Consider the following 72,089-nt stretch of genomic DNA (forward strand, 5'->3'; position numbering starts at 1 on the left):
GTTGGTCTTCAGAAAACAACTATACCATCACACACTACTCGCAATTCCATCTTTGCAGTAGTTATGAAATTGTACACAGAAACAAAAGTGATCATGAGCTGCAAGGTGTCACAATAAATGTTTGTTTTGATCACTTTCAGATAAAAACCAAATGAGAAGACAGTAATCTAACATCAATGCACAATAATATTATCCAATGGAACAGGAACTTTATCTCAAAATTATCACAGCTGAAGTAAGAAAAGTTCATAATGAAGAAGCTAGAAAGCATGAGAATATTGATGACTGGTTGCAGGATTGGGATATTTTTCTAGGCAACAGTTTGAGCATTTTATCCGAAAAGCATGGGGATAATTGTCCGTCCAGCAAGAATGATACAGATAATTTTCTAGGTCAGAGAATTAAATATTGTATTGGAAGACACTAGAATTGCTAAAGAAATCTTGCACATTTACACATAACTTCCAGGTTAAACAAGAAAAACTGCACTCCTATCAGGTATTAAAGGAAATAAAATGTACCCATTATAAAATTGCATGGATGAATCTTATTGGGGCCCTTAAATCAAATCAATCCAATAGATTCTGGATTTTGGTTAGAAAAGGAATGGATGTTTACATGCCTGCAAATGATTATATTACTCCCTTTGAGCAATGGGAAGCACATATCATAACTCTCTATGCAGGTAACTTCACACAATCATTGTATATACATTCATATCTCACTACAACTTTACATAGAACACAAGACGAAATCGCTTCACTGATAGCAAAAAGCTGGTCCTCTTCTGGGCCAAACACGAACCTACTCTGCGCTTTATGATGTACATACTGAATTGAAGTTTTATGAAAGATGACTTTGAATGTATTTCAGAATCAGAGAACATATACTCTCAAAAACAGTAGGCGTCAGTTCCCAGCACCGTGACCATTCAGAATGGCAATTACCAGTGTCTGTCTTCTCTCTTACCCCTATCCAAGTCTACAGTTAACCAACACGTTGCTTTTGTTTTTGGCTGTGGATAAGGAGAAGTGCCGAAACATTCATTGCTCCTGTTGGATCCAAACTACAAGGTTATTGTTTGATGACATTAATGACAGTAAATTTGCATTAATAATCCGGAATGTTAATGCCGATTCATAGAGGATACTTCATTCATATTTTTGGGATCAGATGAGAAAGGTGAAACAATGTTTAGCTCTCTGAATGTCCTGTAGGGTGACTTCTGCCTATTCAATTTTATACCACTGGCTGTTTTCAAAACCTCTAACAAACTAATTTTTGACTGCACCAATTCCAGACTGCAAAGTCCAAGTGCATTACTTTAATTTACCCACAAATAACTTCTCCACTCCCTTCCAATCTTTGGTGCTCTTATACACTGATGTTAGCAAGAACTTTCTTAGGGGGTCTTCTAAAAATGACTGTTCCTCAGTTGAAGAACAGCCTCCGTTCTAATGATTTGGCTCAGTATTGAAATTAACTGCTACATGGACATCTTGAGATGCGTTCCTTTATTGAGGATGGCTGTTACGATCTAGAAAGTCTTCCTCTGAAAGCAAAACTTATACCTCATGCAGAGTCTCCCATCGCAATCCATGACAAGACAATCCCTTCTGTTGAGATTCCAATAGCTTAGAAAATTAAAGCAAGGTTTCCACTTTATCCCAAGACTTTCCTCCTGAAAAGCGCACAAATCATTCCTCTTAATCGATCTAGTGGCTGCATAAATGTTATGCGTCCTACAATACACCCAGCTGTTTTGCATACAACGTAACCACAGTCATCCATACTATGTTAATTAGTATAAATCACTCACAAGTTCTCGTAGTCCTGGGCCCCCCATCACCCATGAGTGACCAGTCCATTTTTTTGTGCCATGTTTGTTCATGACCATTTGTAAATGACAACAATAGCTGGACAATCATACATCATCATTTATGTTTCGAGTGCTTTGTGTATAAAAGAAAACTGGACATCAAACAATACCAAAAAACATATACATTTCCTGGGCAATGTATAACATACAATAAAGATATTACATCAATAATGCACCACATAGAAAAAAAATTACATATAAAGAAAACACCTTACAATACATTTAAAAAATCCTAAACAGAGCCAGCTGCTGCTATAGAGATAGTCTGTAGTCCGAGTAACATGTTCCAACTTTGGTTTCATTCTTTGACAGAGCCCTGTTCTCACCTCTTCAAAGAAGTCCTCCACCAGGGCCACTGATAATTCCACCAACTTGGCATACTAGAAACGAGTCCCATTTTCCTTTCCGTGTGTCACAATCCAATAGGCCTTCGGCTACTAGCCTCAGTCTGAGCAGCCATAGGCTTCTGCATGCAGATCTGGCATCAGGTGCCGACTTGGCCTTTTCTTCCACTTTGAATATTGCACAAGAAGCTGCCTGAGTTATGTTGCAGTTGCATTCATCTCTGGACAGCTAATAAAAATTCAGAGGTCCAGTTCTGCAGTTGCCAGTTACTGAAAATTGCACATTTCTGGACCTCGCTCATCAACGGAGGGACGAGTCTTAGTGACAAGATTTCCAAACTAAAAAGTGTCAGTCTCTACTGGCATACAGACAGCTTAACACTTTTCTTATACATGTAAGACAAAAAAAAAACATTCCTCGTTACCCTTTATCTATAGTGCTTGGAGTTTTTTTTAAAAGAGAAATGTGCCAAAACAATTCAAAACAAATCCTGCTACTTTTAGAATATTAAAAGACAACAAACGTCACATTTAAAACAGTATTCTTAATATTGGTATGTGTTCAATACGCACAATCGTAGGCTGGAAAAACTCTCTGAGCAGTTGGAGTCATACTAGACATATCTCTGGAAACTGAGTTACCTGGACAAGACGACTGGCCATGAAAAAAGAAATCACAGATCTCGTCTCGCAATAAAAGAGTAAAGTGCTTATATTTCTCAATAACACAATTTCAGAACATCGAACATTAGGAGGTATTTCCACAATATGTAAGCTTCACAGAGGTTGGCAATTAAAATGTGCTCACTTGAATACTAGTGCCACTTCTCAAAGGTCCTGCAAACCTTTACATATAGTGTGTCTCTTATCTGATGCAAAAAGTGCTTCTGAAGGAATGTATTCCAATAAAGAGGTCAGAAGTCAAAGGCATCTAAGTTCTCTATAATGCTTTTGAACTCATCACATTCAGATCTTTGCCAGAGCAGAGGTTGTTCACTCTTTGATGCTCAATGGACTTAAAGTGTCTGAAGAAGTTAACTGCCATCACAGAACCCCATCATACTACAATATCCAACTTCAAGCATGGAAACTGGTCCCAGTCTAATTCGGTGTAGATTACTTAAGCCAAAGTAGAACCTCGCCTGTCTAAACTATGCAAACACACTTACTAACTTACATAGCAAGTCCTGTGCAGTCAAATTAAGTGTGGACCTTAGAAGCCCAACCGTTCCAGAAGTGCAAATATCTTCATCCTCCACAGAAACACACAGAAATGTTAGAAAGAAAGGTTCCTAGTTTAGCAAGCGAACTACAGCCCAGGTTTATACAACATGTGTAATTAGCAGCAAATTCCATACTATTATTGCAAGGACCACTTTAGGTGAACTTCGCAAAAGAGCTTTGCTCCACAATTTCCAAATGAGCAACAAGTAGTGGTGAGCTGCTGCAGGAAAGATCAAGTTTACACTGATCAAAGACAGCAGAAATTATATCCTTACACTAAGACATGGTCTGCTCTGATGTCACAAGATTAGTGTTACCAAATGTGGGAAACCCTGGCAGGTCAGACAATATGTTCTAACACCAATATCTGCAAGTAAGCAAAGTGCATTTACATGTTGTTTAATTTGTTGCATCTGTTTTGTTGCAGGTCTTAGTACATTAAAGTGTTTTCTATTACTTCCATTTCATTTTTCTTTATTCACATTTGGTCTTCTCTTGTGCACTGTGACCCATTAACCCAGACAGATAGCTCACTTTGGGGTTGTGAATTGCTGGCTGAGAGCCACTTGTCTAAATTATTTTTGGTGTGTATTTTGTATTTACTGGGGGTAGTTACTAATAAGTCAGTTATTTTTGTTATTCCCAAATAAATTGTATATATTTTCTAAGCTGTGTAAAATTGGTGGGCTTATATTCAAAGGTGATCAACCGAAATTGTAATTTCTTGGTCTCTGATTACAAATTGAGGCATTATTTATTGCACTTGATAAACAACCATACCACGGGGGACATTATTTATCGCGTGCGATAAATTAGACCTGTCACGAGTTTGTGGGTCAAAACATGCGTATTTTGGTGTTTAACGCACCACAATCTGCATGGTTCTGTAAATACCGTATAATTTCCCCTGTTAAATTTCGACAGGTTTATCCTTCTGAAGTTTAAAAACAGCTGAGGTATTTAACGCATCCGGTAATTCTCGGATACTTTAAATACAGCCACACTCGTAATTCTAACCCGTGCGTAAGCAGGGGTATACGAACAGGCTGGAATTTACTGGCCCACTCGTAATCATGGCCTTGGTCTTAGCGATATGTTTGGAATGCAGAAACGACTATCCATGTGCCAAAACTCTCCCTCTTTTAGGCACTGTAATCTTTAGGTTCAACTGAGAAAGAAGTAAGATTAACACAAAGTACTCTCCAAGATTAAAACGTTAGGTTACTATGGGACCATACCTATACTCCAGTCAAATATACTGCTCTTTAAACCAACATAAGAATTTGTTGAATTATTTTTTATACATTGAACAGAATAAATAATGCTTTGCTATTTGGTCTCACGTTCTTGTACATGGTCTTAAAGCTTCGGATTAGCATGCTAAGCCTCGTCTTTGCCAAAGCAACAGCCTTTGTCCAGACATGATTCCAATTAGAGGGTCTAAAGATGTCTGCAAAAACAAGGGCACCGCGCTTGTTTTTGACAGGGAGAGGTCAGGCATGCTGGTGATCATGCTATTCACAATAATCGTTGCGACGAGTGCCTGTGAGGAGCACCCAATGTTCACTCCAGTTGTCTGAAGAGTGACTGTGTTTTTGTTTCTACCGTTTCTTTAACCTCATACTCCCTCCCGTGTCTTTCTTGTACCAGGGATAAGATGAACCATTAAGAAGTTCAGGAACCGTATGAACTCAATCAGAATGAAACTGAGCACACAGGAACTGAATGGAGGCATGGAGTAAGTACACAATAATGAGTTATCTGTGCAACGCCATCTATGCTTTCCTGATACTATCAAGAGTCCAATGGGAGAAGAAATACAAAAAAAGTTCTACGCCATAGCAAATTTGAGATTTGTATTCAAATCTGCAAATCATTGAATAGAACAATAATTGTGTCAGCTGTATGTTGATTTTCGCTAAATGAGCGTATCTCTGTCAGAACCACTCTGATGGATCTCCGGTTTGTCATCGGAATCATCTTCATTGGCATCATTGTCATCATCGTCGTCGTCATCATCATCGTCACCAGACTCAACGTAGATGGGCCAGTCACTGTCCAACTCCTCCTTGTCCTGGCCCTCCGAGTTGGCCTCCATCTGGCTTAGGTTTATGGGCATGGAATCGTCATGTGTGGTGGTCACACAAGTGCAACTGTCACACAGGCCAAATCGCCGCAGTCCTTGGGATAAGCTGCTTGTAAATGTCCTTCTGCAGCCCTTGCAAATAATCGGCCGATTTGCTCGATGTACCTACGAGACATAGAATTTATTAGTAGATGACTACGCTCTATAATTTACTAACCCTCTAAACACAAATGGCCAAATATTTTTCATCCACTCTGGCCCGAGGACAAAACCTAGCAAATGTTGCAAAGCTGGCTGCTGCACTTGAGGAAGGCCACTGACCTCAGCACTTCTCCAAGGTTGGCCGCGCATATGAAATGTCTATCCTTTTTGGTATCACAAACAATTCAAGCACAAAAGGGGTATAAGTATTGTGCCATCATCCATAGTGCTCCAAAACCTTACCGTTTAATAACTGAGATCCCAGGAGAGAACAGCTTGTTATGTTATGAGAACTGAAGTCAAAGCGTTCCAACAGCACACTCAAAGCTTCAACTAAGACTGGCCATGCTCCATTAATTCATTTTCAATTAATGACAAACCTGACCAGCACACAAATTGTTTTACACTGGTCAATTATTTCAAAGCTATGGTGCCTTTATGTGGTTAGATCTAAGACAAGAAGGCTTTAAATGATTAAGGCCTGCATGCTCGAAATCAGTTAGGGAAGGCTCACTCATCTGATTCTTAGGACAGTGTAGGAATTCTTTCTCTTCAATGTCGTTGCTCAAGTCCCTTTTAGTTTTCAAGATGATAAGAAGCATCCCAAAATAGTTTGGAAACAGCAACAAAGTTAAGTCTGTCTTGCCAGCCACACCTAGAATCTTGGTGAAAGTCACAAAGCAGTTTGGCATCATCTCTATCACAGAGGATTCTATGACACCTGCAATGCCTATAATTGTGCCTTATGTTCAGAAAAATCTAGTCAATTGATGGAGCAAAACGTGCTAAATTATCATTTGGTTTACTCCTTCCCTCAATTGATACCATCCAGCACAGACCGAGTGTGGAATAACTTTGGATTTTGACAGAGCCATTACTTCTTCATCACTATAAAGCCCTTAATGATGGAGCAGCACAAAAGCAGTACAGCACTGAAACCTTTATTCGAAGGAGCAAGAAATAGCATAATTGTATTTCACAAGTAAAACAGTCCCCTGAACCTTTCTTCTAGAATCCTATTTTTACTCTGCACGCTTCACTAGGCTTTCAAACTCTACTCCATGTTACCATACAACATTCCAAAAGTGTCAAAGCAAGGGTAGGTGTAGATATCAAGTTGGATTTTACTTCATCAGTTTCCAAGACCTACTGCAGTGCCAAAGCTCACCTTGAAAACCAGAAAAAGATTGAGAAAAAGTTTTGCTATGATGCACTAGGGCTTCACAACTATCAAAAGAGCTGATCTTTAACTCTTCTATGGATTTTGCCTACATGTTTCTACATTCAGACAAAGTCTGTCTGATGAGATGTGCACAAATTAAGTTCAGCATCTTTATTCATGAGCTAAAGTGCTGGCTGGCTAAGCAGAGAGCAGCAGAAAGCAGATATTACCACAGTGACAACTGGCTTGTACCGGGGGTGGAGGGGCACAAAAAAAATCATTTACCTCTGTAGCGTGAGGTCCTCCTCCCTCGTGTGTCTCCCAGGAAGCTCCCGATGAAGGAAACTGCACTACCCAATCCTGGCACTGCTCTCACAGCTTGACAGCAGAGCCAGGATTGGATAGAGCAGGCTCTCCAGCACCCCTAATAGCACTGGAGGCCTGCACTTTCTCTCACCCAGCTGTCTAAGACAGATAGGTTAGAGAACTTTAAAATGTGCATGTCTGGCTGACCGTCCCAAGAAGGCCGGCCAAACAGACATGCGCATTTTAAAGTGCACAGCTCCCTGCTGCTGCCACTCAGCAGCACTGGCCACTCCCCGTCCTAAAACTTATTTCGGGACAGGTTGCTGAAAAATAAAACGGTCATAAATAAACGTAATTATCATTTTATTTGCTAGCTCTGGGGCTTGTGGGACAATGCTCCTCCATTCAAATGGAGGAGCAGCCCCTGTTTTAACATCTCTCCATTAACCATCAGAGCATCACTAAATAAATATTATTGCTCTACCCCTGTGCACAGACCAAAGATTCCAAAGTTATGCATGTGTTAAGGAAATGATAAAACAGATCTTCAGAAAAAACTGGACCTTCACCCCAAACACTTCATTTCTAAGAATCCAATGACTGCACATGATGAAATCCTGGCAACTACATGCATTGCTTCCCACAAAACCTTCGGGATCACAAAGGGCGGGCTTCCTTTCTGCCAGGCATTATGACAGCAGGGACTGCACACTCCAGTGACTTCCTTTGGGTGGAAAAGTCCTGGGACATACTACTAACTGGAACTGCTTGTGCAACAAATACCTGATGCACCAAGAATGCCACGTGTTACTCACTGAAACACTTTCTACCAGAACTGCTTCTGAAATCTCATTTAATTTCTTGCCGATCCTTCTGGCTTTTGCGTTTACCAGAACACATTTCCTGCAATTGTTCAGCTTTGCTGCAGGGTCTGCCACCCTTCTCCTGGTAATGTTCAGTCCTTTCCTCAAGGCCTTCAGTTAATCTTTTTGCTCCTTGTGCTGTAACCCAGCTGAGACCTGGGTGGATAATATGTGTAGCAAACAACACTGTCTCAAAAAGTATTATTTAGAGGACAATTTCACTTTCAAAGAAGCATGCACATAAGGGTTGCAAGGGGAGGGAAACAGGGAGACAAAAAACACTTATAACCAATAAATGTAACACTTGGTGTGTATTAAACAGAAATGAGGTAGGACGAAATAGCAGCACTCATTTACATTAAATGTACGTGTAACCTGTAAAGAGTTCTGCACATTAGTGCTCAAGAAAAATAACGTGAATGGTGCAAGTGACAAGTGAAAAGTTATATACAGCGATTAAACGATGCAGAAAAAAGACAGATATACATACACACAGGACTCTTGGTGGTTCCCATACATCAATACATTTTTTAAAGGATTATAATTAATTATTTTAGAGAGAACCATGAAGGTAGCGCCAAGAATTGCGCTTAAGGGTCGACGGCGTTTTGACCTGTTCAGAATAATCCTTTAAAAAATGTATTCATGTATGAGAACCACCAAGAGTGCTTTGTATATATCCATGTCTTTTTTCGGCACTGTTTAATTGCAGTATAAAACGTTTCACTTGTCATTTGCTCCGTTCACTTAATTTTTCATGAGCACCGATGTCCACAAGTCTGTACAGGTTACATGTACATTTAATGTAACTGAGTGCTGCTATTTCGAACTACCTTATTTATGTAATTTCTGTTTAATACACACCAAGGGTTACATTTTTTGCATATAAGTGTTTTTTGTCTCACTGTTTCTATCCCCTTGCAACTCTTATGTGCATGCCTGTCCTCTCGATAATACCTGTTGAGACAGTTTTGTTTCCATTGCTCCCTGATCCAGTGGTCTCTGGTATTACCCTGCACTCTTCAGTCTGTGATTTCTTTTTGTATTGGGCTTCTTTCTGTGTTTCTTGTCATGTCCCTTTTTCTAGTCTATGCCCATCAGAAGTGCTTTGTTAGAGCCTGCTATCTTAGGTTCTCTCTGGACCCTTGCTCCATATTGTCTACAATATGCCCTTATAAAGCCTCTTGCTCCAGTATGTTCTGCTCTAGGTACCAGCTGCAACAGTAATTATTCCGACTCCACCTCTATTTCTTCTGCCCTTGCTAAATGTCACAAGACCTATGCACATCAATACATAATACATTCCTTTTAAACAATTTTTTTCATCTCAATTGATTAAATATTGATTGATTAAATATCTTGTTATAAAATTTAATTGACAACATTAATTTATCATATTATGTCCGGAGCCCCAAATTACACTCATTCAATACACTGATTTCTCGAAATAAAAACAATCGATCCCAATTAGCATCAATAATCCCCAAGAAACACTGTACATCATATTTCTGTATATAACATTTCTTGAGTTCTTCGCACACTGCTTGTCAGCGTCCGGTGAACCTAAAATCACAACAGACTACACACGTTCAGATGGCTCCTGTTCCCACGCGACCAACATACAATTAGAGTACTTTCCACTACATACGATTCAGGGATGCCTTTATCTTCAATATACGGAAACCAATATTGTAATACTATTCTTGTCACAAATCATTAACATTACATAATAAATTGTTTTAAAATGAGCCCCCTACCTGGCTACAAGTGATCCCCAAAACATCAAAAAGTTGTGCTACTCCTGCTACGCTGAAAACAAGAGTACGTTTAAACAGAGAAAATGGAACAGGAAACATTCCATGCCATTTACTAGAAGCAATACAGTTTTATTTATTTACTTCCAGAGCTAACACGCTACATATCTACAATACGCATTGATTCAAAAAGTGATCTACACCTCAATAGTTTTCATTCACTCTTATAGTGTGACTCTCATGTGTCAAAGTCAAACACCTATCAGAGACACAGCACTTAAAGAAATAGCACTAGGTGCTGTTTATAAAGGCAGAACCCATATTTGTGCGGTTGTTTCATTCCTTCCAGAATTTGCTTTCATCATGGAAACCTCTAGACCACATCTTTGCTGCAGATATGACTAAAAGAACTCAAGTGACGACCCAGTTCCTTTAGGGGGTCCAGATAGAGATCAGCCGGATTAGATAGACTGTGGGGTCTGTTCTACATTGAAAGAGAGTAACAATAGAGAATGTGACTGAGGGATCAGAGAGGTACAACACCATACTGCCAGTCAGCTTAAGTCCAAAACCAACTTCAAATTCCTGTTTAATTACCTTCCAAACTCTAACTTCCCGACAGGAAGTGGTTCTAATAAATATCTACCTGAGCTGTATAAACACATAGGGCTCTTTTTCATATTTCTAAGCAGCCACCTTGTTATAAGAGCAAGAATTAAACAAAATTCAAGTTCAGATAGCTCGGTAGGCCGTAAAAGACCACCCGTTTTACTAATGACCAGTTTACTTACCCACGTTCTCCACATTTTGTTCTCTCCATTCGGCACTAGGGCTGTGCAAGAGAACTCGATGGCCCCTCTCTTCTTCCTTAAATATCTTTGACACTGTCAGTCTTTAAACTCGATGGTAACGCATTCCGATCTCTGTTAACTAATTTTTACTTGGTGAGTACAGGACAACAATCTGCTTGGTAAAGGGTAAGAGATACATCAGTAGGTTGGGCTGTAGTACTATTTATCAATGGCAGCTGAACAAAACGTGGAGAATGTAAGTATGTAAATTGACTGTGCAATGCGGGCTGTATGTTTCTAATTTCTGTACTAATAACAAAGTGGCTGCTTAAAGATCTAAGAGAGAGTCTGTTTATTTTGTACAAGTAGATTTTTGCAAAGCCACTTCCTGCTGGGGCGTTTGATTTTGGAAGGGAATTAAAAGTGAAGATAATTTTGGATTTAGGCTGACCGTATGGTTTTGTACCTCTCTGAGCCAACATACACCCTGTATTCCTGCTCTGTTTCCACGTAAGATGGACTGCACAGTCTATCGAAGTTAGGTACTCTCCAACTGAACCCCTAAAGGAACTGGTGGGTGACACTTGATAGTGTGTATGTGTACCAGCAGCAAGGGTTTAGCCTAGCTGTTTTGAGGATGACAGCAAGTTCTAAAACGAATAAAACAGCAAGCTGGGAAAACATGTTTCCACCTGTCCAGCCAGTATCTATTGTTGTTCGGTACGTGTTTTACTTTGGCACATTAGATACACCCTATTAGTGCAAATGACACCTCCTGAGGTGCAGATAATTTTATGAATCAATGCAAAGTACACAGGGGCATGGTTGCTCTGGCACCCACTGAAAGCATGGGTGAATTGTATGAAATCTTTCCTTTTTAGGTCTCGCATAGGGCAGCGCATGCGCTGCCTCTACGAGTAATTAAGTAATTAGTATTAAGGGTGAAACTCCACCCATTGCGTTTTTTTTGTTTTGTCCCTTGCCATTGGTTTAAATGTGGCATTGCTGTTTTAACCTCTCTCATTATTGGATGGTGGGCCGGTGCGTCACTTCCGTTTTCTTCCGTTTTCGGAGGAAGCAGCATCGACCAACTACAGTGCCCTGACACTGCAGGGCAGTATCTTTCAATTGTAAGGACTACATTGTTGTTGCCTGGTGCCTCCTCTCACGCCCAGACAGGACCAGGACGCACTTGTTTTAATACATTTCATAACGATCACTTTCTACAATTCTCTGCGCACTTCCATACAGGAAACACAAGTGGGGCATTCAACTCGCATGAGGGCAGTGCCGCGGTCCCACGCCTTGGTATCCGCAAACCAACATGCCCGCATCCGGTCCTTCTCAACTCGCGAGGTTTTCACATATTTTTAGCTCTCTGATGTTTTCCGCCCCATTACTATCGAACCGTAATGTAAGCAAGTCTACCCCCCCCTCCCGACATAAACACTTAGGATCGCAGGAGCGCGTCTAGATAATCAGAAACAGGCATTTGTCCTCAATCGTATGTTTCTGCTGTCAGTGTTGGGCGCAGTGCTGGGGGGTCCCACTGATGGGCTATTTCACAAAGCCGCTTTAAGAGATGCGTGGAATTGCGTCAGTATGTGGGCAACGAGGGCGGCGTTCTCATAATGCTTTGTTCTGTTTACCACGGAAAAAACCACAAGCTTGTAATAAAAGCAAGTGTAGCCCCCCCGACATAAACACGCATGACACCTTTAGGAACAGTTGACACGTTCTGTAGTGTGCACACCATGCACACACTTGTTCAGGCTGATATCTTCACACGTTCATGCCATCTGTCAATGCCTTTACAACACCCAGCGCCGGAAATGAAAGGTGATATCTCGATTCTCTCTCACTGCAGTTTTCTTTTTTTCACGTTTTAACCTAAGCGATACTGTTGTCTTCTGAATCTAGTTTCTTAGGGGGGTGGTCCGTCGGCTGTGTTGCCGCCTCTGGTGCAGGAAACCAGGGTTCGAGCCTCGAGGTCGCGTCCACATCCTGTGATTCTGGGCAGATCACTTAATCTCCTCGTGCCTGAATGTGTAATGTAAATACGGTGCTATGTAAAGCGCTCCAATACCTTCGGGTCGAGTTCGCGCTATATAAATATGCAAAATCAGTCGAGTGCGCTTCACAAATGGTACCAGCTCGCCCCGACTTATGTTTTGTGTTTTTTGTTTGAACCCCAAAGACAGCACAGCAGCCTGGTTTGCAAAGATATCTTGGGGATATTATAAAAGCTTCCCCGGAAATAGTCATTTGTTTACCATTGGCTTTGTGGTTTGGAACACATTTACTTGCTATCTATTTGCTGGCTTTTAAAAAAAATAATATATGGAGTGTCCAGCATGTCTTTGTTCCTCCCATGGTTCTTGTATTCTCCCAGGAGTGTTCGCTTTCTGTAAACAGGCCTTCGCATTTTGTTCTTATCTTATTTTGTATGTGTGGGTGGGAGACATTCTTCAAGCTGTTGCCCTTTATCAGTGCAGAGCACTGCGCTGACACCAGATCTGAAATATTTTTTTGTGTAGATTAATTGGCTGCAGTTAACGAACACAGGGCCAGGAAGGATTTAGAAAGGAGTGGTTGGGCTGTGATGAGGCGTCGGTGTTGGATTTTGTGACAATATCATACGTGTTTGACGTTACTGTGCGAGACACTGTGCAAATATAGTCAGCTTCCCATGTAAGACCAAGTACATCGAGTTTGGGTCAGCAGGGGTTAAGTGCAGTCATGCTTGTGTCTACTGCTAGGTGATCCCTTCAGTCAGTGCTTTAAGTGGCGAGAACAAGCATTTGCAATGTAATAGGTCTCGCATTTGCGAGAGTTTGAGCTATTGGCATTGTAAATGACAATGCCTTTTATTTATGCGTTTGAAAACCTGCAAGCTGTGCATAAACAAGCACGTTGTACTTATAGTGCTTGCTTACTGCCAGCATTGCTTCTTGTAAGCAAGGACTATACGTACAAAGTGCGTGTTTATGCACCGCTTGTAGGTTTTCGAAACAAATGAATAAAAGGCATTGCCATTTACAATGCAAATAGCTTAAACTCTCGCAAATGCGAGACCTATTGCATTGTAAATGCTTGTTTATAATGCTTTTAAAGTTTGCATGTTTTCATAAGGATGACCATGAAAACGTGCTGTTGAGGAGGCATATACACCAGTTTTGTTTTTAAAGAAATAATGTAATAACTAAATGTAGTCAGTCACATAACCAAGAATCCGTCAGCAGATCACCTGGATGCCAAGTCGGTCCGCCATGGGAATTGAGGAACTTGACACTCACCTATAGAGAGAAGAATAACTGAGCATCTCAACAATGTAATGAAAAGTCCAAAGGGTATCAGTGCTCCAAGGTGTAAGGCATCAGAGGCTCCTCTGCTTCAAAGCATATCAAAAGGCATACAGAAAACAAGCATTGGCATAGCCAATAGGTATCGCCTTTGGGACCTTATATGTGTTTAGCCATGCAACAGTTGATGTCGTTGCACCAAGGATATTGTGCTGCATAACTAAATACTTATAAGGTCCTAAATGCGAGACCTATTGGCTATGCCAATGCTTGTTCTTTTCCTGTTTAAATTTACGAATGTTTTTGGTGTGGAGTGAGTAGCACAACGTTTTAGTACTTTTGTTTTTGGCAATCACTTGTAGCCTTGTTAGAGCCTTTTTTAAAAATATTTGATTATAATATATTAATGAGCTACGACAAGAGCAATGTTAAATTATTGGTTTCGATGTATTGGGCAAAAAGACAGCCCGGAACCCTGTGGAGCGCAAAATACTTTTAGTTGGATGTTCGTCTTGAAGAAGGTGGCTGCATGGCAACAGCAAACACCAAAACATGCAGCAACTTTTTTTTAAATTAATTTTGTTTATTTTTAGTTTTATCAGACATTGACCAGCAATAAGCAAGAATTCAAGTAATATGATGTACACTGTGTCTTGGAGACTGTTGAAGATCTTTGGGACCCATTGCTTTTATTTAGAGACATTAGTAAGTATAAATGTGTGAATGAGTGGAAAATACTTATTTTTGATATTAAGTAAAAAAAAATATTTATTGAACTGAGATGTGAATAAAATGTTGAAAAGGGATGTGACAAAGTATAAATAACCAGTATGAAAGGATGTGTCCTAGATCCTAGATCTTGTGACGTTATTCAAAGACAGAAGTAATTAAGGCTGAGTGGGGGTGATTATTGTTCGATGTTACATAATCCCTCTCCCAACTTTTAAGTATTATTTGTGGTACCTTTTTCATAGAGGCAGGTAGCAGCTGTCACAGCTGAAGGATCTAGTTCTCTGCCTGCCTCTAGAGAATAGAATTATGTTACATGTCAATTGTTTGCCCTAATTTCTCACTGCACAACTGAACCTTTAATATGGCAGCACTGCCACTTCAATTAATGGATTTTTACCCTTGAAAGAAAGTACTGACTCTTGAAAAGGCATAGAATCTGACCTCACCTTTTACACACCTGACCAGATTTGGTGCACACTTGTATGACACACCTTTCGTCATTTATCATGATTACCATGATTAACCCTGACTCGGCCATGCCAGCTTGTCAAAAATATCATGTATGGGGAGGGTGGCTTTGTTGAATGCTTAGAATATAGCAAACAAAAGAGAGTCAACCTGGATGATGTGAAGGGAGCCCACTCATTCTGGGAAAAAATATTTTTATTAAAAGAAACTCCTGTGAGGATCAGGTTGTGTGACGACCTTTTGCCTTGCAAGGGAGCACATTTTAAGGAAAAACGGTGTGGGATCTATATGAAGTGATGGATAAAATTGCCTAGGCTTTGGCCATATCAGTGTTTATTCCTGGGTTCGTCTGGTTAAGATTAAATACTGGGGAAGAAGGATTACTATCACTGCTTGGCCTTAAATATGATCAACTCGTTTCTGCCACGTACCCCAAATACAGAACCCATGCTTTCAACAACGACAAGGGCAGTCTTTTTAGGGCGAGGCTGAGGACCACAGAGAATGAGATGCAAGACAGGTGGAAAAGTCGAATGGGAAGAAGACCAGAACCCTCAGAGTGACCACCTGCAGTATGTCAAGGGACCTAACCCTGGGGACAAGCAACCAAATTTCGCATTCAATCTGACAAACTGTGAGATTTCACCTAAACAACAGGTGTCTCAAAGAAGGGGCACAGCTTTGCCCCTACACCCCGTTTCAGAAGTTTAAACTGTAAAGCGAAGTGTTGGAGTTCATGCGTAAGATAAAGCTACATGCTTCTTCATGAACACCGACAGACATGATGGAAACAGAGGAGACAGTGGACTGCGCAATAAGTCTGTATGACTCCCCTAATTTAACAACCCCAGTAGAGATCCTAACATTTGCGAAGGCTATACTGAAGGACATGGATAACCTTGACATGAAAGACAAAAGGATCTTCCAAAACATGTCCAGACAGGAGTGACAAACTCTTAATGAGCTCAAACAGAACAAAACTATAACTATCAAGCCCGCTGACAAAGGGTGAGGAATTGTGCTCCAGATTACAAGACAGAGTGCTTACTATTACTGGTGACACACGGAATTATCAAATACTTTAATCTGATCCTACCGCCCGTCTGATTAGGATTAAATAAAGGTGGGGGAAGCCAGTGGTAACCAATAGGTGTCCAAGAAGGAGGCAGATTTCTTGGTCAACACCAACCCAGTAACACCATACCTATACACCTGCCCCCCCCCCCCCCAAAGTGCATAAGAATGTTACACCGCCTCCAGGATAACCAATTGTGTCGGGTATAAGTTCTGCATTAGAGCTCCTATCAAAGTTTTGTGACTCGTTTCTGCGCTCCCTCATACAAAAAACACCTACCTACCTTAAGGATACCAATGATGTCCTCTTACTGTTAAGAAACTTAGCTATCAATCCAGAAAAAGACCTGCTTATCAACTTGGATATTAAAAGCCGCTTGAGGAACTGGAAGAAATCTTATTTCAGAATGCTGGTTGGTACATCCCCCCCCCACGAACCTTTGTGCTGTCTTGCGTGGTTAGCCCTGACCAAAAACTACTTAAACTTAGAGGACACCCTATACCTCCAGACACATGGGGCCAGCATCAGTAGTACCTTTGTACCAAGTGTAGCTGGCCTATACGTACACAATTTGGAAACCAGATAACCCCTTTGTCATCCATATTAAGGCCTTAAACCATTATATAGATGACGTCTTTATCATCTAGGAAAGGGCGAACCATCAAAACCAATACCTAAAATTCACCCATTCTATTTCCACTAACAGCATGGTATTCCTGGATCTCAACATCTATGCAGATCAAGGAGAGCTGTGTACTACTACGCACTTTCAACCCACGGCTAAAAACAACCTGCTATATTTTAATTGTTTCCTCTTGCACACTATAAGGAAAACCTCCCATTCTGCTAGCTTCTGGGTCTGTGTGGAAACTGTAGGAACATCACAGATTATAAGGTACAGGCTGAGGCACTATCTATGAAACTGAGACACAGATACTGCCCACAGCCTGTAATTTCTAAAGCAAATAAGAGGGCTCATAATAACAACAGGGATGCCCTCCTAGAGCCACCTGTGAGGAACAAGGAAGACCCTACCTTATCTACGTTACAATTTACAATATAGCCACTGACGCAGTTAGAAAAATAGTCAATAAACATTGTGGTATGCTGAGTACAGGCATACTGAAGTTTGAGAAGCCACTTTTTTTCTAATAAAAGGCGACAAGCCGCAGAGACTTTCTTGTTCACAGACACCCACAGATACGACCAGGAGTAAGCCAGCAGACCCTATTAGGTTTGCCAAGCTAATGGGGCACTAGCCCGTGGGTCATGCAGCAACTGTAACATAACAAAGACAACTAAAGACCTAGACCTAGACTTACCCTCCGATTGGGAATTGCGTAGCCTCAGAAAATGCAACTTAGAAAGAGTAGTCTACTTGGTGGCGTGCTCATGTGCCCCCCCCCCCTCTACGTGGGCATGACTTGTAGGAAGGTGAAAAACAAAATCTGCAAACATCACAGCAACATAAAATGTAAAAGAGAAACTACCAGATTGGCTGTACGTTTTATCAGTCATCCACACACAATCAATGATTTGAACTGGGTTGTACTGGAACAACTTGAGGACAGCAGCAACTTACAGACTATATACTCTTTGAAGAACAACGTTGGGTGTATCGACTACAGCCACGTAAGACAGGCCTTAATGAGCATGCCCACAGAGCACTGACGGCAGCATCGTACCCGAGGGCTCCACCTAGAGCGCTGACACCCTGCATGTTTAACTATTGGGATCGAGACATATTACTACAACATATGTGTAACCACAGCCCTCTGAGGTACGAGGACAAACAGATACAGATTTTCCCTGAGTAAACAAGGAGTGTGCAGGACCTCCTGAACACTTTTTTGTCTGTCAAGAGACAACTGTGGGAGTACGATATAAAGTACAGCCTGATGTATTTGACTAGTCTGCGTATCCAACATGATGGAAGGGTACAAATCTATGACACACGGGCGGCGGCAGTCCAGTGGATGGAGTCACTGGGCTTGGGTTGCGAAAAGAACTCAACAGCATGGCAGGAGCTGAAGGGCCAATGGTTGCTTCGATCCCAGCGCAATAAGCCTCCAACCAGGATGCGACGTGTCTCTCCTATGTTGAGAGAGAGTGAACATATCCTGGTCGATACAGATGGCACACTGAGGGCTACACTGGTGTCCTTAGAGACGCTAACCTCTTCTCACAGCAGACACATATCCTGGAGACGCAAAGTGATCGGACTGAGTTGGGGTGAACGGATAAAAGATGGTCGAACATTGCTGGTGGGCACCGGAGGGACGGTAACTACATTGACTTTGTGCTAAGTTGTGTTCGCGAACTTACTGGGATTCTGAAAAGTTATTGGTGACTGAAAGCATATGCACTACTATCTCCTTTTTGCTATATACCGTGTAAGTGTAACCTCTTGGCTAGGTGAGACCAGGGGTGAGGCAGACGCGGATTGCTGAGCACCACTTAGGGGCTCGTGATTCGTGGACCTCTTGGCCACCTTGATAGAATCTGCATTGAGTGCCGCTGGGCACATAAGTTGACAGGGGTACGGTGGGCGACTGGGGAGGGGTTTGAGGTCACCTGTGGCCGTTTGTTGAGTCAGTGGGGGGCCCACAGATTCTGCTTATGGGTGATATACAGGAGGGGTATTTGGTGGTGCAGTTACAGTTTGAGTTTTATATGGGGATTGTTTCCAACGCTGTACGCTTTTTTTGAAATGTGTTATGGGTCCTGGTATATAACTCTATCCTAAATGTTGTACTGAAGAGATGGGGCCTAACTATAAAATGTTAACCTGGAATGTGAGCGGTCTCCATAATCTAGTGAAGTGCAATAGAGTGTATGCCTACCTACGATGGTACGGAATATGGGTGACATTCCTGCAGGAGGCTCATTCAAGGGGGATTGTATTAAATGTTTGAGGAAACGCTGGAGGGGACAGGTGTATGCCACGTCATACTCCGGATATGCCAGGGGAGTTTTGATATGGATTGCACTGAGAGTCCCGTTTAGACTTACCCGCACACAGAATGACAGGGATGGGCGGTACGTTTTACTGGAGGGAATGTTGGATGCCTATGAGGTTTGCCTTATTAATGTGTACGCACCAAAAGATTTTGGAGAGGTGCCAGCGGCCGAGCAGGGTTCACTAACGGTAGAGGTAATTATGGCAGGGGATTTTAATTGCGTCTTGGAATGCATGGTGGCAGAACACCCCCGCCTCAAGGAACTAAACCGCGTATGACAGCAGCATTGATGCAGGCGCAGACAAGTGTGGATCCAGTTGATATTTGGCAAACTCACCATTCACAAGCCCTAGAGTAGTCCTGGTAGACCCCAGCGGTGGACACATACAATAGACTGGATTACTTTGTGCTCCGTACGAACGCCACAAGTAGAGTATTGGAGGCACATTACGCAGTCCGTTATATCTCTGATCATTCCCCGCTCATGATCACTTATGCTTTGGAGCGACCTCTACACGGGTGCCACTGTGGAGGTTTAATGCGGAGGCATTATCGGATCAGGTTTTCCAGAGGCAGTGTCACAGGTCATAGCGCAATATTTTTAACTTAATTGGAATAGCAAAGAGCATAGGGCGACTGAATGGGATGCCATAAAGGTGGTACTAAGGTTATTATTCTTGGCAACCTCGGCAGGCATATGTCGTACATTAGAGGGGGACTTAACGTGCCAGGAAGCTAGATTGGAAAGACTGGAGAGACTTTCCGATGATCCGGCCATACTAAGTGTGTGTGATAGACAGCGTCATAAGGTGTGTGAATTAGGGGAACAGCGGCAGAAGCATGTTTGCCATACTGGACAGAGGCGCTGGTATATGGGGGGGGACAAATCAGGTAATCTACTGGTGCGTCTGATTCGGTTGGAGACAGCTATTCACCCGTTATGGCGCTTAGGGCACAGGGGGAAATATGGTATTTATCCCGAAGACAATAAATTATGTTTTCCCGGCACATTTTATACTCCAACACCCTGCGAGGAGGGTTTTGCCCAACTACCGGAGTACTCAGAGGGCCTGCTGTTGCAGCGTCTTTCACGGGGGGTGCTCCCAGATTTGATGAATTAAGCGTTCATTGTCCTAATACCGATACAGGGAAAGGAAGCGCTAGAGGCAAGTTCATATCGGCCTCCATCCATGCTGAATGTGGACCTAAAGATCCTAAGTCATGCTTTGGCAGCTAGATTGCTTCCGCACCTCCCCCAGTTGGTCTACACAGTCAAATCAGGTTTCATACCACACCGGAATACACTGCGAAACCTTCGCCACCTGATGCATGTTATGCATGCCCAGGCATTAGAAGAGGACCAGTAACCTCTGACCTTCTTAGATATAGAACAAACTTTTGAGTCAGTGAGGTGGGACTATATCTGGCAGGTCCTGGATTGGATGGGGCTGGGGCACAACTATATTTGTTGGATAAAACTTTTGTATGGTTGCCTGCGGGTGAGAGTAGGAACAGGTAGATATGTTTCTGCTGAAATCCTTTAACAAAGGGGCACCAGGCAGGGATGCCGCCTGTCCCCTTTAATATTTGCATTGGCGATGGCACCTCTGTCATGTCTCTTTCGACTAACACATTTATGGGGCATACTTGTTGGCAACTTGGATCATGTGGTGTCATTATACGCAGATGACGCTGTGGTATACTTGTGCAGGCCTGATATATCTGGTCCCATATTACTTAACATAATGCGTGAATTCTGGTACATCTCAGGACTCCATGTCAACAGAGGAAAGTTGGCCCTCTTACCCCTGCGGCAACTGCAGGGTATGTCACTTCCCCGGTTGTCAGAGGCTGGGATACCATGGCAGGTAGATAGCGTTAAATATTTGGGCATTTATATCACCCATGGAGAACAACACATGTATGATTTAAATTTGGGGTGGGTGATTGCAAATTGGCACCTCTCTATAACATTCTGGAATACGCTGAAGTTGTCCCTGATGGGTAAAATCTCTCTCATAAAGATGGTGGTCCTTCCCCGATGTTTGTATGTGCTGCAGGGAACTATGTAAGAGATGCCGAAGAATGTGTTCTGGTAGCTTGACTGCTTGCTGGTGGAGTTCCTTTGGACTGGTAAACATATCAGAGGAAGCCATAGAACTTTCCAGAGAGAATGGAATAAGGGTGGAATGGAGGTATCCGACCAGGAATTTTATTACTTAGCAGAGCATTTATAACACGCTATCCATTGGCTGAAAGAGGAACAGAATTGGTAGAGGGCCGTGTTGGATGGCACTAACAATAGTTACCAGCTGGAGGTGTTGTTGATGCGTTGAGGTGTCATGCCTGATGGATTTCCACATCTTATCCATCAGATGGGCGGTTGTGGGAGAGAGCTGTGGGTAATAGGTAGAGCACCATATGCGTCGGAACTAGATATATGGATAGTGTGCCCTTTTGAGCAGATGTTCCAAATGATGGCAGTAGACTGGTGGCAGGAGCATGGTTGTATTATGCTGTCGGATTAGTATCCAATGGATCGCTTTGTAACCCTGATGGATGCGATGGAGACATTTGATCTGGAGAGAGGTCAATTACTCCAATAAGCCAAAATAGCAGCCACGGCCAAGACAGCTCTGGCTGTCATTCCCTGAGGCCCCTAAGCCTGCGCAGACTTTGGTGACACTTCTTTCGATAATGGGGGGACCCAGGCTCATGATGCATATCTACTGCGCACTCCGCGCTGATAGGTGTTTGCCTCCACTTCGTGTGCAGGCGGTACGGCAGTGCGAAAGTGTAGAGACCTTTGAGTCTAAAGATTGGTTAAAGATACGTGCAGCAGTACTAAGGGTCTCAGTTGGAGCACGGTTAAAACAAATTCAATTTAATATAGTGCACAAGACATACTTCTCCCCTAAGAGGCTGCACACAATCTACCCCTGCATATCACAGGGCTATCCTAGATGCGGGGCCAGGTTGATTTTCTGCATAATGTGTGGTTGTAATGTTATACTGGGCTGGGATACTACGCCGTCTTTGATGGGTTACGGGATGGAAGGTGACGCACAAGCTACTTACTTGTGTAACAATATATCTGTAAGAGACATTAGTTAGTGATAGATTCCTTATCTTAGCATATTCCCAGGCATCAGACTGGATCCGCAAAGTTTTCGTCAGCAGTATCCCTGCGCGTCGGTAGGCGTCGTCGTGCGGCTCCGCGTACGTTGCTGGCGTCGTATTCGTCAAGATGACGTCACCTCGGAGTGAGGCAACCACGCCCAACCACTCCGCCGGCCACACGCTCGACCCCCATCTTCTCCTCAAGTCTGCACGTCTCCTTCAACCACACCACCAAACTCCCCTGGACCGACCACCACTGCATCCACTTCACCTTCCAGAAACCCACCACACACCACCGCACCCAACAGATCCCCCGCCGCTGCTGGAGCAAAATCACCGAAGATCAACATCATGCAAACCTCACTCTCAGCCCACCCACCGAACCCTCCAACGCCGACGACGCTGCCCTCAGCCTCAGATGCTGGATCGAGGACTGTGCCAACACCCTCGCCCGCTGAAGAAACCCCCCCACAGAGACACCAGCAAGAGGGCCAGCTGGTTCACCCCAGAACTCCTAGCCTGCAAGCAAGCCTGTCGGAAGCTAGAGAAGAAACAGCACAGCGAACAGACCCCGGACAGCCTCGCAGCACACAAGGACGCCATCCGCAACCACCACCACCCCATCAAGGCTGCCAAGAGGACCTCCTTCAAAGACCGCCTCGAAACCAACGCACACAACAGCAAGGAGCTTTTCAACATCGTGAAGGAACTCTCCAACCCCAGCTCCAACACCAACGACATCCCGCCGTCACAAGCCCTGTGCGACTCCCTCGCCACTTTCTTCCACCGAAAGATAGCAGACATCCACGACAGCTTCAACACCCAGACTTCCCCAACCTACAGCAACACAACAAACTCTCCTCACATCATCGACTACGACCCCTTGCTAGCCTGGGCCAGCGTGAGCATCGATGACACCATCAAGACCATGAGTACAATCCACTCCAGCTCTTCGTCAGTCCCATTCCTGCACCACGTCTTCAACAAAGCAAGCAGCTCCATCGCACCCCACCTACGCAACGTCATCAACCTCTCCCTCGAGACCGCGACCTTCCCAGAAAGCTGGAAACAAGCCGAGATCAACGCTCTTCTCAAAAAACCCAAGGCAGACCCAAGAGACCGCAAGAAATTCCGTCCCATCTCTCTGCTCCCGTTCCCGGCCAAGGTCATCGAGAAGATCATCAACAAACAGCTGACCCAATACCTCGAAGAAAACAGAATCCTGGACCCTTCTCAGTCAGGGTTCCGCAGCAACCACAGCACCGAGACTGCCCTCATCGCTGCCACCGACGACATCAGGACCCTGCTGGACAACGGTGAGACCACAGCACTCATCCTCCTAGACCTCTCCGCCACCTTCGACACCGTCTGCCACCGCACACTACGCGCACGACTCCACGCCACAGGGATCCGAGACAAGGCTCTGGAATGGACCACATCCTTCCTCTCAGGCAGAGCCCAGAGCGTCTGCCTCCCCTATTCCGATCCGAAGCCTCCGAGATCATCTGCGGCGTACCCCAGGGCTCCACCCTCAGCCCGACACTGTTCAACATCTACATGGCCCCGCTTGCACACGTCGCCCGACAGGACGACCTCAGCATAATCTCTTACGCCGGCGGCACCCAGCTGATCCTCTCCCTCACCAAGGACCCCACCACCGCCAAAGCCAACCTCCACGAAGGAATGAGGGCCGTCGCCGACTGGATGAGGGCCAGCCACCTGAAGCTGAACTCGGACAAGACGGAGGTCCTCATCCTCGACTCCAACCCCTCAGCCTGGGACGACTCCTGGTGGCTGACAGCACTAGGGACAGCCCCGACACCCACAGACCACGCACGCAACCTGGGAATCATCCTCGACTCAATGCTCACAATGACCAAGCAAGTCAACGCCGTCTCCTCCTCCTGCTTCAACACCCTCCTCATGCTCCGCAAAATCTACAAATGGATCCCAACGGACACAAGAAAGACAGTCACCCAAGCCCTCGTCAGCAGCAGACTCGACTACGGAAACGCCCTCTACGCGGGAGCCCCGACCAAACTCATCAAACAACTACAACACATCCAAAACGCCTCAGCACGACTGATACTCGACATACCACGCCACAGCCACATCACCCCCCACCTGAGAAACCTGCACTGGCTCCCCGTCAACAAGAGGATATCCTTCAAGCTCCTCATCCACGCACACAAGGCACTCCACAAGACCGGCCCCGCCTACCTCAACAGTCGACTCTCCTTCTACATCCCCAACCGCTACAATCCGCCGACCTCGCACTTGCCACCGTTCCGCACATCCGAAGAACTACCACCGGCGGGAGATCCTTCTCCCACCTCGCCGCCAAAACATGGAACACCCTACCGCTGAGCCTACAACAGACCCGAGACCTGCTGACCTTCAGGAGAACACTCAAGACCTGGCTCTTCGATCAGTAGTAGACCCCCCCCCCCCCCCACCCCCCCAGCGCCTTGAGACCCTCGCGGGTATGTAGTGCGCTTTACAAATGTTTGATTGGTTGATTGATTGATTGAATCAAGCTATCCTGGCTGAAGAGGGGTGAAACCCCGAAACTGGTCCTAGGATGCTTGTTTCCAGTCCAGGGAGGACCTGGCTTGGCAGTTAGGCTGGACTGTTCTCATGAGGCACAGGGTCAAGACTGATTTGCAGATGGCTGGGTTCAAACTGGAATGGCATGGTGAGCAAATAACGATGGATTTAAGCCCAGAGCTCTGTACTGGGGTGAAAGTATGACATTGTTCTGCATTCTGTCCATCAACTGTTGTTTTTGCATTTGTCACCCCGAGTGGGACAGGTATGCTCAGACGTGAGTCCTGTGTTCTCCATGCCACTGGAATCAAGCTATCCTGGCTGAAGAGGGGTGAAACCCCGAAACCGGTCCTAGGATGCTTGTTTCCAGTCCAGGAAGGACCTGGCTTGGCAGTTCAGGCTGGACTGTTCCCATGAGGCACAGGGTCAAGACTGATTTGCATATGGCTGGGTTCAAACTGGAATGGCATGGTGAGCAAAAAAACGATGGATATAGGCCCAGATCTCTGTACTGGGGTGAATGTATGACATTGTTCTGCATTATGTCCATCAACTGTTGTTTTTGCCCATTTCAAGAGGAGCCAGCAACTGCACTGCATAGCTTAGGCACGAGGGGCAACCACCACCAGGCCTTGGTGTACAGGGAGCCACGAGCTACACTGAGAGGCCGTGCGCAGGGGAAACCCCCCCAGGCCTACCTTCACGAGGAGCCACCCTCTGCACGTGGCCAGCTCGGCACGCACATCGGCGTGCACCATCCACACCACCTGCACTTCTAGAGGGCCTTGTACCCCACTGTCCACTCCTACAAAAGGGCGCCTAGCTGACCTCCTGCAGCCTCCGGGACTACAAGGCCATACAGCTGCTTTACCCACCGGCACAAGAGGCGCCCCGTAGCGGCAAGTGGCAGCCTGCAACACAGGTAGCGGTGCCCTCCTAGCCCACGCAGGGACGCACCCCCTCAAAGCCAGCGGGAGCCCCCCTGGGCTCTACGTGTACCGTAGGGTTCCACTGCTGTCCTCGCCACACGCACCATGTGTGCCCAGACCTTCTCCTTAACCAATCCAGTGCCCTTCCTCCCTAAGCCCGGGGAACCAGCCATGAAATGGGCTGATTGGAAGGGGTATTTCTGGAACTACCTCTCAGCTTTGGAGGACCAAGGCTAGGAGGAATTCTCAAGCAAACTGCTGAAGAAAATCCTGCTACATAATCTAGGGCCGAAGGATCTGAGCGTTTACGACCAGATGGTGAAAAAGACCAGGGCTTTGACCGACGATGACATTTTCCAACACGCCCTCGACGAGCTGGACAGCCATTACCAGCCCGTGATATGCACGGCCATTGACAGTTACAATTTGTTCCAAAGGAAACAGGCAGAAGCGGAGTCTTTGGAGGACTACGTGGCGGCCCTCAAGAAAGTGGCCATCAACTGCAAGTTTGGCGCCATGCACGACGACCTCATACGAGACCAAATCATCATGCACTCCACCCACACAAGTGTCCAGGAAAAGCTCTGGGTAAGCGGCGAAGTGCCCCTTCCAGAGATCATCGCGATAGAGAAACGAGCGGAGTTATCCAAACGATGCGCTCTCGCGGCCAAGAAAGACATGGCGCCACAAGCCACAGTGTGCAAAATCTCCGACCGGAAGGTTCGACCATAAAAAACCTCGACGGACTCCATCTCACCCCGCCAATTTACGTCTAAGAGCAGAGGTCCCGATGGCGCCCCTCAGGGTAAACAAGGTGCCTGTTACAGATGCGGCAGCCACTCCCACATGGGTAATGACAAAAAATGCCCGGCGTTCCACGTCAAATGCTCTTTCTGCGGCATCACAGGACACTTCGGCAAGGTCTGCCGTCGGAGGCCCAGAAACGCTGCAGTCAAATACATCCAGGATGTCTCTGATGATCAAGAGGGGGCAGAGCTCTCAGACCCAGACAGCATTCTTTGCATCGAAGATCACATCCTGGACATAGGGGGTGTCACAACTAAAAAACCCTCCTGCAAGTTGTCGATAGGGGGTGTCCACGTTGTCATGGTTGCGGACTCTGGGTCGCCCTACACCATCATCCAGAAACAGATTTGGGAGCGAGACTTCGCCCAAGTGGTGGGCAATCATCTTCACCCCACGGACGTCCATCCAGTCACATACACAGGAGAAAGGATCCCCATGGTAGGCTTCCGGCTGCTCCTGTTCGAGTTCAAAGGACGGCACACCACGGCGAAATTCTATGTGGCACAAAAGGGCCCATCGGTCCTGGGTTGGGCTGACCAGGGAGCGCTCAGCATCTAGCTCAAACCCGGTGACGACACGCAGGTGCTCCTGATGGATGACACGTCCATGCCATCCTCACTCCAAGCAGAGTTCCCCACTGTCTTCAGCAACCAAATTGGAAAGATGTGCAAGTTCTCCCACAAGATCGTACTGAAAGACAGAGTGGTACCAGTCGACCACAAAATCAGGAACATCCTGTTCAACTGCCGAGAAGCACTACAGATAGAACTTAAGTGCTTAGAAGACAGCGGCATCATTGAACTGATCGAATGCGCCAAATGGCTCGAGCCTTTGGTTGTGGCACGCAAACCAAGCAGGAAGATCCGCCTCTGCATTGATCTCGGTGAACTTAACAAGAACATCATTGTGGGTAAGTTTCCACCGCCCAAAATCAACGAACTGCTCGCCCAGACCAAAGGTATCAAGTGTTTCTCTACCATCGACCTCAAAGCTGCCTACCACAGGGTATCACTCCACCCGTCATGCCGAAAACTTACATCCTTCATCACACCCTTTGGATGCTACAGGTTCAGACGCCTGCCCTTTGGGCTCGCATCCGCGGCTGCCGTCTTCCAAAAACTCATGCACAAGCTGTTCCAAGGTGTCCACGGAGTCCTCTACTTTCAAGATGACATCCTCGTCATGGGGAAATCCAAAGCTGAACACGACGACATCCTGCACACCGTCCTACACACGCTCGCAGCTAATGGCCTCACGGCCGAATTAGAGAAATGCAAATTCGGTCTCCGCAAGGTCACATATCTGGGGCATGAAATCAGCGACACAAGAATCACCCCCAAATCGGCAAACGTGGAGGTCATCATGTCAGGTCCCTCCCCGAAAACCAAAGACGACGTTTGCTCATTCCTGGGGCTGGCGGAGTTCTACAGTAAATTTGTCAAGAACTTTGCGACAAAGACGCACAGCTTACGCCAACTACTCAAGGAAAAGAATAGTTTCGCCTGGTCAGAGGAGATGGAAGCGGAGTTCTTAGTCACCAAACAAGACATCTGCAAGGCAGTTCCATTACATGGGTTTGACGGCGCTGCAATCAGCATCCTGACCACGGACGCCAGTGACAAAGGACTGGGACCAGTCCTTTCCCAGAGGGCTTCCGATGGTGCCGAAACCACGTGGGGTTCGCATCGCGATCCCTCACCCCCAGTGAAGAGAAGTACAGTGTAATCGAGAAGGAAATGCTAGCCGCCATCTGGGCGATGGAGAAATTCCAACAGTACCTGTGGGGGTCACGATTCACACTCCGTACCCGCCACAAGCCCCTGATCAAGGTCCTCACATCCAGCGGCAATGTGACAGCCACTCCACGCATCGCTAAAATGACATTGTGCCTGTTGGACTTTGTCTACGATGTGGAGTACATCCCTGGCCCGCAGAACAGAGTGGCGGATTTCCTGAGCAGAGCAGCAGCCATGGAAAAACCCGACACATCATCGGAGTGGGATGAATACAGCGTCGCCTTCATGACGGATCATGAACACACCACCAGTGCCCAGGACTGGGCAGAAGCCTACACACAGGACACAGAACTATCCCAGGTCAGGGGGTACGTCACGCGAGGCTGGCCGGAGAAGAAGCACATCGACAGCAACCTCAGAAAATTCTGGGAAGTCCGCGAGGAACTCTCCATTGGCAAGGACTCCATATTCCTGCTAAGAGGTGACAAAGTGGTGCCCCCGAAGGCTCTGTATAACCGCATTCTTCAACATCAACCACGAAGGCCACCTGGGCATCGTAAATGCCAAAAGGCGGATGAAACTGCTGTACTGGTGGCCCGCCATGGACATCCAAGTGGAAAGGTTTGTCAGGGACTGCGCCCATTGCGCCAGAGCTGACAAAACTCTCGTCACCCTGAGGCCCCCCATGGGCGAGTTCTCCACTCCCACCAACCCCTGGGAGGACTTATCCTTCGACATTGTAGGCCCGGGCCTAGACACCCGGGGCACACCCAAACACCTCATCGTTGTCGTGGACTGCTATTCAAAGTGGCCAGATGTTGAAATCTGCGAATCGGTGGATTCCGACGCCATCATTACCTTCCTCACCAACATCTTCTTGAGGGAGGGCATCCCCAAGTCCATCACCAGCGACAATGGACCCCAGTTCACATCAGCCAAGTGGACAGCCTTCACCAACAGAAACGGAATCCAGATGAAGCACACTCTGGTCTACCACCCAACGGGCAACGGCCAAGTGGAACGCTTTAACTGGGTGATCATGGGCTCGATCCAAGCAGCCATCAGCGCCGGAAAGATCTGGGAGTCCGAAGTCAGAAACACGGTATGGGCATACCCCATCACACCCACCTTGACAGGCTACAGCCCGTTTAAGATCCTAAGAGGCGGACAACCCTTCACCAGAGACAACACAGCCTGGATGACCATGAGACTCCAAAGCAAATGGTCCCCAGCCATTGTCCGCAGCAACACAGCGAAGGCACAAAGCATCTACAAGGCACATTATGACAAAAGGAACAATGTGCGTGAAGCCTCATTGGCAGAGGTTGAGTGGGTCAGAGTCAAAAAGGGTCAACCAGGACTCAAAGGAGACAGCAAATTCAGTGAGCCCCTGTGGGTTGTAGAAGCATACACCCGCTCTGCCTTATTGAGTGATGGCAAGGTTTGGTCCCAATCCAGAATGGCCAAGTGCAACAAGATCCTGCATTGGGGCATGAGCAACAGTGAGCTAGAAGAAAGCCCCAGTGTAGCGGGAGCGGCAGCACCCTCTACAGACCACGTGAGTGCAGCCGGACCAGCCAGTGCGGATGGACAATCACCTAGACAGCCGATGCCGTGTCCGCCCAGCCAGGACGCAGATGAAGGGGGCATTCCGGGCAAGACATCCAACGCCTTCCCGAGAGACCAGGAGGAGGGCACGAGGTCAGACGGACCCCGCGGAGGAAGACAGCAAGGGACCGGAACGCACACCCGCAAGAGCCGTGCGGTGAAGCTACCGAAACACCTCAGTGACTTTCAGTTGTGAACCTCTCTCTCTCTCTCTCCCTCTCTCTCTCCCTCTCTCTCTCTTCCTCTCTCTCTCTCTCTCTCTCTCTCTCTCTTACTCTCTCCCTTTCCCCCCACACCTGTGGGCACATTTACAGTTATATCCGCTATTGTTAAGGGGGAAGAGTGTAGTGTGGCGGTTTAGCCCCCCCGCAGTCACGTAACCCAGGGCAAGGCATCGCGGGAGGACATGATGCGGGGGCTAGCATTCGGACTAAGGCACTGATGCAAGCTGACCGGCTCTCCCCGATATATCCTGTTACTGCCTAATAAAGTAAAGGTTAAACAGCCCCATGGACTCCGCGCTTCTTTCTTTGGGGCCTGGCTTCAATCCCACACCAACGGCTAGAGCTGCCGATGTTGGCGCTTGGAAACAGGTTGGAGCCTTGGCTCAAGTAACTAATACACATTTGAAGCACTCCAACACCTTTGACGTGAACTGATGCGCTATAGAGCTGCAAACAAACGGTCCTGAAATTAGAAGACTGGGTGATACAAGGTAGTCACTGTGAAGTTATAGGGAAAGCAGCAAAGGACATTAAAGCTGCAGAGTATGCTTTGTTTTCACTGGTGACTGCTAGCATTTAGCCCCATCAGGTACCTGTAGATCCTTTTTACCAGCGGCTTCGGGCAAGGAGGGAGTGTGCGGCCAGGAGAAAGGGCTGGGACAGACAGGGGCCGTTGTGACTCCAGCTTCGGGACTGACTGTAGGAGATCGACTCATGCGGGCCTCTTCATTTGAGTTAGGAGCGCCTGTGCTGAGGGCCGGAAGGTTATTGGCACATGGTGGATCACGAGGGTAAAGGAAGGCCAGTGGGGCACGTTCATACTGTGCATGAACTTGCTGCATACAGATACTTTCTAACACGGACCCTGTTCCCCTGTACCCAGTTTAAGTATCTCTCCGTGATGCATTGCAAATTGGTAAAATCTACAGAACAATCATTGGTTTCTCGGTGTTCCCTACTGATCACTGTAAATTGAAATATAGAAAACAGCCTCTGGGCTCAGCTGTTGCACAGGAGTTAAATATAGCAGTATTCCCTCAGATGATTTAAGTACAGTACACGGTGATTTGCAAGCACGTCAGAGAAGGGGCAACCTGGCCATGACGCTGTGCTGGCAGACTGGCACTGTGCGAGCAGATGCTGTCGCTGGCAGGCAGGCACGTAGCTTAGGTGACTGCACTTCATATGGTATCAGCAGAATGGCCACCTTCTTTTAGGCAGGAGCTATAGCTCAGAAGCAGGATCTTATGCAAATGGTGTCACAGGCCCATCTATTGCAAGCAAGTCCTAACACTGGAGGTAAAGTGTCAGAAGGACATCTTTCCGCTATTCACCGACATAACCGGGCCATTAGCACTTTAAAAGAAGGGAATACTGAGCCACAGCAAGCATGAAATCCTGAGAGAGGACAACTTCTTCCACGATGGGTGTAGCATGTACCCTGCTTCAATGGTGATGTATCTTTTGGGAAAAAGTCTTCCATGAAGATTCAGAGGCTATGTTTACGCTGACCAGTGGTGACTGAAAAGGCCAATAATAGCCAGCACAGCCTGAACTTGACTTAATGCACGTAGAGCAGTCTGGAGTCCATGGACCTAAAGAGAAGCTTGTTTTGGGGTCAAAACGCCCCTTGCCTCATGCAGAGGAGGTGTGTGCAGTACAATAAACAATTGGTCACAGTAGCAACAATTTAACAAAAAGAACTAAATTGGGGCCTTTACAACACCAGCTTCTCAAGTTTCGCAGTGAATGTGATTTATTTTCAAGGCATAAATAAATTCTTATAGACAACTCAGTTGTTCATACATCTGGAACATGATTGTATATGCAACATTGGTGCTCTGGTATGGGGATGAGTGGGGTGTTCTGGGTCAAAGCGAGTGAGTGAAGGAAATTGAAAGGGAAGAGGTAATGTGACATATATACATTAAATTTAAATAGTGAAACCTGTCCGGCCTATTACAGGCCAAGTATTCCGGTATATCCACATAGCAGTATAGAGACACTGATAATGAATTTCAGTCGTCAGAGCTTGTATGAATGGTATGTAGTAGTCAACGTTTCGACCTCTTAAAGAGTTCCAGGTGGTTCAGTCCTTGGTGTGGGGTCTTCATCAAGACAGTGCGATAGAGCGCCCAATCAATCAAACAGCACGTCCAATCAGGCTGTGACGTCTAGGCGAGTGGGCTCCAAAATGCTCTAAACAACGGGAAAATGTATGGTCATGAGTACACGTACTGACATCCGTAATGAGACTGTGGGTCAACAGATCCCATGCAGTCAAACCTACTCCTTCCCTCTTCAGTACACTAGGAGAAGGTGTCCGCGGCATGTCTCTATGTATCCAGGGGTAAACGTGCAGCATAAGGTAAGAGCAACAGAGACACAAACAGAATGTACACAAGTAAAGTGTCAGTTTGTACCATCAATTCCCACAAATATTGAAATATGCTTATATGCATTTTGCTAATGTCCCACTGACGGTGTTACCATTCTTCATGGTAATCTCACGCAATCATATGATTGCTATGATTAGCACGTTCCAGTCGTTGCAGCATCTTTGTCCCACCGAGGCAACTGCATGGATGCCAAAAACCGGCTTAGTTTATAGCTCACTTCAAGTCTTCAGGTGTTTAACAAGGGCCGTCTTCAGCCCTCAAGCAGCAGCAAGTCGGGCCCTTCCTGAGGCGCCAGTGTTTGGTAAACCTGGGCAGTCACTTGAGGTTCTTCTGGTCGGAATTGTCATGATATTGTTAACTAACACGTGTATGAGCAAACTCTGCCATTGACAGGTCATTGCAGTGCATTTCGATAGTCTGGTATTTGACTTTCCACACAGAAGGCTAATGGGCTCAAAGGTTCTGATGCCATGGTCCAGTCACTGCTGGTGAAGAGATAGGATCCCGCAATGACAAACTTGTCATATACAGCTTGTCTGAATAGATATGCTTTAAGGTTTTTCCTAACGTGTTATGCAGTTGAGACATCCGAGTTAGGTAAATGTTAGTCCATTGTGGAAACCTGAAACTCTTCATCTTGGGCCACATGTAAAAATAGAGATCTGTAGCCTTTGGTTGAACCATCATGTATTAATTTGGTGCTTTTGAAAGGGACTCTGAGGCAAAGGTATACTGCGAAATGTCCCCAAGGTTACTATAAAAGGTGCCTTTAAAAGGCTCAATTGGATTTAAAAAGGCGATCTCTAAATAGGCTTGTCAGTGTTCTGCCTGAATACATTGTCTTAGTAAGTGGACTTGATTGCTAGAATTCAGTTTCACTTCGAATTTTACAATCAAGTATGTCCCTTATTGACGAGTTAGACCAAGAGAAATCGCCCATTGTCTCTTTGGAACAGCAGCAAATTGATTTCCAAAGAAGAAAGGCAAAATATAATGTCACCCTGTCCCTAAATTGCATAATCATCATCATCATAAGCTTTATTTCGACATCCGTGTCATAAAAGCAATAAAAAACATTTTATAAAAGAAATACAAGATAAACTTATCATACAGCAACACACTAAAAATGATATTTACAAGCAGGCTGCCCAGGTTTATTGGTGCGGCCTCGATGTAAGATACAGTTACCGGGATCAACTGATTAAGAGTTAATACACACCATATCAGTAAAAACATACAATTAATACAATAAAAATAAGGGGCGGGACAACATAACAATTTGTCTTGGATAGGATCAGGTAACAAGTTGAAAACCTCCCGCAAATCTACTAATAATAGTGTCCCTACCCTCCTTGGGATGGGAGCACATGGAATTAAAAATAAGGGGAGAAAAAGTGCATGTGCATAGCATAAGGTTTTAGAATTAAAAAGATCAGCCTACGGTGGTTGAGTGTCAGCGTGTTTCTGCAGCGTATTGTACTATTCCTATCAGGAGTCTCTGTCTGATGAGCCATGTGTGACTTAGAAACTTTGCCACACAGCATGCAAAAAGCAGCCTGAAATCGGACCTAAGGATGCACAGGGCGACCTGATAGTCTTGTGTGCCCAGTTGCCGGCACAGTGGCTTTAGCCACTTGGCCCTCGGGATGTTATAAGCCGTGCAAGCAAACAAATCATGGGCGACACTTTCTAATGGGGCCCTGCAACAGGGGCAGGCCTTTGATTTTTGTTTGCGTAAGTGTCATTTTGCTGTAGTCTCACAGACTGGGAGTGTACCGAACCTGAAGTGGATAGAAAGCGTCCTGTCCCGTGGTACCTGAATATTATCTAAAAAGGGCTCTAGGTATCTATTCTGCTTATGGAGATCAAATTCTGCTGTTAATATTCCTAGGTTCGATTTGCAGATTTCTTGGCGATTCTCATATTCCCAATAAAGGCATTTCATCTCTTCTTTTGTGGGTAGTTCCTGCCTGGCCCAGTGCGCTTGGAGCCCCAAAACTGACAGCATTTCCCTAACATTTGAGATCCAGACTATTTTACAGCCAGTGTCTATTCGTATCACCTCAGAAAGGGCTTCAGTGTAGGGGGGGAGCTCTGGGGCTCGCCTGATGTGAGCCCAAAAGAAGAGCGGGCAGATTCTTGCTATGTCACCAATCGATCGACTGCCCATGTCAAGCATTAGAGGGGCGCGGGGGATTACTGGGGCAGCGTTACCAGGTCCCCGAGAAACCTGTGCTCAGACCTGCAGAGATCATGAGCCTTGTCAAATCCCCATAACTCTGCACCGTACAATGCTGTGCTAACCGCTTTGGCACCATAGACCTGGTGGGCTGGGGCTACCGGTCTGCTGTGTGAGAGGCGATCTTCCCTCCCAAGTGCTCAAGCTACTCGCTTGTGCCCCATCAACATCTTCACTGGGTGGGGCTTCCATGACAATTTGTCGGAGAGTCGAACACCAAGGTAGTCAAAGGTATCCCGCCTAGTGAAGGGTTGCTTATGTAGGACTTAGGGGGGTTGAAGGCAATGAATTTGTTTTTTAAGTTGTTAATAACCAACCCCCGGTCGTCGCAAAAGAGGTGGAACCTCTTGAGTAGAGGCTGCAACCCAGCTGGGGTCTTGGACATCAGCAAGTTGTTGTCGGCAAACAAGAGGGTTGGTACCTTATCACCCCCCAGGGTTGGTGCGTCTGCTGGATCTTCTTGCAGAAAGCTGACCACCCCGTTCATGTAGAGAGAGAATAGGATGGGAGCCAAGACACAACCCTGTCGCACTCCCAGTTCACTGGGATGCGCACTGTCAATTGTTTCAGCGCCCCCCCCCCCCATGTAACCTGGGCATAATTTCCTTAATGTAGCCGGACCAGCAGGTTGAGAATGAATGGGGGGATGCCCATATCTTTAAGTGACAGCCACAGTTTGCTCCCGGGGACCGGGTCAAAGGCAGGCTTTAGGTCGATAAATGCCAGGTAAAGACTGCCCTTGATGATCACCCTTACTTTCCAGTAGATAAGTAACAAACAAAACACCTGGTCAATTGTTCCTGTCCTAGGCCTTAAGCCAGCCTGATACTGTGAAAGAATAGCAGCATCCTCTGCCCATAGCTGAATTCTCTGCAGGAGGGCTCTGCCAAAGACGTTCAGCAGAGCATTGATCAAGCTAATGGGCCTGTAGTTTGAGGGGTCTACTCTGGCACCTTATTTTAAATAAATAATAACCCCCTCTGCGCCCTTCCAGGACCAGGGGACAGACGCCACGCTGGCTACGGCATTTGCCAAAAGAAGAATATAACGTACCAAGTTCGGGGTGCCTGCAAGAAATAAATCACCTGGCGAGGCGTCTGGTCCTGCTGATTTGGAAGGCATTACTCTGCCTATAGCAGCCTCTATCTCGGCCAGGTCGAAGAACTCGTCATTGCTATAGGGTCCTGAGGGAGCGTCAAGCTCCTCAGAGGGCATGGCCTCAGGTGTTATGTAAAGGCTCCATGCATAATGCAAAGAGTCATTCAAGCGATAACTTTGCTAGCAATTATTTTTCCAAGCTGCAACTGCTGGCATCACAAAACTTTCTTTTGCGGTAACAGTGTTGTGCCCCTATCTCAGTGGGCACACACAAATTCTATCTTATCATTCTATGAATGAACAATTCATTAGGGAGTACTGTAATTGTAACAATTTGTTAGGGAGTACTGTAATTGTAGCGGGTTAATGATCAGCAGCAGTCGTTGCAGCTCAACAAGTCACTACTGTCTTGGCTAACACGCTTTGCATTTATTTGTAATCTGTACTCCTTGAGTTTTGAGAGGTCAGTCGAGGTGCGGTCTAAAAGACTACCTCCAAACAGAATGCCAAGGAGGTCACTTTTATTTATAGGTGCTTTGAGACTAATGGATCTTGCCATGTGCCTATGAGCCTTTATGTCCTCTGTAAAAAATGAACCTTAGCTTAACCCTCTGGTAGCTTGGCATAGAGCAGTAGGGTTTAATTTAGGGGCAATGTGTGAAGTATTTGTGCAACACTACAAACTGTAAAACAGTGAAAACACCACACAAAAAGGTCAGGTGGTTCTGCGGCCAAGCGAGCTGCCATATAAGGGTGGATTTACGCAGCTGCCACATAACTATTAGTATGTATATCCAGTCTACCTAGTAATTACAAAGGATTGACGCACAGCACCGGGTCTGGGCTGAGTTTTCAACCGACCACCCTTTAGTCGAACAATGGCGGTATTGAAATACAGTACAGATAGGATGGGGAGGAAGCCTGTGGCCAGGTGGGAGTCAACAAAGACAAGATGGCAAAATAACTAGTAATATGGCCACGACATGAATATTATGTGGCATAATTACCATTTCTTGCTGCATAATTCCAGTGAAATCAGGGATTCTGAGATGGGTCTTTCTCGAAGGGCAAAGACACAAACCTCACTATCTCTGTTGGGTACGGCAATGCTGGAGATCACAGGTTGTTTAGATAGCTCACGGATGGAGGAGGTGCAGCCAGACCGGTAAGGGGCCTGCAACAAAACCCTACCGAGGGAGGGGATAATAAGAGCAGGTGGCAGCTAAGCCCAGGAAAACGTCAGGCGCCGACTGGTCAGCTTGGTTTCAAGCAACTAATCGGAGGGGGCATCCTGGGTGTGCCATAAGGTTAATAGGGCGTGGGGCACCCCACCTCGAGCAGGCGGCATCTAAGCCAGGGAAAATGCTGGGCGCCGATTGGTCTGCTTGGTGTGAAGCGACCAATTGGAGGGGGGCCCCCTAGGTGTGCTATAAGGTTAAAATGGCATGCCCACCCCCCAAGAGCCTTTGTCTCTGGTTGTCTCCTCTCGGATTACTCAGATGACAGGATTCATCTGTCCTGTGGTCCTTTAGATAGCAGTGGTCCTTTAGATAGCACGTGAGCCAGGGAGATGCAGCCGGACTGATGAGGGGCCCGTGACAAACCCCTACCGGGGGCAGGAACAAAAGCGGGCAGCAGCTAAGCCCGGGAAAATGCTGGGCGCCGATTGGTCTGCTTGGTGTGAAGCGACCAATCGGAGGAGGGGCCCCTGGGTGCGCCAGAAGGTTAAAATGGCATGCCCGCCCCCCAAGAGTCATGTGCCTTCGTCTCTGGTTGTCTCCTCTCGGATTACTCAGATAACAGGATTCATCTGTCCTGTGGACCTTTAGATAGCGTGGTGCTTTAGATAGCACATGAGCCAGGGAGGTGCAGCCGGACTGGTGAGGGACCCGTGAAAAAACCCCTACCGGGGGCAGGAACAAAATCGGGCAGCAGCGAAGCCTGGGAAAATGACAGACATGGATTGGTCTGTTTGGTCTGAATCAACCAATCGACGGAGGCTCTCTGGGTGCACCACAAGGTTAAAAGGGCATGCCTCCCCCCTCCAGGAGTCATGTGCCCATGCCTCTGGTTGTTTCCCCGGGGATTACACAGATGACAGGGTTCATCTGCCCAATGGAGTGATCAATATGTTTCTCCTGAACGTTGCAGGGATACTCGAGCTACTGGTTCTACTAGTTGTGGGTGTGAAGTTGGTTGTTGGTAAACCCCCTCCAGCGTGGCAGGGAGTCACGAGGTTTAATAATAAATATCTTCACATAAGGATGTAAAAGGGCAATTGCCAAACCAGGTCCTTGGGATGCCTTAAGACAGGGACTTTTGAGACAAGTGCCCAGACAATTTCCTTGAGATGACTCAAGGCAGGGATGCTTAAGGGCAGACAACAGGGGTAAGAAATGGTCAGCGCTGGGCGAACATGGTATGTGCACCCCAGGCATTGCCACGGGCCATGAATGCCAGGCATTTGGTAGCAAGTTGAAGCCTCAAAGCACGACCCGCTGTACCAAGTAATTGACAGAATTAGGGCTATTACAGAAGTCTGAAAGTGATGTAGGACAACCTTGAACAGACATCATGACTGAAAGGATGATGCATTGCAGGATTAGGCAAGTTATGGTTATTAAAATGCAATAAATTGTAGGATGTATACTGTATAACCTGTCATGAAAATGCCTTACATTGTAGTCCACTATAAACCAGAATTGAGCATGTTGATTACCAATGTCTTCAAGACAGTGTTGACCAACTTATGATGTGAATAAACTGCGGCTGTTCTAACACCACAAAAAGTCTTGGTGTACATAATTGATGGGAAAGAAGGAATGGTGTGAGGGCCCGTGAGTTGCTCGCACAGCTGGGGAGGGAGTAACCGGCAGCAGCACATGCTTCACTCATGCATAAGAAAGTAAGGATACCGGAAGCATGGGGAGAGAGGGACGGGCTCCGAGGGAGGGCAGGGGAGCGAGATTTACAGAACACACTATTTCAAGGAAGGAGACCTTAGATGCTGCCATTGAGCAGTGTTCAATTTGTATAAATAATTAAATAAATACAGGTCCCCAAATTTCGAGGCTGACTAGTTGCAATGCCACCTCATTCCTCTTGCTTGCACCACCCTTCACTTAGTTTCTTCTTCTCACTCTTATTGGTTCTTTTTGATCCATGCTTTCTCCCTTTGTCACTTTTTTTCTAACTTTTTCTTCTGTTTGCTGCCTTTGCCTCTGTTGCTCTGGATCAAACGGTGATGATGAGAGATAATTTACAGTTCCTAAAAATGAGTGCAGTTGTACACCACCTGAAACCACCGACACTGCCATTGGCCAAACATGACCATGGTGTTTACTACTGGTTACTGCTTTTATCAAAACCAGGCCTCAGTGCTTGCATTAACCAGACCCAATCATACAAAATGACTTAAATTATACGTTATTAATAAAAAAACGATCCCATAGTTGAATGTCTGACATGCTAAACCCCCAGACTTACACTCAGTGCATGACTGCGTAGGTGCTCCTGTCGTGTGAACCTCTTGCCGCAAGTCTCGCAGGGGTATGGCCTCTCACCGGTATGGGAGCGGATGTGGCGCTTCAAAATACCCTTCTGCTTGGCAGTGTATGGGCAGAACGGGCACTTATGCAGCTTTATGGGAACAACAAGAACCTCCCCTTCACAATAAGAGAAAGAGAGAGAGAGAGAGAGAAAAAAACATACCGTAAAGGAAGGGAGACCGAACAAGAAACCATGAACAGATTTGACATCACTCAATGAGGAAACCCCCTATACCCGCTCCTACAGACAGAATGATAGGAGCATCTTAGTATAAAAAGCTTTACTTAATTAATTCAGCGGTGACACTAGGTGTCTATCTGTGTCCAGAAAGAGCTCCTGCAGCTGGGTCTCTAGTTCCTGGCTTGGCTGTCTCATTCGTAAATTTATAGAGGGCCGTCTTTTGCTCACACTTATACACATAGTTTTGCTGAAGCTGTTGATTCCTCAAGGTCAGCCCTGGCCTGGCTTTCCTTCTCACACCACATGTCCAACCCATGCACACGCCACGCTGAGCCCTGTGGACACACACAGTCCTAACTAATCTGCAGAACAGTGTGGTTACCCTGACGTTGAGCATATAATATATATTTATTGAAAGGTATTTCGATAAAACTAGCAGTAGGTCTTAAAATTCAAAAAGAATGGTCAGAGGAAGTCCTGGCTAAGCATTCCGTCTTTTATCGGGAAGAGCACTCTGGGGCAGGTGTGTGTGTGGTCAAAGAGTGAGGTACCAAGACGGCACCACAGACATCCAATCATCTGCACAAAGAATACTTATGGTGGATGCCCGGAGTATGTACACTGCACGCATGTCGGAAAAGGGAGTCACTCGCTCATAACAGCTTACACGGCAAGGAGGGCTGAGTGTATATTAAAAGAACAAAAGCTGATGGGAGGAATACTTGCCGCAATCCTGTACCTCACTTTTTAGGTCTCGCCTGACAAAAGCAGCGCATGCGCTACCTTACCATACGAGGACCTTTTGCAATCGATTCAGCCAAAGCCGAATGCACGCGCACCCGATGGACAAAGATGACTGCTCTTGCAATCCACAAAAGCTAAACATGCACGCATATGGACAAAAAAATGCACGTGCATGTGGACAGCCCAACGCCATCTTTGACACGCGCGTGCATTTTTTTGTCCGTATGCGTGCATGGGGGCCCCTAGGTACCGGCGCCGCGCGTAATTCTTTTATTAACTTTATATTCACTTTGGCGGCACCCGCGCTTTATCTTCAGCCATGTTAAGCTAAAACACGGGTGCCGGGATTGTTGCAAAAGTAAAGAAATAGATGTTTTTCTATTTGTTTACTTTTGCTACAATCGCGGCACCCGCGCTTTAGCTTAACATAGCTGAAGATAAAGCGCGGGTGCCGTGATTGTCACACTTCTCGAGGTGAGACGATAGCCGGTTACAGGCACACTGTACAAAAGGGTGCTCAGCCTAGCCATAGATGACTACACCTTGACACACGGGGGAAGGGCGAGTGTGGGTTTTAAACACTGCTCTCTCAGTGTGCCATAAACACTGTAGTTCTGCTGCTCGCCCGGCCTCTCAGTTTGCCAACGCAGTTCCATTCCGGTTCGGGGCTGTCATTTTACTGCAGTTTCAAATCATATGCTTCTAATTTCTGCCATACGTGATGCCAAACATTAGCATTAGAAATAAACTTAAAAGTGATCATAAACTGTGTTTGACCAGTAATACAGACACCAACAAGCTTTGTACTGATATTTCCCGAAGCGAAGCACGCAGTGCCTCATTTCGAGTGCCCTGTAGTACTAATGAAACCGGTAATGAAAGTTACTGATCCCAGCGGAGTTAGGAGTCACACAAGAATAATGCAGGTCCGGGGTTTCTCACCCTTATACTTCAGCTGCTCAAACATCCTAATTGCCCAGGTGAAACTAGTGGAAGGGCGCAGTGTTCCCGATTCCCTTGGCAATACCTCATTTCTGAGGACATTTTCAAGGGTCTCCTTTATCAGTGTCTTCAAGGAGGAAATTACCGAGCGGATATATGGCCATCTTGAAATTGGTCAAGCACATAAAACTGCTGAGTACATAAAAAAGAAGAAAACGCCCACGGAAATCCTGCACCTCCATTTCTGTAAACAGATATTAGATGTAGAAAGAGACCGCCCGCATCATAAGTCCAGAACTGAGATGTATAACTTTTCTCAAATGCTCAATGTCCAGAAATGCATCTCGTGAAGCAGTAAACTCTCAGGCGCTGCACCGAGAGGCGCAATACAACCGGATAAAGAACAGCGCACACAAAAAAAAAATCACTAGAATTTTATGTCACAGTGGGGGGACCTTGCCAGCAGTATCACTCTAAGGAAAGCACATACGTGCAAAAAGGTCTCAAGAGGTCCTAAACTAGTAATAGAAAGACATTACACAGCATACTGGTAAACATAACTGGAGCAAAGCAACAAAGCAGAACACTAAATGGATTTGCATAGACTTGGAGTTAGTAAAATATCGGACTCTTATTTGAAACACAAGCATTAGGCAAATCCTCATTAAACACTCACTGGAAGTAGCGACTACCTGACCAAGGTCAAAACAGAAAACTAGAGGTCAGGATCTGCAAGCATGGAGGCTTAGGGGAATTTTCTCCTACAATGCTTCACATACAACGACATTCCCGGCACTTTTTTTCCTGAGGAAAACAAACACTTTCTAAAGGGGAAAAAACATGAGAATCAAAACTCTGCTTCATACTTTGAGGCATAGAAAACAAAACAGAAAGGGGTGCAAAATATAATACTATATGTCACCCAATGAGTCATGGCACTCAAAATCAGCACCTAACCGAAAAGATAAGGCCTGGAAAGGCAATTTTTAAATCCGGTCATTTATGTATATTATGAACCAATGCAATATTAATCTGACTTGTGTCAATAAATTCTTTTGGTCCCATCTCGTATGAAGGCAGTCTTCGGAAGGGCTGAAATGGGAGAATGGGGCCTCAAAATGGGTCAGAGCTCCCCCCCTTACATTGCAGTCCATTCTTCGACTAACACCCTCCGAACATCTGGTGTAATGGGAAAGGTACTTGGCAGGCTGACCTCTGCTACGTGTATACACTGATCATCTTTCTCAGCCTCAAAGTTTCAGAAGGGTGTTTTTCTACGACTCAATGGTGTCATCAGTCAGGCAAAGACAAACAGGACTAAATGAGGGTACGGGAAGACTCGTTACAAGGAGCAGATGACTCACCAGGTGGGCTTTTATTGCGAAAGATAAGGCGAGGGCATCTTCTGACCAGGCGACATAACAGATTGCTCACTAAGGGATAACATACAGTTAATTGATATTAAACTTCAATATGGATGTTAAGGAGCAAACAACTTTAAGAAGTAAACCAGTGCTCACCTATAAAAGCGCTTAATCGGCAGGACAAGTGGATTTAAAGTTTGTCTTCCTTTACTGCGATCCAACAGATGCACTTTAGAGCTGGTATTATGTTATGTTAATATAACTTACTATAGCGCAGAAATCACCTCCTAGAGGTATCTCAGCGCTAACGATAAGCACAGGCAAAACAAAAGCTCAGAAAATTTAAAATAAGACTGTTTTAAGCAGTTTCTTGAAATTAACATAACCAGGACAAGTGGGAATATGATAGGGTAAGGCATTCCAATAACACGAGGCCGAGTAAGACAAGCATTTGCAATGCAACGGGTCTCGCATTTACGCGAGTTTAAGCTACTGGCATTGTAAAATGACAATGCCTTTTAATTATATGTTTTCAAAACCAACACATAGATAAAAGGCATAGTCATTTACAATGCCAGTAGCTCAAAGTCTCGCAAATGCGAGGCCTATTGTATTGCAAATGCTTGTTGTGTCCTGCGCACATCAGGCAGGGAACAACTATTTGCATATCGGTCTCGGTCCTTCTCGAGAAGAAGAAACATTCACTTCCGACGCGCGGTAATAGAAACATCTATTGACTTTACAGAAGCGAATGTTTTTCCTGAAAAAATAATTTAAGCCGCGCGACGGACTCTCACTAACAGAAGGGTCAAACAAAACGGACGTTTATCAGCCTCGCCTTCCTCATGGCGAAAAGAGCAAGCATGACGCACGGGCTGATAGGGCCAGAACTGCGTAGTAACAGTGGTGCATGAAACTGACAAAATAGCTACCAATGGGAGCTCTGAACGCGATTGCAAGACTAGTCATGGAGAGCCTTGGCTTGGAGCAGAAATAGTTCCAATATTTAAGAAAGGCTGTCCTTTACAACCTGCAAATTATAGGCCCATCACCTTAATTGACACGACACAAAAGCTGTTTGGCCGCATAATTTTGGACAGATTACAGTCCTGGGAATCAGACAACAATATTCTAAGCCTTTTGCAAGCGGGTTTTAGAGAGGGAATCTCCACTGTTGACCAGATCTTTCGACTACAGATCATTCATTGGAAGACCGCAAAGCTAGAGGGTGGCAGCCTCTATCTTATCTTTGTTGATCTGAGGTCGGCATTTGACCTGGTACCACAGGAAAATCTGTGGAAGGTGCTCCGGGATCTTAATGTCCCTCCATATCTTCTGGACATTGTGAGCAGACTCCACAGGAATAATTTCGCCCAGGTCAGATGCGGAAAACATGGTGACCTGTCCTCCCGCTTCCCTGTAAATCGAGGAGTCCGACAAGGATGCGTGTTGGCACCCACGCTATTCTGTCTATACATCAATGGGCTCATTAAACATCTGGAAGGCATTAGGGATATAGATGCGCCAAGACTTGCCACGGGCTTGGTGCCAGCGTTGATGTTCGCTGACGATACTTTGTTGTTGTCTCGTACGTCAACTGGCATCCAGCGCATCCTGGACGGCTTTGTGGATTTCTGCGCTGAAAGAGGTCTTGTGATCAATTTAGCTAAACCTAAATTTATGATTCTCTATCCCCCTAAGTACACACGGCCTAACCCAGTTCTGAACGGTGTTCACCTTGAGCGGGTGACAACGTTCAGTTATTTGGGGATTACCCTACAAGAAAATTTTGGATGGGGGGGACAAATTGCCAACTCCGTGTTGAAACTTGCCCAAACCACTGGGGGAATTTCACAAGCATTTAGAGGCTCGGTCTCCAAACAAGTGGCACCAGCGATTGAAATCTATAGGACCCAAGTGAGAGCAGCGTCTATCTATGGGGCTGAATTGTGGGGTCACTCAAAAATCCACAGCCTGACTAGGACCGAAAATACTTTTATGAGGAGCTTGTTGGGTTTACCTCCCAGCTCCCCGCTGATCCCTATCAGGCTGGATTTTGGCCTAATACCCATGGAGCAAGTGGTTACGCTGCGCCCATTGCTATATTGGAAGAGACTTTGGGCTAACGCAGAGCTAGTTTCTTATCGGGAGGAATTTAAGGGGGTATGGTCTCAACTAAGGCATAAGAACATCCCTTGGTTAAGCTTTGTCAAGGACGCATGTATTAAGATTGGCCTACCAGAACTATGGACCTCTCCGGAGGTCTCGTGTCCGGCCTTACCTAAAGAAAAAATGACTGCACAGGCTAAAAACTACCATCTTATGTGTTTATACGAACATTCTGAGCTCGGGAGGCTGACGACTGAGTTCCTACAAATTAAAGATAATTATAGGAAGGAGGAATTCTTAGATCTGGTCAGTCCCCCTGCAGCTAGGAAGCTTTATTACCAATTGAGACTGGGTTGCCTGCCACTCAGATCATTCACCTCTAGGTGGGATCCAAGCAATAGTACAGCATGCCCGGCCTGTGGCCATAGTCTGGAGGACGAAAAACACGTTTTTTTCTTTTGCCCTACCTACTACCTCCAAAGAAAACGTTGGGTTAAGCCCATCTGTACCAATCTTGGCTTTAGAGAGTGCGAGCATGCAATGAGAGTCCTGAAATATGATACCCAACCCCCAATAGTTTTTGCAGTTTCCCGGTTTTTAAATGCAATGTGGCTAAAGCGCAGGAATTTCTTGTAGTTTTATACTGAGTTCTGTGGTGCCCGAATCTTATGTAATATTTCATAATTTGTGATTTAATGTGTATATTTTAAACTGTAAATTGTGATAATTTATGTTGCTTTTATGGCCCTTGGTGCCGAAATAAAGATTAACAATGGAATGGACATTTCTACTAATACCTGGAAACATCACATTAGCAATAAAGTCTTGGACAGCTCCCATGTGGAGGTGAGGCTACAGAGCTGGAGTAAAACTTGCAGGGCTGTGATGACAAAATAGGACTCCTGTTAAACCAGCACAGACAACGAAAATATTGTATATAGCACAATAGTGACACCCAGTGGCATTCCAGCGCTATTAGTAACAGTTGTTGGCCAGCAATACAGAAAGAGGGTGATGGGAGATTAGGATCGTTGATATGGATAGGGAGAATAGAAGCTTGAATATCCGACCAACCCCCAGTTTGGATTGCCGCTACAGAAAGCCAATCTGGGAACCACTATTTTGCACATGTTCTGGTCAGCCAACGAGCTGGCTTGCTCTGCGAGAGTAAGGCTGGCCTGAAGACTGTTTCCAAGTGTCATTTTGACCTTGCCAAGGCTGTTGAGATGAAGTATCTGAAAGCACTTTGAGCAAAATTCGGTAATTGTGGTGTCCGCACCCCACCATACCTCCTGTCAAAATGGGGTTAAAGAATTGCTATGTTACGTGTATTTGCAAACCACACATGTGAGGGTATCCTGGCGGTGTGTGTATATCTAGCCTTGCCCAGGGCAGAGGTTTATTAAAAAAGCCAGGTCTTCAGCTGCTTGCAGAACACAAGTAAAGAGGAGGAGGATCTGACGTCTCTTAGGATGACATTTCATGTTTTAGGAGCAATGTACAAGGAGGCCCGGCCTCTGGATCTGTTTCTGTGTATTTGTGGGCTGTGTACTAGTAGCAGTCCTGAAGAATGGCAGTGTCTTGGGGTTGATAGAAGGTGATGCGATAGTTCAAGTAGTCGTGTCCTGTGTTGAATAGTGTCATAACGTGATTTCGTATAATGCATCTTTTCCCTGGTTACCCATTCCCTGCTGCTCAGCCTGTATGAATGTGATTTGTATGTGGAATGTTAGAATGCCTGATGAGGTAGTGGAATGCTGGAGTCCCTGGTGGAGTGGAGAGAGAGAGAGTTGGAGTGTGTGGGCTGAGCGGCAAGGATGCAGCTCCTGGTGGAGCTTATCATTACATCTTCTACTTACCATCTAACCTGACCTGTAACTAAGCTTAAATAAACCTCTTACTTATTATCTACCTCATGGCTACTTCTGGACTTCTTTTGGACTGTAACAATGGCGACGATTTGGAGAAAATAACCTGCGTGTTGTGAAAGATTACCTGTACCTGAAGCTACTGAGAGACCTAAGGTGAAGATACTTTAAATTTGAAGGAAGATTGTAATGAACTGTGCTGGAAACTACTAAAGGAACCTGAGGTAAATAAGCATGAAACTTGATGAACGCCCTTGTTAGCCCCACCAGTGTCCTCTACCACCTGGACAGCCTGCCTGGGGCCTTTAATCCTCTTGACATCTATTGATGTGAACATCAATTGGGCGCTAACCAGTGTGCTTTGAAGATTGACTGCCTTCTGAAGGGACATTGGGTGGCTAGGGGCAAGCGCCCTACAATCAACCTTCTGTAAAGCCTGCTGTCATCTCGTACTGGGAGAAGTGAGTTGAAGGATTCACCCCGTTGTTGACGCAGTTCTACCAGTCATTGGGTGAGAACTGACATCTTTATTTTGGCAGCGAACAGCAGTGAATAAATTACATTTTCCCATGTAATGTCAACATTATCATTGTTTTCGGCATTGGAAGCCGTTCAGGTCAGTTTTGGTGTGGCAAACAGAATCTCCAGTTTTTTAGGTCTCGCATGACCCAGCGCATGCGCTGGTCTGGCGAGACTTATTAAGAGGGCTCCAAAAAGTGCTACCAGGCCAGCCTAGAGCTACAGTGCATGTGCGCGGGCGGGCGCGCTTTACCGCGATTACTTTCACTTTCGCGGCCGCACGGCCGCTTTGATGTTTGATTGCGATCACTTTAACTTTCGCGGCCGCAGGCCTGCTTTGCATAGCCAATAGGTCTCGCTTTTGGGACCTTATAAATATTTAGTTATGCGACTGTTGCATGGCTAAACACTTATAAGGTCCCAAAGGTGAGACCTATTGGCTATGCCAATGCTTGTTTTTATTGGTGATTCTTTAACTGTTTCTGAGGGTTGCCATTGCCCTTTGCGGCATTTGAATTGTAGGGCGCCCCAAGCCTAATGTAAGTACTGCTGCGTGCACACCTTACCTTAGTCTTTGGTGAAGCGTGAAGTTCTGGCACAGTTATCGGCTGCTACTGTGGATCACGAGCTGTCTCGGTGTGTTGTGCTGTCCTGTGAAGTTAGAGGAGAACACACCTGCCTTGAGCCACCGGATGCTGTTCTTCCTTGCGTGCCGCCATCTTGACTGCCCGTCGTTGCTCTTCAAGCTGCTGTCAGCGTGAAACTAGAACAGCTTTCCTCCATCTGATTTGGACCGACATTTTCCGTCGCTAGTCTGCTTTTCTGTGGCATGTCTTTTGACGATTAAAGCAAGTTACTTACCTTTTGCCGTATTGTGTCAAAAGCTGTGAGCAAGGATTTCAGCTCTAGAACTGTTGGACTGCACCGGACTTCTGCATCTCCAGTGTTGATTTAAACGTTAAGAATTTACCGGTACTGCCTTTCAGACCTTATTCACACCGTGGTGTCCAGCGGCAATTTGTTGTTCTAAACTGTGCAGTTGTGCAGTTTACTTTCGGATCAGTGATTGCTCACCAGTGAAGGATATTTCCTGTTGTGAAGTTTTTTTTTTTACAGCGCATGACCATATATGCTTTAGTGTTTCAGCCCTCCTGTTCTCACCTTAAAATCCAAACGCGCATTGTGGGCAGGGCAGCAGCAACCCCTGTTCCATTGGGCTCAATTTTCAATTGTACTTCAGGATAGTGCACTCTTATGTTCTTTGATAATTGTTTTTTCCTTCCCAGCAGGGATCGGGTATTTGGTTTTAGTACCGTTGATATTTCCTCCTTATTTATTCTGCTTTTCTGTTTAATTGAGTTATTGATCTTTTCTGCATTTGCAATTAAGAATGTTTAGTAAATATTATATTTCACATGTGTTTAGTATCCCTCTGCCAACTTTAATGTAAAACACTGTATGTATGTATGCTTTGTAGTAGTTTTTCTACTTACCAAATGGTTTTAGCTGTGATTGCTTATGTTCCTGGTTTCGCTTGGGGTGTGGTTGTGCTTTTGCGAAATTTGGTTGTTTTGTTTTTCTGGGGGTGGGTTGAGGGGTCGTGTACTCTGTATTTTTGGTTACCTAGGGGTGCGTTGTGGGGTTGTGTACACTGTAGATTTGTTTACCTAGGGGTGCGTTGAGGGGTCATGTACTATGTACATTTGTTTACCTAGGGATGCGTTGAGGGTTTGAGTACCCTGTGCTGTGTTTTTATTACACCTTATTGGTGTCCTCCATTCTCCCAGTACTGCATACTATACCATTGCATCATTTGAAAAAAAAGCTTTTTGGGAGTTCTTTCAAGTTTGCAATTATTATTTGTATATTGTATATTTCTCTTTCGTACTGTACTTCTATTGTAAATAACTCAAATTTGTTATTATCTGTATATTGTATATTTCTCTTTTGTACTGTATTTTATTGTGCATTGTTGTAGAAATCATTATGTTTTTGTTTTTCCAGGCGAAGGAGATGCGTTATAACTTGATTTCCAAATTGTTTATTGTTTTCCAACTTGAATTCCCAATTGTTTATTGTTTTCCAAGGGAAGGAGATGTGTTATAACATGATTTATCATAATGCATTTTTTTCCTGGTTACCCATTCCCTGCTGCTCAGCCTGTATGAATGTGATTTGTATGTGGAATGTTAGAATGCCTGATGAGGTAGTGGAATGCTGGAGTGCCTGGTGGATTGGAGTGTGAGACAGTTGGAGTGTGTGGGCTGAGCGGCAAGGATGCAGCTCCTGGTGGGGCTTATCATTACATCTTCTACTTACCATCTAACCTGAGCTGTAACTAAGCTTAAATAAACCTCTTACTTATTATCTACCTCATGGCCACTTCTGGACTTCTTTTGGGCTGTAACAAATAGCGTCTTAAACGCGTGAGGAGTTTGAACAGTGCCTGTTTATGTATTGGGAGCCAATGGAGTTCCCTGAGGTGTGGTGTGATGTGTGTTCTGAGTCGAAAGTTGAGGATGAGTCTGGCTACTGAGTTCTGGATGGTTTGTAGTCTTCTGGTGAGTTGCTTGGTGATTCCGGCATAGAGGGTGTTCCAGTAATCCAGTTTGCTGATGAAAAAGACATGAGTGACCGTTTTTCTAGTGTTGCCAAGGAGCCATTTGAGGATTTTGCTCAGCAACTTCAGGGTGCAGAAGCAGATCTCTGTGACGGCGCTGAATTGGGCAGTCATGTCTAGTTTGCTGTCAATGATCCAGAGGTTCCTGGCATGGGAGCTGGTGGTGGGTGTGGGCCATAGGTTGTCCAGCCACCAGGTGGTGTTCCATGGTGAGGTGTTCTTCTTGAATATAACTACTTCTGTCTTGTTGGTGTTCAGCTTGAGAAAGTTGGACTTCATTAAGTTGGCGACTTTGGCCATGCAGGCGGTGACTTCATTCCTTGGTTGGAGGTCTTGTCCGAGAAGGAAAGTATGAGTTGTGTGTCATCGAAGAGAAGAGGATGTTGACACCATTAGCGCATATGACTATTATCCTGAGAATAGTGTGGGCATTGAAGAGGGTTAGCCTGACAGAAGAACCTTGAGGCACTCCACAGATGAGAAGGGGGTGGGAGCACACCTCCTCATATCCCAGAGCAGTGTTCACCCCTTTGCATTATGGTGAATTCAGTTCACAATTACCTTTTACTTGAATATTAGTGGTAGTATTTCCCTAAAGTTGGTGCAAGTAGTGCTGCTCATCTCTAGGCACATGTTTCTGGATTATATCATTCATCAGTAGCGATGTAAAACACATTTTATCATTGGTTGCTCAGAATGCTGCCACAGTCCTCTTGGGTCTCAGTACCTCTCACAGGCGCACTGAATTCACCAGAATGCAATGGGGTGAATTGCACTGGGATGAGAGGAGGTGCGCTCTCTCCCCCTTGAGCTTAAAAGGCTCACTGGAGCCAACGAGCTGACATGCTCACCTGGGATGCACCTGTGTGCCTGTGGAGGTGTACTGTACCTGTGAAGACTTGGGCAGCTTTTCAGCAACCCCAGATGAACTTTCTCCGCTCTCTATTACTTCTGCTCTTTACTGATGAAGGGCTAATACCAAAAACACGTGTGTAGAGTTGCACTACCTACACCAACTTTGGTGAAAAACTACAGCAACTCTGGAGCAAGTGTACTGTATTTACCAGAATGCAATGGAGTGAACTGTGTAGGGATGAAAGGCAGTGAGCTCCCCCCCCCCTCCCCTTGTTCTTAAAAGGCTCCTTTGAACCAACGAGCTCACCTGGGATGCACCTGTGTGCCTGTGGAGTGGTACTGTGACCCGTGAAGACTTGGGTAGCATTTCAGCAACCCCAGATTACTTTTCTCTGCTTTCTACTACTAATGAAGGGCTAAACCCAGAAACACATGTCTAGAGATAACAGCACTACCTGCACCAACTTTGGTGAACAACTACAGCAACTTTGAAGTAAGCCGACTGTATTTACCAGAATGCAAAGGGTGAACTGTGCTGAAATGAGAGGCAGTGTGCTTCCTCCCCTCTTGCACTCCACAGATGAGTTTGCGGGCTTCTCTGGAGTATAGGACTAGGCTGACAGCTTGTGTCCTATAAGAAAGGGCAGGTCCTGCGGCGAGCAGGCCCTTTCATAATGATCTCAAGAAGGTGCCGGATGAGTATGGGGTGGGAGACCATGTCAAAGGCTGCATAGAGGTCCAGGAGGATGAGGGTGACAGTCACCTCTGCCCAGGATCATGCAGATATTGTCCGTGGTGGCAGTGAGAGCAGTTTCTGTACCGTGGTTTGACCTGAAGCCAGACTGAGTGGCATTGGTTGCTGCTGAGAAGTCGGCGAGGCATCTGCAGATGAACTTCTCTAAGACCTTGGTCGGGTATGGTAGTATGGATATTGGTCTGTAATTGGCTCGCAAGGCAGGGTCAGCAGAGTATTTCTTGTAGGTTGGAGTGAGTGGGTAGACAGTGGTGTGTTTCCAAGCATCCAGGAAGGTGGCTGAGGTGATGGAAGCATTGAGGATGTATGTTAGTGATTTGCAGATTGGTAAGAGCCCTGTGGTGAAGGCGTGGAGGGGCAGGGGTCTGATGGGGCTCCGGAACAGATGGACTTCATGGTAGTAGAGGGTCATTGGAGGTGATAATTGGCCTAGTTGGCAGGGTTAGTTTGTCAGTTTAGAGAGAGGCTGGTAGCAAGGGTAGTGGGAGTCAGTTGTGGGTCAAAGTTGCAGTATAATGTAGGTAATCTTGTTGAAGGAAAATTCAGACAACTTGCTGCATAGGTCCTGTGAGTGGGTGATGCTACTAGAGGCTGCTGCGGTGCAGTGCGATGAACTTTTTAATGATGATGAAGATTTCCTTGCTACTGTTGGAGCCACTGTTGATGCGGTCTGCCAGAGCTGGGCACTTGATATTCCAGATCTGTAGGTGAAAATGTCTTTTCAGCAGTGCCTTGGCTCATTCTCCACTTACTCTCTAATTGTGTGCTGCGGTGCTTCGTCAGCCTGAGTTCCTCTGTGTACCGGCTGGTCTGTGGTCATGTTCTTGTAGTTTTGTGATGCCTGGCGGGAGCGAGGTTCTCAGCACATGTGGTAATGCAGATAATGACGTCTTCAATGGCATCTGGCAGGCTGCTGGTGTGCTCCAGCCAGTGCAGAAGTCGAGTCTTCCTCTAGGAAGTTTTTTCAAGCAGTAGTGGGCCGTTCTGGTAGTTGTAGGTTTGTGGTGTTGCAGGACAGGGATGCTAAAGCTGACGTGGTCATGGTCTGTCCAAGCGATAGCTTGTCGACTGTGATATTAGTGAAGGAGGTGAAAATTAGATCCAGGACATGTCCTGCCCTCTGGGGGGGTCCGGTATGATGATGTGTGATACCGAGCTTCAAAAGGCTCTCTAGAAGTCAAATCGTGTTTAGATCGGTGAGGTCTTCTAGGTGAAAATTCAGGTCTCAGGTGGATAAAGATCGATAATGAGGGGTGCGATGAAGTCTGTGATGTTGGTGGCATAATTGGTTTGTGGCCCTGGAGGTCTGCATACAAGGGTTCCACGTAGCCTGAAGTTTGCTTTGATCTGCAGATAGAACAAGAGGTGCTCTATGTAGCTAGTAGGTGTGTCTGTGGATGTTATGCAGCTGAAGGTGTCTTTGCATATGATGGTGACTCTGGCCATGGGCTTGTAATGGAGTTCCTGCCTGGTGATCTTGTAGACAGCGGGAATGACTGTGGCAATGTCTGGTAGCTAGATTTGGTTTAGATGTTTCTGTGAGGTAGAGCAGGTTTGGACCATGGTTGTGTAGCAGGTCCCAGATTTTCTGTGACATGTTTGGTGAGCGAGCGAGAGTTAAGGAGCATGCAAGAGAGCGCTGAGGACTGTGTGGGTGGTACTTAGTCTTTGAGAGTGTGAGTGAGTGGGATGTTGGGTGCTGTAGGAGTGAGCACGTGGGGTGACTTGTGAGTAGGGATGCAGCAGTACTTATAAGATGTGCACAACGCTCCCTCTGTGTTGCATGATGTGGCAAAAGTGCGACGAGTGGTGGCCAGGACTTAGAGTGAGGAGGGTCACAGAGGGGTAGCACATAGTGGGTGCAGGACCATGTTTCCTAGCATTGGATGAGCCCAGAGACGACCGCGACCACTGCACTCTTCCATGCAGCGGCTGCCAATCAGTAGGTCCTGGGAGGGGAAGGAGCACAGAGGTGGTCGGCAGGGCTGAGGCAGTTGTGGGATGTGGGAGAGCAGAAACAAGGGAAGGAGCACAGGGCAGAGAAAAGGGTGGGAAATGCATTCACTGAGTCATGAGGCACAAACAAAGAGAAAAAGCAGAGCAGGAAAGAGGCACAAAGCAGAACAGAAAATAGAACAGAAACGGTGTACAAACAGAACAAAAAAGCAAAAAGGCACAAAACGGTGTAAAGACAGAGCTGAAGATGGTAAAAAAGTCACAGAACAGAAAACGGGGCAAAAGGCACACAAGGGGGTAAAAACAGAACAGTAAAAGAGAGCAACGGGCAAGGAGAAAGAGAGAGAGAGAGAGAGAGAGAGAGAGAGAGAGAGAGAGAGAGAGAGAGAAAAGATCTAGAGACAGGGAGAAAGTTAGAGAGCGACCAGGAGAGGTGCGATGCAGGAGCTTCAGGGCAAGTCAGGTCAGGTGAGTCTGGGGGGGCTGGGGATAAAACACCTGTCTAAAGAATTTGCTCGATCAAACACGTGAGGTCTCTTGGTGAGCCCAGCAGAAGCTCACACCATTTATTTATTTATGTAACAACATTTGTAAAGCGCAGACATTCATCCCTACAGATATGACTGTGCTATAGCTGTCACAAGTTGTGTTTAGAAAATTAAAAAAAACACAGGGGACAAAGCCCTTGAGGGGAGGGAACAGTTAGTTGAGGAAAAGCCAAGTCTTGCTCTTTTTCAGAAGCTAAGATAGTCATTCGTTAGGTGAAGATCCAAGGGTGACAGATTCCAATGTACCGCAGCAAGGTGGGTGGAAGATCGGCCTCCGGACATAACTTTTTTGATGCACAGGATTTGGCTAAGGCTAAGCTAGAGTATCTCAAATGTCTTTAGGGTATATACAATTCCAATTTGTCTCAAAGAATCACAGGGCCAGTGTTATGAAGGGCCCTGTGTAGGTGGCAAAAAAGTTTGAATTTAGACCTTTTGCAGATGGGGAACCATTAGTGTTTTTAGGGAGGCTGAGGCACAGTTGTACCTGTGCTTTGGTGCATATTAGCTTTGCCGCCTTATTTTGTATCAACCTGGTGAAAAGGTAGTTAGCCATCCAAACTACTGACTACTAGGGCTTGGACTATGGTCCTGCATAAGTTTACTGGAATCCAGTAGAATAGTTTGAGGAGACTGTAGCATTTGCAGCACATAGTGATAACTTGTCCCTGCATGGTTAACGACTCATCGATAAAGACATCCACATTTTTGCTGCTTTTTTTGGTTTAGGCACCATGAAGAGTCTAAAATCTGGTGGGCACAGTCAAATAATGGAATTTCAGACTTTTCAGCATGTAGTTTTAAACAGTGTCTCTTCATCCAGCTGGCAACCTCAGCGAGGCATCTAGAAAGATTCTGTCTAGTGCCGTCAAATATCTCCCCAATAGAGATGACCAATTGAGTGTCATCAGCATAAGATCATATCTGGAATCCCCACTTGCGAACCAGGTTAGCAAGGGGTGCGATGTACACATTACAAATCATTGCGCTCAGAGAAGAGCCCTGCTGTACCCTGCATTCTTTATTTTGGGCGGTGACGATCTCATCGTATTCAGCTGGACAGACTGGGTTATTTTATTCAAGAATTACCCGAACCAACATAAAGTAGTAGAGTGAAGCCCTGTCTGGTGGAGTTTATCATTTGACAGTGAGCAACAGTGTCAAATGCCCCCAAGAGATCATGTAGAATCAGGGCAACAGCTTTGCCCTGATCTACTTCAAGCCTTATGTTGTACAGAGCAGCCAGAAGAGTGGATTCTGTTCTGTTCACCATCTGTTTTCAGACACAGTAAGGCCTTATGGTTGCCATTAAGCTTTTTAACAGTAAGACAAGGGCTTTTCTACACTATCATTTTTGTTGGCAGAGTCCAAGAAGAACTTTAGGACTGCGTACACCTGCAGAACTGAAACACTCTGTAAAAGACTAAACTGTGGGACTAAAGCTCAAAACTCTCACAGCGAGCAATCTTATCACTGTAAAGACTGACCAGAACAGACCATCTCTATTGTACCATTACACTTCTCACAACCTCTGGTAGTGTCAATAGGAGCTCATACCAAGCTGATCCGAAATCACCATCTTCAGACGCTGCCTGTGACCCACACACAATAGAGACAGCTTCACTTCGAGACACCCACAATAAGAGAACTTGTTAGCAGAACCTTTACAATCTTGATCTAGTGGCCACCCATCCCTCTTTAGCCTCAGGAGATGCCTTTTACCACCGGAAGCAATTTCCTCAACTCGTTGAGACTGCGTCAAGAATGCATGTCGATCACAGGCTACTGAACCCACTTCAGACATCAATTGGAGATCGGTTCCCATGGCCTAAAACCTATCCAACCACCACCATCACCCATTTATTTCAGACCTGCTAAAAATGGCTCATAGCACTAACATTTTGAGGCGTGACAGGCACCTAGCAGAAAGACCCTTCCTATGAAATTCTCCAACATTCTTCCTCCTACTTCATGTAGTTCCTAGTCATTGTCATTCCTCTCTCCTGTGATATTGTGATAGGCTCTGTTGTGTCTGGCTGTTTATGCAGCCTTCGCCATCTATTTTTTCCCTTCTGTTCATAGTGATGCCTGAACTTGCGTTCTTGGTTTGCCATGCTCTAGAATACGTACATACATCAAGGGTTTTATTAGCAATTTGAATAAAGTCATTAGGAGCTGAATGCAGTCGTTCCTAAATGTGTTTCCCTATTTTCTGGTACCTCAGACAACAGATCTTTTAAGTAGTTTGATCGAAGTAGTCATGCACCAGGGAGCAAAACACAAAACTATTTGTATTCATTGCTAAGATCTCTGGTGACCTTAAATCATATATTCCTTGAGTAAAAATATATAGGGGCAATACAGGCCTGACTGACATACATGGGTTCTCCTCTCACCTGATTCATCCGCATACCATTCAGTTTGAATATCCATCACTGAGCTCATTGGGATGCCACCATCATCTGAACGACTTTCAAAGCCACGTGGGAAGTGATGAGCCTCATCTTTCCTTTGAGCAGTGCTGTTTCGTAGCAGGGCTTCGAGAAACTGCTTCATGTGATAGTTATTGCAGGCCATGTCGAAAGCCTGGCCATTTTGCAGCCCCTCTTCCATCTGTTCCAGGGTCAGTGGCATGGTGTACTGCTGCAGCCGCTCACTAACCTTCACATCATCTGAGTCAAATTCCTCTTTGGGCTCCACCACCTTGGGTGGGGAACAGTTTATGTCTTCAATGGAACTGCTGCTTAATGGCTCTTTCACTAGAAGGTCGAGAGAGTTGCAACTGCTACAGTCACCGCAGGGAGGATCTCTCAGGCAGCCTGAGCTCGCCTCCTTCACCTGCAAAGGGGAAACAGTGGACGCTGAGCACTGACTTTTTGGTCCCCTTGAGCTCCCTTCTCTGGCAAAACCAGAGCTGCCACTGTCCGCCTGGTTCAGCGTGGATTCTAGCTCCATCTTTCTACAAATATCCAAAGACGACCTGATGTATGCTTTGCAAAAGTTGACTACGTCTGTCATCTGCAGGTAGCTAGCAGCAGACATGACTTCAATCACATTCTCCCCGCATAGATCTAATTTCCCAGAATACAGAAAATCTAGGATAGTTGAAAACGCTTCTGAAGTGACAATATCCAATGAGGCAGTGCTGTGCCGCCCGCTGTCCTGAATGTAGTGGATTAACAGCGCTCGGAAATAGCCGCTGTTGGCAAACAGAACATTCCTGTGTGCCTTGAAGATCCTACCCTCCACGATGATGCTGCAGTCACAGAAGAAGTCCCTCTTGCGTTGTTCATTTAGCTCTCCCAGGAGCTTGGTGTGGTAGGAAGGCATTTCCATCTCTTCTGTTTCGCACAGGGCTGTGCAGGGTCGCTTCGAGGGGAGCATTAAAGAAAGAAATGATTACAACACATCATCCCCAATGGTGATTCTAATCCAACAATACTCTGTTTCAAAGAGACAGGTGGGCAGATTTAGCAACTGGAGGATCAAAAGACACTTCTATGACAGATACCAAAATAGACCATACACTATAGATAGCCGCGCCACAGAATACTCAAGCCAAATGATGTAATCTTCCTCAGCAGGAGGTCCCTTCAAATGGCTTTCCAGAGCTAGTCCAGGGACCTCCTCTTTCACCCTCATGAAGTTTTGAAAAGGAAACGACGTGCAGTGCTTAGCTAAAGCCAAGGCGAGCTTCAGTAAAAACAGATGGTTTTGAAAATAAATTGTGATTTTATTCCCACAAAATTGTAGTTGGGCATGCATTCAGAATAAGAAAAGTAAAATATGTTTAGTTCCGTGCTCACTACGCCACTGGAGTCAAGCTATCCTGGCTGATGACGGCTGATAGCCAGAAACCGGTCCTAGGATGCTTGATTCCGGTCCAGGGAAGACATGGGTTGGCAGTTCGGGCTGGACTGTTCCCATGAGGCACAGGGTCAAGACTGATTTGCATATGGCCATGTCTGAACTGGGGTGGCGTTGTGGGCAAAAGAACGATGAATTTAACCCAGATCTCTTGACTGGGGAAGAATGTCTGCATTGTCAGCATTCCGTCCATCATTTGTTTGTTGTAACACTTAGTGATTACAGTCAAGCTTAATTTAACAGATCTAACACATTACAAGGCTGTAACCTGACTGCGAGTTTCAAGGTACCTTCAGTGACTCAACTCTATTGCTGACGTATTTTATTACCTCCACTGAGGTGAAGGGCTTCCTGTGAAATGGTGGTATTTCATAAGTCAGGGGAGTCCAGTGATATCAATATATGACTAACATATGACTAAGTGCTTACCTTAGTAAGTTTGGGGATCAGACTACCAATCAGGTAAAATCGATTTTAAGCAGATTAGGGGAATCTGATTCCAAAAACATTAATTCTGCTTTACTTCCATTAAGGGCAAGCCAATTGCTCCCTATCCATTCTTTAACAGAATAAGATTAAACAATGTATTCAGTACTTTCTTCTTCAAAGTTGCCTGATAATTTTAGGAAGAATTACAGACACTTAGGAGTCATCCACCAAGTAGCGAAAGCCCACCTGTCTATGCACCCTAAGGTCATGTAAGGATTTCAAACAGACATTAACATGAGTGGTCAGAGGAGTGAGGCAAGCCTTGCGGGACTGGACAAAACTCCCAAAACTTCCTTCACTTGGGGCAGAACTAACTTCTTTAATGTCTGTACATGTGCATAATTGCTTTTTAATTTAATATATTTTATTTCAAAGTTTCCATACAGCACAAAAAAATAAATGAGGTCTCAATGGATAAGAAATATAGAACGTTTATACTGTAAAGGCGACGGTAATGAGTCCACAAAAGAATAATTAGTATAAACTATGTAGTTACATGGGCTTTTGCCTGTTTAGTTGATCAAGTTAATAGTTCTTTCAATTTTTGCAACCCTTAAGACGGGAAACCCCAACAATAATATGTCCTGCAAGTTAAAGTTTCAAACAGTGTTTTGTTGAACAATATGTAGAGTACCTGCAACCATCAGTCAGATTTCCAAGTATCTTGCAAAAAACAACTATACAACATGATGATGTAGAATGTAACTACCTTCCTTTAATAGAGCAGCCTGGAATACTGCCAGTACAGGGATAGGAGTTTACTCACATCCTGTACTTGGACAGAACTGCCTCCAGTTGATGGGAAAGCGTGACTAACACGCTTTGCTGGCTCAGAACTACCAACTTTTGAACTGCAAACATCTCACACTGCAGGGTCTACCTTTCTTTGATCTGTTTAGCCAGACCATCTAACGTGCATGGTCAAGACAGCATTCCCATAAGATCTATGCAACAAAAAAAGAAGTCCGTGACAATCTAGTAGAGACCTTATACCTCCTCACCGCACCCCCTAACAAAAAAAAAAAACAGATAGAGGAGGGAACCAATTGTATCCCTGTGGTCTCTCTGCCCCAACTCCGTTTGATATTCATTGTGTCTCTTGCACTGCTTCTTCGTGATCCCCGTCGTCCGTTTCCCCCTTAAGAAAGCAAGATAGTTCTTTGTCATTCTGGGCAAATTACTTAATTTCCCCGTGCCTAAAAAATGTAAAAACTGAATGTGTCTTTGTGTAATGCAACTGGTGCTCATGTGAGCGCTCCAATACCTGTAGGTGGAGTTCAGGCTATATAAAACGGACATAAAAGAAGCACTCCCTGTTGACATGCGTATGTGACTTGCAGCTCACTATCTGAATCACGAAAAGACCAAACCCACTCTTATATTCTTTCAAGGTTGATAAATTAAACAGTATTAACCTACTCACGCTGGCCATACAGCTCCATGTCAGGAGGGCACTACTTATTCAGCCAATATCTTCCTTTTACAAGTGAGGGTTTATGGGATTTTGGTATGTATTGCTAGAATTAAACCAAAATAATTTCTGTACCTGCTGACAACGATTTGTAAAAGGAAAGTTCAAACCTTTAATTGGGCCCTAGGGGCAAATAGTAATAGGCAGCCCATTTAAACTGAGTAATAGCTGCACCTTTTTATTTCCAATTTTTTTATTGGAAACAACGAACCCCTCAAACCACCTCACCCCCTCTTCTGGTGATCCTCGTTGTTTCCCACCCTCAACCCTTAAAGTGGTATCTAATGTCTCTGATACCACCACTAAATTATACATACTGCCTTTGCCACTACGTTCTCTATGCTACAGTTCAAGTGACGGCCAGTGTCACTCTGCTTCTTCTCTCCACGCCTCTCCCTTCCTCTGGAACCCTGCTTCTCCCTCTATCACTGCCTCCCAGGTGATGGCCATTGTCCGTCTGCGGTCTGCCCCCTTATAATAACAGTAGCATCTCTCGTCCTGTGGGAGCCACTGCGCCCCTCTCCATTCTGCATGGTCTCCACTATGACGAAACTAACCGTCCATTCTGGGAGAAAGGTCAAACGCCCTATTATCCTTCCTTCTGACCCTGTGGGAATTGATGCCCATATAATCCTTACCTTTTAACCGACCCCTCCGCGCAGCTCCACCTAGGCTAGCACGGGGATGAGCAGTTGGCCCGCCCATCCATTTTCGAAAGACAGGTCCCTGCTCCAATCAGGGAGGGGTATACCAGCAAGGTGTCTCAAGCAGCTTTCTCCTTTTGCCGAGCCAAGAGCATGCGCATAACCCCAATACGCTTGGGTCTCCGAGCACTGAAGGGACTGGAAATCATTCAGAAACTACTAGTCCCGTCAACCGATCTGCACCAGAAACAGCAGGCAGAGAGAGAGCGTCGCCATATTGGAACGGGATAAGAACTAACAGGAGCGATCGACGATCGCACGGACATCCTTAAAATTAAAGCTGTCATTGAGGACACCCAACTGAGTAGGATATCGCATATTGTAATGTGTCTTTTGGAACAAATGAATGTTGATCAAAATACAAGAGACATGTGGCAATTAAGCTATTATGGAATAGAAGACGTTTCACCAAGAGACAACAGACAATTTCGGCTAATTTGGAGTGGTAGGCGGAGGATTTAGTTCGAGGGTTCAGTGCTGGAAATGGGAAACATTTACGCTGGAATCTCTCGAAACATATTGTGGTAGTTCAGGCCTGATGAGCCAAACTGCTCTGTGACCAACCCCAACGATGCTACCATTTATGTGGGGGTTATCCCCTTTACATACCATGGACCCCTAGTCCATCACTTTTACTCACACCTTTTTAGGGGCGGAGCGTATCCAAGCAAGTCCCCAGTTGCTCAGGCTTACAATCGCCCAAGGGACTAGTGGGGCGCCATTGTTTTTAACAAGGGTCCTGCCGTAAAGACTTCTGGGATTTTGGCATTAGCACCCATATTGTGCTCCTGAAAGGGTACTCCTCGTACCAATCAGCCTCCGCATTGCCCTGTAACTCTGCCTGCAACACAAATGTATACATTAATACGTTCAATTCGTAACGCAGGGTATGCAGATGAGAGGGTGACAGCGTGTTCACTGGTGGACAAAGAGGGTGGGCAGTGGGTGTGGGCAGGTATAAGTACCTGGCCCCAACCCACTGCGCACCGGAAATGATGCCACAGAGGCGCAGGGCGTAGGAGGGACTCCCAGAGTAGGGGATCCCTGCAACAGGGCGCAGTGCGATGCCTAATACAGCAGTAAGGGGGCCGACCTCTTACAGGGCCCACTGCGTGCGCCGTGGGCAGCCACAATGTGTATCTTTTCCTTTGTGCCTTGCTACACTAAGACCTACCAACTCACGGTGCCACCATGTGTCACACGATTTCAGCTCCATCACACAGCCTGTCGGGAGTCGAAATCACATAATGGCAGAAAATACAAGCTGGAAAGCACTGCAGGGTGGCTTCCAGCTTGTTTTTGGAGGGTATAAGTAGCCGATGTCCATTAAGGGGTGTAAAACACTCTAAGACATCAGCAGCAGCCTCAGAGACCCTTTGTGTTTTTTTAGGGAGGGTGTGTGCATTGAGGGAAGGCAGAGTGCCCCTCAGATAACTCTCTGCACAAGGCTCTGCCCCTCTAAGGCCACACTCCCTACTCACACAGTGAAATTTGTTTATAGGTTGGCAGGTATGCTGCTACCCTATGACCTACTCCCAAAGTGCTTTGTCGTTGGTGAATGGGCAATGTGGCTAGAAAGAGCGACGAGTCTAAATATTCACCATCTGAAAGATATAAAGTAAAAAAGAAAAACTATACGTTCCAGAATGCCAAGTACTTTTTGTAAAAACGTGGACATGGCATGTCTTTTTTGCAGCTTATGTTTATTTTGCATGTGAAACAAGCAGCCACAGTTTTTGAAATGAAGAGGCCACTTATTTGAAGGGATGCCTTTTTGAGTTGGTATTCTCCCTTATAGCCTAATACTTTACTTACTTATTTTTTCAGACCCAAGGGCTCTAGTGAGTTGTGCCACCTATATGAAAGCAATCAAAGGTGATTCAGAGTAGTGGGTTTGATTGCAGAGATGACCTTTCAGGCTCAGATGTGTGCATCAAAAGGCTAATGGTCACACATTTACACTCCTCTCGAACACCGGGGTTTGAACATTGTGCTGGAACAGGCCATATGTCTAGCACAATGAAAGGTCCTAGACATTTGGGAACTATGATAAGAACCCCTTAATCCCTACCTCTCCTGTGATAAACTTACAGCTCAGGCATGCCCTCCACACACACATCCCCTCTCCCACTGCCTTTCCGGAATTTAGCGCCTTGGAGGCCCAGGTGATGATGGGGAACCTTGGCAAAGGCGGGGTGTCATGGATTTACCGATCCCTGGTGAACAATGGTCCTGCGTCCCTCAACCGACTCCGTGCCCGATGGGAGGGATGGCTGGGTCCCCTGGAGGAGGCAGACTGGAGAGACGCCCTTATGGCCCCCAAGACCCTGACAACCTCCTCCAAACTGCGTCTCATCCAACTCTATTACCTCCATGTGGCATACCTCACCCCCACACGCCTGTACAGCGCCCACATGCTTCCTTCCCCGGCCTGCCCGCGTTGCAGCCACGCTCCAGCAGACTTTTATCACGTGGTTTGGCAATGCCCCGTTCTTGAGGCGCTCTGGAGGGGGGTGGGACATGAGGTTACGCGAGCCCTGGGTTGGGATGTCCCCCATGACCCACTGCGCCTGATCCTGGGGGTGTTCGATGGCCTTGATGGGTCCCGGGCAGATAGGCGCCTCCTGGGAACGGCTGTAGCAGTGGCAAAGCGCAGTATAGCAACGCTATGGTCCCAGGCTAAACCAACTACTGTGAGGCATTGGAGGCGTGGGGTGGATTGGTGTGGAGCCCAGTAGGAGCCCCTCTTCGAGACACGGGGTTGTCCCAAACGTTTTGGCAAAATATGGGGCAAGTGGTTCAACTTACTGCCCGCTTGAGGGGACCGAGTATGTTGGAGAAATACATATTGTTAAGCAAATGTCATACTCACTTCACCAGTGCTCTATTAGTCTCAGTCAGCTTACCTTGATTTTATTTCATCCCGATGATGTGTTTGATTTGCTACCCTTATTTTGTTGTGCTAAAAATGCAATAAAGTTGATTATCAAAAAAAAAATCCCTACCTCTCCTGTGATAATGTCTGAAGAAGCATAGTGTGTCTGAAGAGATGCAATCCACTGTGTAGGTGCCCTATTCGAAATAGTAACTGATTTGCAATAATGAAACAAGCATTTCCAAAACGAGAGGGTTTTGCCTATGCGAGCTCTATTGGCTATGTCAATGGTTTTTATCCATATTCACCATATGCAGCATGGTTGAAAGTTTAAAAAAGCACTACAACCCATTCTGTGTTGACTGTGTCATATTGTTTTTTAAATTACTTTCAACAATGCTGCACAGTAGCCGTGTTGCTGTACAAAAAGGCTAAAAAAAAAAATGATACAGTCAAATACCTCCATTATTTGCCGTTGTCAATGTTTTTGAAACCATATTGTACAGTGGTGTGGCTGCTGTGCAGCATGGTTAAAAGTTTTTATAAAAAGCACTATGACGCGGCCATTGCTGACTGCGCCATAGTACCTTTTTAAATTTACTTTCAAGTATGCTGCCCAGCAGGGCAATGTTGTACAACATGACTAAAACATTGACAAAGCCAGAAGAGTTTGCACAGGTGAGAGCTATTGGCTTTGCTAATGCTTGTTGTCTTTTTCACCTCCCTAACCCCTCCTTTACTCCAGAAAAAAAGCCTTGTACCGGGCCACTCTTTTCATTATCTGAATTGCCGGGATTTGTATTTCTCTTCGTATCTGACTGTTGGGCTAGTTTCCTTTTAATCGAGATGTTCAATGTCTCAGGCAAGCTAAAGGGGCAGACTTTTATCTTAACCTTCCTTCCAGGGTGAATTGTGCTAAAGACGTAAGGTTTTGCAAGCTAATGTAGATTACACCCAGCACTTTGCAAAACACAAAAGCACATACAATCAACAGTGATGACTTCATGTCACAGGGTCACAAATCCCCCAGTCATGATCGTCCCGATCATCAACCAATATTTTCAAGTTTGACTCTCCAATTAAAGCACACCAAGACTAAAAATACCAGAAAGCACTTCATTGGCAAAAAAAAAACCCGGGTAGGCATCAGCACAAAAAGTGAGAGAGTATTCGAGTGGTGGCTGGCACTGCACATTCATGTAGGCAAGTGAATCGTAGACATTTTTGAATGATTTCATATAATATTTCATAATAAAGCAAAAGAGTAGAAAGAGATGCACCATTCATCATGCGGTAACTGAATAACTGTAAATACATTTAATCAAATGCAGTGAACTAGCTGCACGTCAAAAGTTTGTTACAACCATCTACAATGTATTAGGGGGAAGGGGCAAGGAGAGAGTAGAGCGAGAAACATTTCATACAGCGAGAGAAACTTAAAAAACATTCAAAAGGCAAAGGAAAGAAAAATATTTGATCCACTCATGGCACAAGAGAGAAGCCTCAGGATCTATCAAGACAGCTCAGTTTTTAAATGGAATAGGCACTAACAACTCAAACCATACTTTAGAAGTTACCCGAGACAGATAAAGTGAACACCTGTATACTTCTAGCACACAAGAGATGACAGCTGGTCAAAGGGAACATCTGTGTTGTAATGGAGATTTTCCTAGTAATTTAGGAAGGAAAGTCTTAATTTTATTAAAGACACAGAAGCTCCTATTATGCTTTTCTTATCTTGCTTTTATCTAATAGCAGCAGTCAAGATAAAACAATAAACTACAAATCCCATGAGGCTAAGCAGCAGAGTAGCCAATGGGAAGAATAAACGTAGCATAAACACTGTCCAATAGCAACATAGGCCCATATATAATATCTAGCCTGACTGTGAACAGTCCTCTTTTCTTGATCGAGAGGTCAAAGATAAAAATGGAGCAAAGGCAGAATAGAAAACACAGCGGAAATGGCAAGAGAAAAAGTGAACACATCTTGGCAAAAGTCCACCAAAGTAGGTCCTAATGGTCGGAGCAGAGAAGAACAATCCAGACTTGCTGATGAAAGATGAGCTGTAGAAGAAGGTCTTGAAAATCCATGACTGGAAGCAGGAGTCTTAGTTTGAAGGAGTTTGCGTTGTAGTTGCTGTTAGGGTGAGAAAAAGAAAAAGTTAATAGCATGCTGAGGTGGGTTAATACTCGCCTCTGTGTTTTTAATAAAATTAAGACTTTCCTTCATAAATTCCTAGGAAAATCTACATTTTATGGCAAGACCGTAGGCTCCTACTATGCTTCTTTAAAGCATATTAATCACTACAGAAGAAGCGGTATGAACAGCTTTACTATAGAATGTGCAAAAAACAGAATCATTAGACCAATCAGCTGATCTCAGAGATCCTCCAGACGGGAGCCAGCCCAAAATGCTTTGGGTGCCATGTCTCCTCTTGCCAAGTGGGCACCAAATAGGGAGGTATCAATACCCACAAGGGACTTAACCCACTCAACCCAGCGAGCAAGACTTGGGGAAGAAATAGGTTTGTGGGGTTTCTTGAAGGAAATGAGAAGCTGAGTATCAGAGGAGGTTCTGAGCAGGCCCGGACTGGCCAAAGCGGGCACCGGGCGTTTCCCCGGTAGGTCGCTAGGGTGGGGCCAGTTTTGGCCCCCTGGGAGGCCTTTTTTGTTACCGGGGGCGGCAGTATCGGCCCCCGGTAACAAAATCGGTCGAATCCGGCCCTCGCAAACTGCTCGGCTGCACTCCCCCTCACCCTAGGGGGGGCCGTCTGAGCAGTTTGCCAGGGCCGGTTTCTGCTCTCAGTCTGGCCCTGGTTCTGAGATCAACCATATGATGTTCATATACTTTGAGACATTGTGCAACAGAGTTTGGGATGATCAGGAAAATATGGAGGATAAGTTAGTCATTGTACGTTGGTAATATCCAATGCTCTAACATCTGAGTGACTTTTAATGGAAATAAGGTACAATAACATAGCAAGTTTTGCAGATAACATTTTCAGAGATAGTGCATCATTATCAGGCCATGACAGAAGCAAATTTAAAACCCTTTAATGTACTGTATTTTGGAATAGGAGGATTACAAAATGTTACTCCCTTTAACAAACAACACACAAGCAGATGTTCTCCTACTGATTTCCCGTTGACATAAGGATGGGTGATAGAAATGGCAGATCTATAAAGATGTATGGTATGGTGTGTTTTCCCATTGCTGGCCTCAGCTGCGAGAAAATTAACAATATATACTATATTTGCTGAAAGGGGATTAATGTGTTTTCCCACACACTAGCTTGACCAAAGAGCCCAGGCTGATTTTATAAGCTTTGGTTGTTGCTGGAGCTCAGGATTTGTCAATATAGTGTGAAGCCGCTAGCGAAATAAAAAGTTGAGGTGTGGATGACCTGATATCTTCCATGCTGACAGAGCAAGGGAATTGTCTAGAGCTAGATTGTGTGGATTGCCTAAAGAGTCAAGAAGGAGGGATGGAAAGGATGGAAGTAGGACGGGGAAATCTGTGGTCAGTTCTAGAAAAGAAGGGAACCAAACTTGAGACTGCCAAAAGTGAGCCACTAGGACAAGCGTTACTTTCTGGTTTCTGACCTGAGCCAATACTCTGTTTATCATGATGAAAGGCGTAATTCACTAGCTGGGACCAGTCCTGTAAAAAGGCATCTGAGGCCAATGCTAGTCTTGAGTCTGGAGGTGAAAAAGTCAATGTGGAACGGGCCCCACTTACAAAGTAAAGTCTTGAAGACTGAGGTTTGATGTTTCCAGTTGCTGGAATCCTGAAGGTAACCCGAGTACTAGTCTGCCACCGAATTTTGGGATCCTGGTAAATATTCTGTGTGTAAAGAGAGTTTGTTGAGAAGGCGAAATTACCAGAAACGTTTTGCTAGTTCTGCGAAAGGTTTAGATTTTGTACCTCCTAAATGAGTGATGTACCTGACTGCGGACAGGTTGTAAATGCGAAGAAGGCTGGAGCAAGAAACTCTGTCTTTTTCAAGGCTCTTGATTGCAAAGGAGCCTGCAAGTATCTCTAAACAGTTAATGGGCAATTTGGACTCCTTTGGTGACCATGTCAGTCGAGATTTTTCCACAATGAGCGCCCCAACCTGTCAGGCTTGCATCTGATTCTAACTGATTCTAACACAAGAGCTGGGGTTGATGCAAAGATTGTACAGCCATTCTTGGCATCAAATGGTCAATCAACCATTAAAGTTCTATATGGGACTCCACATTTAGAATCACAGAATCTGAATACGCTAGGCCTCTTTGTAAGTGTCTGATCTTTAATCTTTGGGGGGCACGATAATGCAGCGGGCATGGAAATACAGCCTAAATGGAAGTGGAGAGAAGCCCCACTATTCTTGCTAGAGTTCTGAGAGAGATGGCATTCTTGCAAAGAGATTTATTAGAAAACCCCAAAATTCTATTTGTTTTTATGGGATTAGCATAGACTTTTCTGCTTTGATAAAAAAAAACTAGGTCTGAAAAAAGAGAACACGTAATTTGAATTTGTGACTGAAGAGAGCGAATGCACTGACCCATTAGGAGGATGTCATATAAGTATATTATCAACCTGATGCCTTGAGCTTTGAGGAAAGCTACCGCCGGTTTCGTCAGTTTGGTAAATCACCATGGGGCTGATGAGAGACCAAAAAGGAGAAAGGAAAAATGATAGACTTGTCCCTGCCATTGTAATTGAAGGAACTTTTCTGTGATATGGAAGAATGCAATGGATACATAGGCATCCTGAAGGTCCAGCGTAGACCATTTAGTCATGCTGAAGTAAGGAATCCCTGAGATGGACAATAGTTTCCATCTTGAAGTGACAGAAAGCAACAAATTGATCGAAAAGTCCGAGGTTGATCACAGGTTTAATTTTTGTGTTCTTCTTTTCAACCAAAAAAAGGGTACTGAAAAATCCCGCTAGGTCAGAAGAAGTGCTGTGAATTGCCTGTTTGATTAGAAGAGTTTCTATTTCCAAAGAAATGAGGTTGGACACTTCTGTGGAAACGTTTGGCGGAGGAGGAAACACTGTTTGCAAAGGAGCTGAGTAAAGTTTTGTAGCGTAACCTTGCAGCACTGTGTTAAAGTCCCAGGGGTCTGAAGTTATGGACTGCCACTTTGGAAGGAACAAACGAAGATGGCCTCCTACATAAGGAAGGCCCAAAAGAAGACTTAATTGATTGAGAGTTGTATCTGGAGCTTTTCTGGCTTCGCCCACGGAAACATCGGCCTCTTTGTGGATACAATTTAGGCTCGTAATCTTGGGGACTGACACTATAGGAGTTTCTGGATCCTTGTTGCTGGTAGGAATGGCCAGTAAAGCGGCTCCTGCCTCTACTGGCCCTGGCATAAACACGTTGTGAGAAAACCTTTCTGAGAGACTGCTGAGTCTAGTCCAGGCAGCCGCAGCCCATGCAGGTAAGAGCAGTGGGGCGGTGGGGAGTGGGGATTTGGCAGATGACGGCAGGGGAAAATGATATATTTAATTTTCCTCATGGTTGTCTGTCGAATCCCCCCCCAAGTCCCAACGCTCTTACCGGCATGGTCCGCTGTGTCCAGGGACGCAAATGCAGATACATATTTACTCAATTCCTTGATGAAGGAATCACCAAAAAGGAGGCCTTCTGTTCTAATTCTGGGGTCCATAGCTGCAAGGTTAATCAGTTTTGGGTCCAATTTCAGCAACAAACCTTTTCTCTGCTCATGAGTTATGACAGAATTGGCGTTGCCTAATAAGCAAAAGGCACTTTGAATCCAAAGGTAGAGGACTTCTGTATCTATAGGAGAGTTGTCTAATCTTTCTAACTCAGTCAAATCAAAAATCCGAGCCAGGGGACCCATAATATCTAATAATTTGTCTTGACAGATGGACCATGCATTGACCATGCTATTGCATGGGTCTTTTCCGAACTTTGAAAAAAGGTGAGCATAGACAGATCTATTGAGGGAGTAAGGGAAATTTTGAAGAGGCGAGAGGGTCTTGGGCATTCTGATTTGAGCTTGGCTCTGGTTTGCTTATCCAAAGGCATATGGATCCTGGATGTGATGTATTCGGTCTCATGATCTGTCGACAATCATTCCCTGGAGTTAGGGTGGTGAATGAGACTTGGGTCAAGCATAGGGGACCCTTATGTGTCTAAAACTATAACAGCAGCAAAGAGATCTTTAGAAGGAAATGAAAGCTTGGCTTTTTTGGGAGGAGGATGTGAGAGGGGATCTATGTCATTCTGAAATTATGCTTTTCATGGTCAGAATCCATGTCATTCATGGCGTCATCTGTGTCATTAATATGAGAAAATTAGAATAGGAGGCAACACCAACACCAACATGATATTCTTGGTTTACTCTTTGGATTTAAATGCGTTCACATTAATCTTTTTCGTAGTATTAACTAACCCTTCCTTGGAAGGAGGCATAGGAGAAACGGTGTCCTCTGTCGAGTGTAAGGGAATCGCACTGTCCAACAGCGCAATATTATCTTTTGACGTGGGATTATTGAAAGAAGGCAGAGAATTAACCATCGATTTGCGCTTTCTGCTTTCCCCCTCAGAATGGGCCAAACGTTTCTCTGGCATAAGGTTAATGATCGAATCTTTAATATTTTTTTACACCTTATCAATTGAGGCTGCAATAGCCTGCGCCACAGAAGACTGTATGAAGTCACCTAAGGTGTCATTTAAAATGGTTTGCTCCTCTGTGTAATGAAAGGGAGAGTTATTTCTTTGCATGACCAAAGCAAAAGAGGCTGCCAGCCAACAGAATTTTTTTAAACCATAGAGAAAATCAAGCTCCCTACCATGTGCAGGGGGAAACATCGTTTACAACGCTGTCGGTACAATGCGGTTCCTTTGCAACGCGGTCGTTACGACAGCGTTGTTACCACTCGTACCATTACATCATAAGTCGTTTCAATGACTTCTGTAGGGGGCGCACTGGTGTTGGATTTACAATTCTAACACCTTCCCTGCTGTTGCACAAACTGGAGTAGGAATGGTAAATAATACTATTCCTAAGTTCAGTGCACCCCCAATAGCTAGTCGTTGAAATCACTTGCGATGTGATGGTTCGCGTTGAAACAACACAGTCGTTGTAACGACCTCATTTTAATGGAATGCATGAAAAGCGTATTCATTGTAAAGAGTCCTATTCTGTGTAGGCCAAATGGGAGGATTTAAGAAGTGTGTAGAAAGGGGCGTGATAGAGAAGAACAATCCTGTCTGATAAAAGACTCTGCCATGGGGAGAAGAAACACCGGCCCAGAAGCTGTCGGACAGGGAAAGCCGCAGAGAACCTCACCGGAGTGGTATGGAACTACTGCAAAGGCCGCAGGTGAGAGAAAACTCTAACCTCCAAGTGAACTTTGACGGGAAAGAGGCTCTGAGCGTGACTTCGACCGCGTCACACCACCAAAATGGCAAACACGGTCCCAGGTGCTCGGAGCACGAGGGAAGTGGCGCTCGAGGCGCTCACGGCAATGCAGCAACTTGCCGACTGGGAAGGCAAAATTGAAAGTACAATAAAGTATATATGAGTAAACAAGGCAAAAACAATCAATTAACAGATATACAGGGAATTCAGTCGAGATCATCGGGAGAGGCGGTGCCAGCGTCGAGGAACATGGCGGCAGGCTGAGCGCCGGTCGCAGCGGCTCCGGGGGACTATCGAGGTCGGAAAAATACCGATTATGACGCGGGACGTTAGACGGCTCTAGAAGACACTCCAATGCGGTAAGAAGTGGATGGAGTTGGTACGCTGACGAAGAGGGTTCTATCTTTTAAATTTCGTCCTTATTTCCCTGTTTTTGAGGTACGGCAGACGGCGCTAGGACCCGCTCGGGCTCCCATGTGTGGGAAGGGAGTGCTGCAAGCAGGAAACTCGGCCACATACCTGAGGAGTTGGTGGTCCCGATCTCGTTTGGCCCTCGTTTTATTCCAGCTCCGTGGCCCAGTGTGCGAGAGAGTTCCCAGTCTCCTATGGGGTAATGTGGCGCAGGCACAGGTACAGGTGGTAAGCTGGTGTGACGAGGGGAAAGTGTGCGATTTTATGGAAAAGGGCAGAAGTGTCTCTACCCCTCCTAACCCCACGGATGGTCATTATCACGAGCTAAACCAGGAAGGTGTTATGAGGCAGAGGCTGGACGCGGGGGTAACAGAGAAACCTCCTCCATCAGGCAAATCCCGTTCTAATTCGCTTTCTACACAAGCCACTGTTTCAGATAGAGAGAAGATTCCAAAATTAGAAAAGGAGCTTTTAGATCTACAACTATCTCTTAAGGCTAGCGAAGAAAAGATCACTCGGAAAAAATGGGAAACTAGTAAGCTAAAGAATTTTGAATATGGGGAGAAATGTGGGGCCCTTCTTGCCTGGAAATCCAGAGAGGAAAGATCTAGGAACAATATTAAAGTTTTAACTCAGAGAGAGACAGGTATATCAATTTTGGAGGGTGGGGATATCAGGGAGGAAGCGAGAGGATTCATGCAAGGCCTATATAAGGAAGATACGAGTGCCGAGCTAGAGAATGTCCAATCCTGGTTAAGCCAGAAAAATTTACCCCAAATCTCAGAAATTGATAAGAACTATCTAGAGAGTGAGATTAGGGAAGGGGAAGTAATAGCTCAACTCAAGAGAACAAAGAGGGGGAAAGCGGCGGGCCCAGATGGGTTACCAAGTGAAGTATATATAGACTGTTCAGAGCAATTGGTACCTGTCCTTACCTTACTTTTTAACCACTTATTGATTTCTGGCCAGAGCATCCCCCCCACTTGGGCGGAAGCGACGATCACCCTGATTATAAAACCTAATAAGGA

The 72,089-nt window shown here is 45.6% G+C and overlaps 1 protein-coding gene across 1 annotated transcript; it reads right to left on the reverse strand.

The window, feature by feature from the left end:
• Positions 1-1,952: 1,952 nt before the first annotated feature.
• ZBTB8B (zinc finger and BTB domain containing 8B) lies at positions 1,953-60,461 on the reverse strand. Its single transcript, XM_085648394.1, has 4 exons — positions 60,328-60,461; positions 56,259-57,231; positions 39,341-39,519; positions 1,953-5,698 (listed from the first exon to the last, which is right to left on the reverse strand). Exons 2-4 carry the CDS (start codon positions 57,196-57,198, stop codon positions 5,366-5,368), a joined length of 1,452 nt encoding a protein of 483 aa, XP_085504520.1. The 5' UTR covers positions 57,199-57,231; positions 60,328-60,461; the 3' UTR covers positions 1,953-5,365.
• Positions 60,462-72,089: the final 11,628 nt, after the last annotated feature.

Source organism: Triturus cristatus, chromosome 3_2, assembly GCF_964204655.1.
Source record: "Triturus cristatus chromosome 3_2, aTriCri1.1, whole genome shotgun sequence".
Classification (NCBI taxonomy): domain Eukaryota; kingdom Metazoa; phylum Chordata; class Amphibia; order Caudata; family Salamandridae; genus Triturus; species Triturus cristatus.

Coding starts and splice junctions, on each gene's coding strand:
- ZBTB8B (XM_085648394.1), bottom strand. CDS start 57,198: ATGGAAATGCCTTCCTACCACACCAAGCTCCTGGGAGAGCTAAATGAA. Junction 39,520..56,258: donor ATGGTATGCGGATGAATCAG/GTGAGAGGAGAA, acceptor CTTATTGTGAAG/GGGAGGTTCTTGTTGTTCCC. Junction 5,699..39,340: donor TACGCAGTCATGCACTGAGT/GTAAGTCTGGGG, acceptor TATGTCTCGTAG/GTACATCGAGCAAATCGGCC.